The sequence below is a fragment of the Schistocerca nitens genome, chromosome 4 (genome assembly GCF_023898315.1).
Source record: "Schistocerca nitens isolate TAMUIC-IGC-003100 chromosome 4, iqSchNite1.1, whole genome shotgun sequence".
In the NCBI taxonomy this organism is placed as follows: domain Eukaryota; kingdom Metazoa; phylum Arthropoda; class Insecta; order Orthoptera; family Acrididae; genus Schistocerca; species Schistocerca nitens.
The window spans coordinates 394,340,803-394,412,891 of record NC_064617.1 but is presented as its reverse complement, the minus strand read 5'-3'; the positions used below and the strand labels follow the sequence as shown (position 1 = coordinate 394,412,891).

At 43.8% G+C, this 72,089-nt stretch overlaps 1 protein-coding gene across 1 annotated transcript; it reads left to right on the top strand.

Moving 5' to 3' along the window:
• The first annotated feature begins 15,561 nt into the window (after nt 1–15,561).
• Nucleotides 15,562–65,471, top strand: LOC126252333 (forkhead box protein L2-like). Its single transcript, XM_049953220.1, has 3 exons — nt 15,562–15,666; nt 51,258–51,533; nt 65,301–65,471. Exons 1-3 carry the CDS (start codon nt 15,562–15,564, stop codon nt 65,469–65,471), a joined length of 552 nt encoding a protein of 183 aa, XP_049809177.1.
• The last annotated feature ends 6,618 nt before the right edge of the window (nt 65,472–72,089 follow it).

Here is a 72,089-nt window from a genome sequence, read left to right as displayed (position 1 = left end):
AACTTGTATCGTTTTACGTTCTTCGTTCTTCTAGTGCAGTGAACTTGTTTGGTTTAGATTTGTTTCAATTGTTTAATTTGTCTATAGTAAATCAGGTCCTATCAGTGAATCAGACTGTGCCTTCCGCCAGTGTTTCTAGTCTTTGTGAAGAATTTGCAGACATTTTTGCACCGGGCCTTGGTTGCGCTAAGAACTATGCAGCACATTTGGAATTGAAAGACAACGCGCAACCGAAATTTTTCAGAGCGCGCAATGTTCCCCACGCATTGCGTGATGAGGTCGCCAGAACATTACACGATTTAGAATCTCAAGGTGTAATTGAACGTGTGCCGGCTTCTCTCTGGGCCTCACCCTTAGTAATTTTGCCAAAACCTTCCGGAAAACTGAGACTTTGTGTGGACTTCAAGGCCACTGTGAATCCACAACTTGTGACTGCTACTTTTCCTTTGCCCCGCCCGGAAGATCTTTTTGACAAACTGTGCCCGGGAAAATATTTTTCAAAATTGGACCTAGCAGATGCGTACTTGCAGATACCTGTGGACGAAGACTCCCAGCGCGTCTTGGTGGTAAACACGCATCTTGGCTTGTATCGCTTCAAAAGACTGCCATTCGGGTGTGCCTCCGCCCCTGCATTGTTTCAGCAATATTTACAAACTATTTGTGCGTCGGTCCCTACTGCTGCGAACTATCTGGACGATATTGTGATCTCAGGACAGACAGAAGCAGAACATTTGCAACATCTCCGAACATTATTTCAGGTCTTGCGTCAGAATGGTCTTCGCTTGAGACAGGACAAATGTGTGTTCTTTGCTCGGGACTTACCCTACCTGGGGCATGTCATAAATGCCCAAGGTATACATCCGAGTCCAGAGCACCTCCGTGCCATACAGGACTTACCTGCTCCGCAAGATTTGAAACAGCTACAGAGTGTGTTGGGTAAAATAAATTATTATCATAAATTTTTGCGCAATGCTTCTTCCATTTCAGCTCCGCTTCATCGCTTACGCCGTAACGGTGTTCCGTTCGTCTGGACGACGGAATGCGAACGCGCCTTTCGCCAGTTGAAATCGGCGTTACTTTCAAATACTTGCCTTACGCCTTTCGATCCCCAGAAACCCCTTTTGTTGATGGTTGATGCATCGGATTTCGGGATCGGTGCTGTGCTTGCGCACAAAGATGGCTCGCATGATCGCCCTATTGCCTTTGCGTCAAAATTGCTCTCATCTGCGCAAAGAAATTATTCACAAATAGAGAAAGAAGCTTTAGCTCTCGTGTTTGGTGTTACCAAGTTCCATGACTTCTTGTATGGTCGTCACTTTACAATCATCACCGACCACAAACCTTTGACATCGCTTTTTCATCCGACCAGGCCTGTACCTCCACGTACAGCGCAGAAATTCATTCGCTGGTCACTTTTTCTCTCGCAGTACCGCTACGATATCTTGTATCGGTCCACTGCTAAGCACGGCAACGCTGATGCGTTGTCCCGTTTGCCTGTTGCTGAGGATACGGCATTCGATTCTTCCGAACTTGCTTGCATGTTCATTGATTCGGAAACCGATGACGTGGTCGCATCGTTTCCGATTGATTTTCGTCGTGTAGCTACAGCCACAGCTGCTGACCCTATCCTTGCTACTGTTTTGCGTTTTGTTGCTACGCAATGGCCCTTGTCACAGTCACGGATCGAGGATCCTTTGGTTCGCCGTTTTTTTGCTCACAAGGAGAGACTTTTTGTACGACGTGGTGTTTTGTTGTTGCGTTCCGATAATGATCAGTCCAGAGTCGTGGTCCCACGTTCGTTACAGTCCTCTGTCTTAAAGCTTCTTCACCAAGGACATTGGGGTATAGTGCGAACGAAACAGCTTGCTCGTCAGCACTGTACTTGGTTCGGAATCGATGCTGCGATTACGAATATGTGCTCCTCTTGCGTGGCGTGTGCGGAACAACAATCCGCACCGCCGCGGAAATTCTTTGCATGGCCGAAAGCCACTTCCCCTTGGCAACGTTTGCACATCGATTTTGCTGGTCCATTCTGGAATGCTCGATGGTTGGTTGTGGTCGATGCTTTCAGTAATTTTCCTTTTGTTGTCCGGATGTCTTCCACGACGTCTTCTGCCACGATCCAAGCCTTGTCTGCTATCTTTTGCATTGAAGGTCTTCCGCAGACTATTGTTTCCGACAATGGCCCACAATTCCTGTCCGCGGAATTTCAGTCTTTCTGCAAGGCCAATGGTATTCAACATCTGACGTCCGCGCCGTTTTCGCCTCAGTCAAACGGTGCCGCTGAACGATTGGTCCGGACTTTCAAGTCCCAGATGTTGAAATTGAAAGAGTCGCATTCTCGGGAGGACGCTTTGTTGCTCTTTTTGTCTTCGTATCGCTCTCAGCCCCGCGATGGTCGCTCGCCGGCTGAATTGCTCCATGGTCGATCTCATCGCACCCTGATGTCTTTGCTACATCCGCCGCATCAGGTTCCTGTGCAGCGGCAGGCTCCTGCTTTTGCTCTTGGCGACGTTGTCTATTATCGCAATTATCGCGGTTCACGGCGTTGGCTCGCAGGGCGCATTCTTCGCTGCCTCGGCCGCGCGATGTATTTGGTTTTGGGGGCCTCTGGTGAGGTGCGTCGGCATCTCAATCAGCTGCGCCTCTGTCGTCGCCTGGGTTCTGCCGCTCCCCGTCTGCTTTCAGCGACGGTGCCGTCAGGTCAGCGCCCTGGGGACCCATCTACTGGCTCGCCTCATCCCCAGGTGTTACCGACGCTGCCTTCCATTTTGCCCCATGGCGTCGCGCCGCCGCCGCAGCCGCCGCCGGCGCCGCCCGCAGTGGACGCGTCGCTGCAACCGCCTGGCGCCTCCCTGGGTCACGCGCCGCCGCTCGCTTCCCGTGACCAGCCGTCCTCCGCCATGGACCTCTTGCCCGCTCCGGACCAGATGTCGTCTTCGCCCGTCGGGTGCTCCGACCACATGGAGGTCGACCCTTCTGTCTCATTACGTGCGCATACACCTCATGTTGACGTGCACCCTGGACTAGGTTTGCAGGCGTTTCCTAGCTCCCCTCGGACCGAATGGCCGGGTGCGGGTGGCACAGCCTCGCCTGTTGTTAGGCTCCCCACCTCATCGCATACGTCAACATGGGGTCCTCCCCACGGCGGGCGGAAGCCTTATCTCACGACCGTTCGCCGATTTGCGGGGGAGGAATGTGGTGTCACCGCTAGACACCACACTGGCTAGGTGGTAACTTAAATCGGCCGCGGTCCTGTAGTACATGTCGGACCCGCGTGTCGCCACTGTGTAATCGCAATCCTAGCGCCACCACATGGCAGGTCACAATACACGGACTAGACCTCGCCCCAGTTGTACGGACGACATAGCTTGCGACCAGACCTACCAAGTCTTCCTCTCATTTGCCGAGAGACTGATAGAATAGCCTTCAGCTTATTCCATAGCTACTACCTAGCAAGGCGCCATTTGTATAAGTGCTTATAGCTTACTACTATTCAAGAGATGTATTCCAACAAGAGAATAAAGTTAAGTATATTATTCCAGCTACGTACTTTTCTTCTTATTCATTAATAAGTCTCATGTTCCAGTACTTCACGCCCGTCTGCGTTAGTTTAGCGTGCACTTTCAGCCACTTCGATCTACAAGGTGTTGGCCCAGCTGCCGACACATCACTAACGGTGATTTTTCCCTGATTTGCGTGTCTATTTTGGACCTTACGGCCTTCGAACGGAAACCATCTGATCGCCCCCTACAGTTTTTCAGCATCTTGCACGGCAATTTGAATATGGCAAAGCCCACCGAACACAAGGAGCAGCAGAAATTTTGCAGCTGTGTCAAATCGATGTGTAGCCGCCTAATCATTGTGGACGAGTACTGGTCCCCGACCCCGACAGAAAGGAGAAAAGCGTGCAGTGGAAACATGTGGATTCATCACTGCCGAAAGAGGCGAAGGCCGAATCATCATCGGGGAAGGTGATGCTGGGTGTTCTTTAGGAATGCTGTAGTGTGGTGCAAACAGATTATTCTCGTAATGGCAAATCGTCACCGGAGCATGCTACTGATATCACCCGACGAGTTTGTGGAAGGCTGTGGAGACGAATCCATTTGAAGGGTGAAAATGTAGAGAACAAATAACATTAAGCTTCAAGGTCGAAGGTTAATACTTACAAGATGATACTTAAAACGTAATAAACACCTTTTGTTTTCTTCTCTACCTGTTCAGTACCATGACGTTGTATTCGACGCCGGGTCACAGACGAAAGTTCTATGGCCGAGAATTTCTTCTCCGTACTAGTTAACTGTTCCGTCCACTTTTCTTTCATTCAGCGTTTGATGCAGCTTAGGATTTTTTCCACATCTCAGCAAAGTACATCGTTATCGTTCATGTGACGCAACAATTAGGGAGTTTTACCATCCGGCAGTCCATCTATTGTTAAAATGCATTCGGCCTGTTTATGAGCGAGATGTAAAGTTTCTAAGGCCTTTAGTTCATTCTCCATTGGCAATAATACCAAACACTTAAAGACTCATCAGTGTTAAACGGGAAATTTGAGAAAGGCTCCTTCTCCCTCTTACACTAACGAAAAAACAAATCGCAACACCAAGAAGGAATTATGGGACATAAACGAAATTTGGTAGGCACGTTTCTACATCTGAAAGATGAAGTCTATTCAAATTTCGCGCCAGTCGCACAAGTATGGCCCTAGTAACGCCACTATGAGAATGCAAATCAGGTTTGTTTTAAATACCCACTCGGTCGTGAGCGTTAGTTACCTTTGAGATTGTACGTGGTTAATTGATGTTAACCAAGAAAGCCTTTAAGACGACAAAGACGCCATTATCTACATCTCACTGAGTTTGAACGAGCTCGTGTAACAGGGCTCCCAGGAGCTGGATGTTCCTTCTGCGATACTGCAGAAACTCTTGGTAGGAATGTGGGCACTGTACATGATTGGTAGCGGCGGTGGTCTCGAGAATGTGCGTTCGCAAGGAGTCCATGCTCCGGACGGCCACGTGGCGCCATAGTGTTCGGCTATGACTCTGGCGCATCATATTGCACCTGTAGCAGCAATCTGATAAGCTGTTAGCACCACCGTGACGTAACGAACTGTTATAGCTCAATACTCCAAGGACGGCTCCGAGCCAGACGTCGTGTAGCGTGCATTCCACTGACCCCAGCCCACCACAATTTGCGACTTCAGTGCTGTGAAGTGAGATCTCATTGGAGGGCAAGGTGCAGGTCTGTTGTGTTTTCTGATGGAAGCTGGTTCTACCTTGGTGGCAGTGAGGGCCGAAATACTGAATTTTATCTTCCGAAATTGTTTCACCGCGGAAGATCGTAACACAGTCCCTCCTTTCAGTCGTCGTACGCACGTCGAAATAGCAGATATTGAGAAAACCGATCGCGGAACTGAAAGGAGCTACAATCGTTCAGTAGTGGAAAGGCATCAGGACCAGATGAGATATCTATAAGACTCTATAAAGATTATGCGAAAGAACTTGCTCCCCTTCTAGCAGTAATTTATAGTAGATGGCTTGAGGAACGAAAGGTACCTAACGACTGGAAAAAAGCGCAGGTCATTCCCGTTTTTAAGAAAGGCCGTAAGAGAGATCCACACAATTATAAACCTATATCGTTGACGTCAATCTGTTGTAGAATTATGGAACATATTTTATGCTTAATTATGACGTTCTTCGAAAGTGAACAGATCGTCTATAAAAATCAACATGGATTCCGGAAACAGAGATCCTGCGAAACTCGGCTAGCTCTGTTCCTCCATGAGATCCACAACGTAGTGAACAATGGCACTCAGGTTGATGCCGTGTTCCTTAGTTTCAGTGAGGCATTTGACATCGTCCCGCATTGCTTTTTAATGAAAAAAATACAAGCTTACTGAGTATCCTAGCAGACTTGCAATTGAATTCACGACTTTCTTGCAGATAGAACTCAATACGTCGCTCTTAACGAAGCTAAATCGACAGATGTAAAGTTAATATCCGGTGTACCACAGGGAAGTGTGATAGCACCGTTGCTGTTTACAATATATATATATGATCTAGTAGAAAGCATCGGAGGCTCTTTAAGGCTATTCGCAGATGATGTAGTTGTCTATACCAAAGCAGCAACCCCAGAGGATAGTTTAATTTGCAGAACGTCCTACAGAGAATTGATGAATGATGCGGGCTCTGGCATTTGACCTTGAACGTAAATAAATGGAACATACTGCGCATACATAAGAAAAGAAATCTACTACTGCACAGCTACTCTGTTGATGACAAACAAATGGAGACAGCGTCTGCCGTAAAATATCTAGGCGAAACTATCCAGAACGACCTTAAGTGGAATGACCATATAAAACAGATAGTGGGAAAAGCAGACACCAGACTCAGATTCATCGGAAGAATCTTAAGGAAAGAAGTGGCCTATAAGGCGCTTATATTGTTCATCTATCTGTGATCCCTATCAGGTAGAACTGATAAAGGGGATAGAGAAGATCCAACGAAGAGCGTTTCGTTTCATCACAGGATCGTTTAGCTGGCGAGAGAGCGTTAAGGAGATGCTAAACAATCTCCATTGGTAGACGTTACAACAGAGGCGTTGTTCTTCACGGAGAGATTTACTATTGAAATTTCGGGGCAGCACTTTTCAGGAGGATTCGGACAACATGTTACTTCCCCGCACATACGTCTCTCGTAGTGACCACGAGGAGAAAATTCGAGAAATTAGAGCCAATACAGAGGCTTACCGACAATCATTCTTCCCACACACTATTTGCGAATGGAACAGGGTTGGAGGGAGTAGATAATGGTACCGAAAGTACCCTCTGCCTCACACCATTACGTGGCTTGCAGGCTATGATGTAGATGTAGGTGATGTGGTTCGAAGAAAGCCAATTGCGGGCCTGCAACCAATCTGTCTCCTTGTAGACGCACTGGACCTACACCTGCAGTTGTGGTCTGGGTAGCGATATCGAATGACAGCTGGAGCACTCACGTCATCATCCCACGCACCCCGACTACAAAATTATATGTCAGTCTGGTGATTCGACCCGCTGTCCTGCCATTCATCAACAGCATTCCAAGGGCTGTTTTCCAGCACGGTAACGCTCGCCCACATGCCGCTGTTGTAACCCAACATGCTCTACAAAGTATCAACATGTTGCCGTGGACTGCTCGATCACCAGATCTGTCTTCAGTCGAGCACATATGGAACATATTTTTCTTTGCGCTATCATTCTTCTTTCTGGTTTGATGCAGCCTGCCACGAATTCCTCTCCTGTGGCAACCTTTTCATCTCAGAGTAACAACTGCACCATACTTCCTCAATCATTTGCTGGATGCATTCCAATGTCTGTCTTCCTCTACTGTTTTACCGCCTACAGTTCCCTCTAGAACTCTGGAAGCTATTTCCTTAGCACTGTTCTGTCGTCCTGTCTCTTCTTCTTCTCAGAGTTTTCCACATGTTATTTTACTTTCCCACTCTCCGGAGATCCTCCTCATTCCTTACAATACCCGTCCACCTAATTTTCAACATTCTTCTGTAGCACCACATCTGCAAGCCTTCGATTCTCTTCCGTTCTGGTTTCCTCACAGTCCGTGTCTCACTACCACACAATGCTGTACTCCAAACGTATATTCTCAGAAATTTCTTGCTCAAGTGAACACCTATGTTTGAAATTAGCAGACTTCTCTTGGCCACGAATGCCTTTTCCGCCAGTGCTAGTTTGCTTATAAAAGGCAGACATGACATCCTCCTTGCTCCGCTCGTCAAAGGTTATTCTGCTGCCTAGCAGCAGAAATCCTTATGTTCATCTACTTCATGATCCCCAATTCTGACGCTAAGTTTCTCACCGTTCTCAATTCTGCTACTTCCCATTACTTTCTAATTTTTTCTGTTTACTCTTAATCCATATTCTGTGCTCATTAAACTGTTCCTTCCAATCAGCACATCCCGAAATCCTTCTTACTTTCACTCAGAATAACAGTGTCAGCGAATTTGATCATTGATATGCTTTCACCCTGAATAATCCAAACTGATTGTCATTTAACACATCTTCAGTTTTCTTTTCCAGTCGTCTGTATGTTATTCTTGTCAGCAACTTGGATGCGTGAGCTGTTAAGCTGTTTTTGGCTCTTGTTGTCTTTGGAATTATGTGGATGATGTTTTTTCCGAAAGTCTGATGGTATATCGTCAGTCTCATACATGGGACATCATCGGGCGACAGCTAGAGCGTCATCCACAAACAACATTAACCGTCACTATATTGACTGACCAAGTGCAACAGGCATGGAACTGTATCCCACAGACTGACACTGCTTACACGTGTTATTAATCTACCAGCATTTCACATTTGTAACGGATTATTTCGCACTTGCATTAACCTGTGATACTACGATATTAATACCCTAAGTATGTTACCCAAACAAATGTATTTCAGGAATTTCGTTACCCTACATTAATTATTTTTGGGTATTGCGATTATTTTTTTCCGTCAGTTTATATCGCTAATTGTATTTTCTCGGGGTATCAGCCAAGTAAGTGCTGCGTCATAAAGCAATGTTCTGATAAATTTCCTATGCATTATGTTTATCCAGAGTCTAAGACGAAACGTTGCTTAACTCACGATACTAATTTGCATTTCACAAACTCACCAGTACTTGGAAGATATTTGAGTTCGTTAAGAATTCATTGTGCACTGTCAATTCTGCATCTTATATCGCCCCCATAATCACCCCATTTTCCTGTATGCCGTGATGCTAGGTGCTCGTATTTGATATTGATTAGTCATTCAACTGCATAGCCGTCCAGATCGAAACGTCTATTTTCTGCTGGTTATCATTTCTGTATTAAGCAAAATATGATTACTTATAACCCTTATTCGCTGCGTCTGATCTATCTATTATAAACTGATGACCATTATAAACAGAGCAGCCAAAAGTTGCGGAAAGAATTGTCCCATTTAATACGATATTGCAGTGCCTGTGTTATTCTGATACGACACAAAGTTGCTTTCAGGCAGTGCAGCGACTACAGCCGTTATGAAATACATTAAATGAATTCGCAACTGCGAATAAGGACAACCATAGCTGTAGAATGGAATGACGACAGTGAAAACTTGCACCAGACCGGGACTCGAATTTCCCGTTTATCGTGAGCGGTCGCCTTACCATTTGGCTATCAGTGCGCGACTCTCGGGCAGACTCAAACACCCATATGTCGTCAACCATGCGTCTACGATCTGTACTCGTGCATCCGTTATGTCCGGCACAAATTTTCATTGTCATCGTTCCATTCTACAGCTGATGGTTGTCCTTATTCGCAGCTGCGAATTCATTTAATGTATTTCATAACGGCTGTAGTCGTTGCAGTGCATGTTCCTTTGGACATGCATGCATGCATGCGAGTTTGGGTCTCGCCGTGAGTCGTGCACAGATAACCAAATGGTAAGGCGATCGCTCTTGATAAGCGGGAAATCCTGATTCTAGTCCTGGTATGCCACAAATTTTCATTTGACAGCTAATGGTTGTCCTTATTCGAAACTGCCAATTCATTTAATGTGTGTCCCATTTGAAGTCGTGCTGTATGTAACGTCTGAATATTGCGGTTAGATGCAGGGCATGGCGCGAGTGTAGACATGATGTCCGAGCAGTCAAGTGGTTCAAATGGCTCTGAGCACTATGGGACTTAACATCTGAGGTCATCAGTCCCCTAGACTTAGGACTACGTAAACCTAACTAAATTAAGGACATCACACACATCCATGGCCGAGGCAGGATTCGAACCTGCGACCGTAGCAGTCGCGCGGTTCCGGACTGAGCGCCTAGAACCGCTCGGCCACCACGGCCGGCTCTGAGCAGTCAGTTACAGATAAGTGTGTAGTTAACATGGTAGCACATCGCGAGTTAACGGTATTTGTGTGTGGGATGATAATCGTTGCAAAATTAGTGGGTCGTAGCATATCACAGCATAGGCAGGAATAAGGATTTCCAAGGTCAACAATGTCTATGGTGTATCTTCAACATCGCGGAGACGATGTTCTGACAGGCATAAACGGACGCGCAGGACGACCACATGTGTTTCAGGGACGGATGTCACGTCACCCGCTTAGAGCAATACGGTACGGTCGACGTTGTGCTGATTCAGTTTTCCGCCGATGTTAATGTGGGACGTCAAGAACCCGTTTCTACCAGAGGTGTACGGAGACAAACTTAGTGCAGAGGCCTCTGCTCTAGTGCTTCCCCCTGACGTCAGCTGTCCAGTTGTCAGTGATACACTGAGTGGCCGAAGTTTAAATGATCACCTGCGCTTAACTGCTTTATCATAGTCTTAGAAATTCCGAAAAAATTAACTTTGTAGTATAAGTTAAGGAGTGTTGAAGACAATATGTGTCCTTACACGTTTTAGTATTCTGGGTCCAAACTAATCTACATGGTTCCAGTTATTCCTTGACTTCTCTGTTTCGTTTGGTAATAAAGAGAGACTTAAATTCACCGAACAAAAATCTATGGCCAAGCGGCTCTAGCGCTTCAGTCCGGAACCACGCGGCTGCTACGGTCGCAGGGTCAAATCCTGCCTCGGGCATGGACGTGTGTGATGTCCTTAGGTTAGTTAGGTTGAAGTAGTTCTAAGTCTAGTTCTAAGTCTAGTTCAATGTGAGTCTGTGGGATGACATCAGATGTTACGTCCCTTAGTGCTTAAATCTATTTGAACCATTTTTGAACAAAAATCTAGTCACGTTCTTGCATCAACTCCATAGGTACTGATATCAGCTGGACAAGGTCCTGGATGCAGGAAGCATCGGTGCGCAACCGCTCCTGCGCAGTAACTTGTGCGCCAGACTGCGGTGTCCGGCGCGTAACACCGCAGCTCACTGACACTTTCAATCGGACATCAGATTTGGAAACTTGGTGATTCGTCCCAGTCCCATGGTCTATCCATGGTGTTCCCGAAGCGAGACAATAAACTTTTAGTCGAGGAAGCATCATTTTTTGAGTCACGGCTAGTAATATGATCCTTGTTAAGATGAAGGGCAACTAGTAAAATGGGCTTCTCTAGCAGCTCCTTGTAGCACTTCAGATACAGCTTACTCGTATATCTTAGCTCGTCGCAATGACCTATAATTAAAACATCTCTAGAACAGTTGTCCCTTTCATCTTCCTCCGTGCAGTCACTCAGGGAAGTGCAAAGTGCCCAGCCCTGTATATCACTCGTGTACATGTATAAAAGGACCATATCCTTTCAGTGCTCCGTAGTAATGACATTTCTTCGCACGCGGCGAACACACTTCTTCGTGGGCAAGAGACAGCGAAGTTTTTCAGGATAAGTAGTTCTCTCCGTAGTCTTCGTGTGAGACTGATCAAACATTCTACAGCAGTTACTGCACCAATGGTAAAGCGACTTTTACGGACGCGTAGGGACGCATTCCAGCGTTCCTGATCGACATTCAGACTTTTCGGTCGAATTTATGACTTGAAATGCTTGTGGAAGCCGGCCGGAGTGGCCAAGCGGTTCTAGGTGCTACAGTCTGGAACCATGGATGTGTGTGATGTCCTTAGGTTAGTTAGGTTTACGTAGTTCTAAGTTCTAGGGGGATTGATGACCACAGATGTTAAGTCCCATTGTGCTCAGAGCCATTTGAACCATTTGTTATAGGACCATTGCGATTCACGGGGCAAGAGAAATAGCTCTGAGCACTATGGGACTTAACATCTGTGGTCATCAGTCCCCTAGAACTTAGAACTACTTAAACCTAACTAACCTAAGGACATCACACACATCCATGCCTGAGGCAGGATTTGAACCTGCGACCGTAGCAGTCGCGCGGTTCCGGACTGCGCGCCTAGAACCGCGAGACCACCGCGGCCGGCACGGGGCAAGAGACAGCAAACTGATTTAGAGTTGCGCTGCTAGGACCATAACTGCTCCGTGTATCCCATACGAAACTGTTAAACAGAGTCTCTATGTACTTACTTAGGGATCTCGTGAAGTTCGGCAGGACCTGATTGGAGGGTTACATTTTTAGTCTTTTTTGTACATGCAGAATATTGTGTCTCGCTGTTTAGAGGCACAAAACGCGTGGGTGTTTTCAGCTCGTTACTAAATGCAAATAAGTAGGAGGCCGAGTTGATAGGAGCTGAAGGAGTCCAGGTTGCAATAGTATGCGGTACGGCACACTGTTAGAGAGAAGGGTTATTATTCAAGAAACACATAGTACAACGAAAATTACTTATCTTCAGTAATTTGTAGGACTGCAGCTGTGGCTATGAACTAAAAATCTGGAAACGTGGAATACAAAGAACTAATACAACATATTCTCAGAGACTAAGCCTGATGGACCCTCCTCAGAGAATCAATGCAAACACAACTGGCTTGAGGGCCGATTATGAAAGTGCGTCTGCCTAGGTTGAAGTCTAGCTAAGAAGTGAACGAGACACGTTCCAGTTCCGTCGAGCTGCACAGCCCGCTAGAGTGCGCTGTGCTCGGCAGACGACGGGCTGCCAACCTTGTATTGGCGCGACGTTGTAGTAGTATTTGTGGCAATGATACTACACAGAAGACTGTGTGGTCATTATGCTGCCACCATTGTATATCTGGCGTATGAATGTTGAGAATAAGGACCGAGAGATTAAGGGCATGTACGGTGGTGCATAGACAATCAATATGCGAGTGGAATAGGAAAGAAAATCGATAATATTGGTAAGATGTACCCTCCGCCACGCACTTTACGGTGGTTTGCATGAATATATGTAAATGTAGAGATTGAACACAAGTTGTTGTTGTTGTTGTGGTCTTCAGTCCTGAGACTGGTTTGATGCAGCTCTCCATGCTACTCTATCCTGTGCAAGCTTCTTCATCTCCCAGTACCTACTGCAACCTACATCCTTCTGAATCTGCTTAGTGTATGCATCTCTTGGTCTCCCCCTACGATTTTTACCCTCCACGCTGCCCTCCAATACTAAATTGGTGATCCCTTGATGCCTCAGAACATGTCCTACCAACCGATCCCTTCTTCTGGTCAAGTTGTGCCACAAACTCCTCTTCTCCCCAATCCTGTTCAGTACCTCCTCATTAGTTATGTGATCTACCCATCTAATCTTCAGCATTCTTCTGTAGCACCACATTTCGAAAGCTTCTATTCTCTTCTTGTCCAAACTATTTATCGTCCATGTTTCACTTCCATACATGGCTACACTCCATACAAATACTTTCAGAAAAGACTTCCTGACACTTAAATCTATACTCGATGTTAACAAATTTCTCTTCTTCAGAAACGCTTTCCTTGCCATTGCCAGTCTACATTTTATATCCTCTCTACTTCGACCATCATCAGTTATTTTGCTCCCCAAATAGCAAAACTCCTTTACTACTTTAAGTGTCTCATTTCCTAATCTAATACCCTCAACATCACCCGACTTAATTCGACTACATTCCATTATCCTCGTTTTGCTTTTGTTGATGTTCATCTTATATCCTCCCTTCAAGACACCATCCATTCCATTCAACTGCTCTTCCAAGTCCTTTGCTGTCTCTGACAGAATTACAATGTCATCGGCGAACCTCAAAGTTTTTATTTCTTCTCCATGGATTTTAATACCTACTCCGAATTTTTCTTTTGTTTCCTTTACTGCTTGCTCAATATACAGATTGAATAACATCGGGGAGAGGCTACAACCCTGTCTTACTCCCTTCCCAACCACTGCTTCCCTTTCATGTCCCTCGACTCTTATAACTGCCATCTGGTTTCTGTACAAATTGTAAATAGCCTTTCGCTCCCTGTATTTTACCCCTGCCACCTTTAGAATTTGAAAGAGAGTATTCCAGTCAACATTGTCAAAAGCTTTCTCTAAGTCTACAAATGCTAGAAACGTAGGTTTGCCTTTCCTTAATCTTTCTTCTAAGATAAGTCGTAAGGTCAGTATTGCCTCACGTGTCCCAGTATTTCTACGGAATCCAAACTGATCTTCCCCGAGGTCGGCTTCTACTAGTTTTTCCATTCGTCTGTAAATAATTCGCGTTAGTATTTTGCAGCTGTGGCTTATTAAACTGATTGTTCGGTAATTCTCACATCTGTCAACACCTGCTTTCTTTGGGATTGGAATTATTATATTCTTCTTGAAGTCTGAGGGTATTTCGCCTGTTTCATACATCTTGCTCACCAGATGGTAGAGTTTTGTCAGGACTGGCTCTCCCAAGGCCGTCAGTAGTTCCAATGGAATATTGTCTACTCCGGGGGCCTTGTTTCGACTCAGGTCTTTCAGTGCTCTGTCAAACTCTTCACGCAGTATCGTATCTCCCATTTCATCTTCACCTACATCCTCTTCCATTTCCATAATATTGTCCTCAAGCACATCGCCCTTGTATAGACCCTCTATATACTCCTTCCACCTTTCTGCTTTCCCTTCTTTGCTTAGAACTGGGTTTCCATCTGAGCTCTTGATGTTCATACAAGTGGTTCTCTTATCTCCAAAGGTCTCTTTAATTTTCCTGTAGGCAGTATCTATCTTACCCCTAGTAAGATAAGCTTCTACATCCTTACATTTGTCCTCTAGCCATCCCTGCTTAGCCATTTTGCATTTCCTGTCGATCTCATTTTTGAGACGTTTGTATTCCTTTTTGCCTGCTTCATTTACTGCATTTTTATATTTTCTCCTTTCATCAATTAAATTCAATATTTCTTCTGTTACCCAAGGATTTCTACTAGCCCTCGTCTTTTTACCTACTTGATCCTCTGCTGCCTTCACTACTTCATCCCTCAAAGCTACCCATTCTTCTTCTACTGTATTTCTTTCCCCCATTCCTGTCAATTGTTCCCTTATGCTCTCCCTGAAACTCTGTACAACCTCTGGTTCCTTCAGTTTATCCAGGTCCCATCTCCTTAAATTCCCACCTTTTTGCAGTTTCTTCAGTTTTAATCTACAGGTCATAACCAATAGATTGTGGTCAGAGTCCACATCTGCCCCTGGAAATGTCTTACAATTTAAAACCTGGTTCCTAAATCTCTGTCTTACCATTATATAATCAATCTGATACCTTTTAGTATCTCCAGGGTTCTTCCATGTATACAACCTTCTATCATGATTCTTAAACCAAGTGTTAGCTATGATTAAACTGTGCTCTGTGCAAAATTCTACCAGGCGGCTTCCTCTTTCATTTCTTAGCCCCAATCCATATTCACCTACTACGTTTCCTTCTCTCCCTTTACCTACACTCGAATTCCAGTCACCCATAACACAAGTATCTGTTAATAAATGAGGACGCTTGGCGTACGTGCTACTATGAGGTAGAAAGGTATTAACCGACAGGAACAGGAGAGTAAATCTTGGCGGGCCACATCAGGTCAGTTTCAAAACTGTTGGCACAGCCCCCCCCCCCCCCTGCCTCTTTCCTGCAGTTCTTTCAATTAAGTGCAACTCGCTCCTTGCGTTAGTGCGTGGAGACTGTCCGAGCGAACTTGCGGGAGCTACCGGGGGGTCAACAGGTGGAGAAGAGGCGAGGGGCACTACTCCCACGCAGAGCAGAGCAGGGCAGCGCCGCTGGACAAAAAGCGCGCCGTGCGCCATGTGCGGCCAAGGCCGCGGCGCGGGGGGCGGACCCCGGGAGCGCGGCGGCGCTCACACGTGCTGCCGCGTGTCGCAACCCACGCACGCTTGCCCTACGCCTCTGGTACTGGCTTCCTTACTGCGCTCTCGCCTCGCGTACCGACCGCCACCGGATGTACTGCACCACTGTGACACGAGCACGCGAACGATACGAGTCTGAAGCCGTCCTCTCACGGGGCGTGAAAATGCACGTGGACCAGGAGCTGCTGACGTCACAGCTTGGAATTCGAGGCCTACGAGAAAGGCAGGCCGCGGCGCGTACGTCACGAAGGTAGTCCTGCGCTCGCTCGCTCAAATCAGCGGACAAACTACGTTTCTACACCTGTTAACTCGTAACTAGGCGTGTCCGTACAAACTAAAACTGAATCTTGTACTGGAATCCGCTATTATGGAATCTTACTCTTGTTAGTTCTATAATGATGGGAAGTCCATGTGCCTACTTATAATTTGTTACGGCTGTACTGGCGTACAATAAAAAAAAAATCATGCTGAAATGATTATCAGTTGCATAAGGCACCGCTTCCAGCATGTAATGAGTACTGTTAAGCAGAAGAGACTAACTGCTATAAACAAACCATTATACCATTTATATCGAGTATTGATCTTAAATTAAATTTTGCTATAGTACTGTTAACCAGTAAGACTTCATAATAGCAGATTTCAATGGAAGATGCAATTCTCGTTAGTACTTACACGGCCAGCTGCGAGTTAACACGTTTAGAAACGCATTTTGTCTGCTAAGCTGAGCGAGCGAGCGAGTTCAGGACTACCTTCGTGACGTACGCGCCGTGGCCTGTCTTTCTCGTGAGCCTCGTTGGAATTCCACACTGCGGAGCGCCGAGTGAAGAATCCGGCATGTCAGATTTTTGTCTCATGGAGAGGAACCTGGCCAGTGAGACGCCGCTTTGTGTTTACGTCACAAGCAAAACTTACGCGCTGCCATATTGTATCGAGTTAAAATACGCATTTGGTGGATTTTCTTTATCACAGAGAACGTGGTATGAATATATGCTGTTCCAAAGCATCATCAAATTGAGGCTCTCTCGAATTCGCGTCATTCTAGCTACGGTATGTCTTAACAAAGTGACAGGAAACTATATATCCGTAGATGAAAGCTTCCTGCATTTCATGATTTTAGTATTATAACATGTGTATTGTGAAAGTATACCGTTTCAGTGCTATTGCAAAATTTTGATCTATCAAAAGCGCGTCGTTTTGATACAGTTTATTATAGTTATATCAACTAGCCAACGGCCTTGCCGCAGTGGCAACACCGGTTCCCAGCATGTCACCGAAGTTATGTGCTGTCCAGTCTGCCGAGCGCTGTTGGCAAGCGGGGTGCACTTGGCCCTTGTGACCTTGTGAGGCAAACTGAGGAGATAGTTGATTGAGAAGTAGCGGCTCCGGTCTCGTAAACTACATACGACTGGCAGGGTGGTGTGCTGACCGCATGCCCCCTCATATCCGCATCCAGTGACGCCTGTGGGCTGAGGATGACACGGCGGCCGGTCGGTACCGCTAGGCCTTCTTGGCCTGTTCGAGCGGAGTTTAGTTTTAGTTTTTAACTATAAAATAATGTGATTTGTAGATAAAGTTTATAGACGTTGTATACCATATATTAAGGCTTGGCTCCTATCTATAATTGTCAGCTTAAAAAAAATGGCTCTGAGCACTATGGGACTTAAGTGCTGAGGTCATCAGTCCCCTAGAACTTAGAGCTACTTAAACCTAACTAACCTAAGGACATCACACCCATCCATGCCCGAGGCGGGATTCGAACCTGCAGACCATAGCGGTCGCGCGCTTCCAGAATGTAGCGCCTAGAACCGCTTGGCCACTCTGGCCGGCATTGTCAGCTTAGCTTAGTAGTTAGAGTTGTAAGCTGGAACAAGAAAGGCAGCATGTTCACATCCTATTCGTTCCATTTTTTCACCATTTGTTTTCTAAAAGTTTCTGGGCATTTCCTACTAAATTCAACAAGAATTACCTTCAATAGTCGATGTTATTTATTAGCTATAAATAATGTATTTGCTGCATTTGCATTGCAAAGGCCAACGTCTGGAATGTAACCGCAGTGGTCAGAAATCTTAACGTAGCTGGAAGTATGCGCCAGAAAGTAAACACAAGTTACATACTGGAAGTTTTTGCTATTATGAAACTTTATGTAAAATCATTTGATTTTATGGACTCCCTCATGTTAGTATCTTGACGATAAATACTTCGCAAAAATTTCCTCTTTCACTCAAATGAAATTACAAAATGAATCTCGATCGTGATGATATCTATGCGATGAAGTACGTTATTTGACAGCGACTGTACATAAGTCTGTGCAATATAGTGAATAGGGATACCGTGCATGCGCAAACGGATATTAGACGCTACACATTAACCATGTTAAATTTAAAACCGAAAAAGGGGGTGAATATGCAGCTCAGTCAACGAATAACTTTTGTTAGTATGTGTGTCAGATCGTTACACGGCATTATTTGCTGCTCGAACCACCAACGAGTCCAAAAGCTTAACGAATTCCGCCGCGTTTCTTCGATAATCGCTAACAATTTAACGCAGCTTTTTTTTTTTTTTTTATGCGGCCGGCCGAAGTGGCCGCGCGGTTCTGGCGCTGCAGTCTGGAACCGCGAGACCGCTACGGTCGCAGGTTCGAATCCTGCCTCGGGCATGGATGTGTGTGATGTCCTTAGGTTAGTTAGGTTTAACTAGTTCTAAGTTCTAGGGGACTAATGACCTCAGCAGTTGAGTCCCATAGTGCTCAGAGCCATTTGAACCATTTTTTTTTTATGCGCGTCCATCTTTGTAAATAAACTATGTGACTTATGCACCAGATGCCGCAGACTCCCGCTGGAGAGCGCAAACCACAATGAGGAGCACGTTCCGTGAGATGTAGGAGGTTGTTTCAGAGCGTGCAGCAACTACGACGGACAACACGTCTGGCGTGCTTCGCGATGAGAAACACATCTCGTGTGAGGACGGCTTAACAGGACGTTCAAACTCGGCCATTTCGTCGACGGTTACATTTGAACTCCCTAGGCCACTGTACAATGAGTGGTAGGTTGTACACGGGGTACCCACATCAGTTTCTCCGCTGCCCATGACCACACCGTCGGTGAAGTTGTCCGATTTGTTAACCTATCAATGCGGACTCACCAACTTGTCTACAAGGAACGATGTAGTACTCACACCCATGTAACGCGGTGTAAGAACACTGCCTGTAAAAAAACATCCCAACCAACAGGCACCTGAGACGAGTGCCAAGACTTGTCAGTGTCAGTCTGTTTGAAACTAGACAAGAATTGCTGCTGTCAACGAATGCAGGAGCATCTCAACAAGATTTAGAGCAAACATTGCTAAGGAACCTACATGCAGTGGACATTTGGAGTCGGTTACGTCGCAAAAACTTATTGTTGGCAGCGGCACATAAAACTGCGCGTCTTCACTGGGTCAAACAACACAGAAAACGAACAGAAGCTGACTACAGGCGTATGTTTCGGCCCGACGAGTCTCGATTTTGCCCCTTCTCAAATGATTCAAGAGATCCAATCTACCAAAGGACTAACGAGGCATTTAATCAGGCGTTTATGAGTGTGTAATTCAGGCCAGATGTGGTTCAGTCATGTTTTGGGGCTTGAACCAGGGGATTAACATTCTCGATAACGAAGTAATGCCTGTTGTTCTCCATCTTCTTCCTGAGCATAATGTGGACACTCCCGTCTTCCGAGATGACGAAAGCCGCATTCACAGAGCTACACGCCTTAGTTGCTGGTTTCACGAACCCTATGGCATCCTGTCGCACTACAACTGGCCCGCTAAATCACCCAAACATTAAAAATTCTAACGGTAATGACTAGCAGTATGCGACCGTATCTCTGGCCTACACTCAGCTCAACAACGCGTTTCGAGACACAATGCTCTCATCATCAGGTTTCACAACTTAGCTGATGAGGTTAATGCACTAGAAAAGTCTACAATCACAGTTGCGGCTTTCATAAAATGAAAGAGAATTTTCTTTGTCGAAAAGTCCACACTTTTTTTTGTTGAAACACGTTCAAGCGAATTAAATAGTGAACTTCAATTTCCCTACAATGAGCTGCGAACATGATGGAAGCTTGTCAGCTTCAGAGTTTCACATGAAGAGATAGTCCAAATCAGATGTGATAAACATAGCTCTCAAAACTGATCATATCTATTGAAAAAATTATTTGATGTGTTGCGCTAATTCATTGATATTGATATAATTCCTGGAGTTGATAAGGAGAGAATAAAAATTTCTACAATAAATAATGTGCTGAAATATACGTTTTAATTATCTAATAAATGCCATGCAACATAACATACAAAATTTGTGACAGTTCTGAGAGCTCTATTCGACAAAAACAAAAAACAAGAAAAACCTTTGCGTGTTTCAAATTCTAGAAGTGGCCTCATTTCCAACTACATTTCCAGGCGATGTCGTGGTCGCCGTTCAGTTCACCATTAATGCTTTGCCAAAAACGAAACTATTCGAAATTATTACTTATTTATTAATTGTATGGTTTTACAAGTACACAAAAGTATCTACAATCAAATGGAAATGTCCAAATGTGACAACCGTCGAGAGCACTTTGTCACTTGCTGTAAAGTCCTCAGATCACCGTCAAATGCTTGAAGTGGTCACTCCTTAACGACGTGGTCTATTGTTTGTTCCTCCGCACAGAAGTCGCAGCAGATGAACGAAAACTCCACTTCTTCATGATGTAACCGTAACTTCCTTGGCCAGTCCTGAAACGGTTCAGCCTCGACCAGATCTAGCGTGGAATCTCTCGACCTTCTTTGTTGGATCTTGAACGAGGTGAGCGTTGTTGGGTGGATGTTCGTTCCAGCATTGTCACCATTTCGAGGTTACGTCAAAAGAAGCGATACTTTCTATATCCGCCCTGGATGGTTTTCGTGATTTCGGATGAGTTGTAGGTGGATCTTTTAGGGCATCATACAAGGGAGAGTTCTTTTGAGAAGTAATCTTTTTGAGCAAGTTTGTTTCAGCTGCTTTCCTCCCCAGATCTTGCGGAGGAATGTTAAATAAAGCAGGCAGCCACTGAGTGCGAGTAGACCTGACAAGTGCCAATAATAACTTTCATGCCTTCGTTAAGCTGCACATGATTCTTTGTTATGTGAGTACTATTTTCGTACATACGAGCGCAATATTCTCCAGAAGACAAGAGTGAGTACTGCAGAGCGTGGAGTACTGGCGACCGCACCTCACTCAAAATAGAGTGGCTTTACCGAATACTATGCTATGACCCTTGCGTCTTCCACAGATAACTATCCTACCTTCAAAGTCGGTTAACTCGCGACTTGCTGCCATTTTAGGTATACACCTCTCTGTAACCGACTGCCGAGATATCGTACCTACACTCTCCACCGATAGCCGCAACATCCCGTCGTCATTTGTTAAGTCATTAGTCTTCTGACTGGTTTGATGCGGCCCGCCATGAATTCCTCTCCTGTACCAACCCCTTCGCGTCACAATAGCACTTGCAACCTTGAAACGTCCCCTTTTGACAATTTTACACAGGACTGTGCTTAAACTGACGCACAATATTTTTTAGCGCAACGCAATCTGACTTTCAACACACAATGTTTTGTTAGCGCAACGCAATCTGACTTTCAAAATTCTCTACAAGAGAATGGCCCTGACTAACATTAAACTATCTCTTTCACAAATCACTTACCTCACAAAAATCTTCGCTGCTCAAGCTACTGCAATACAGCGAGCGCCACTACTGCCAGCTAAATAAAAGATTCAAACTATGGAAGGCACTAACTACTGATAGGGATAGTTAGCAAATGAAAGATATTAATAGAGAACAAACAATGTATTTACCTTGATATCATGACAAATTACAAAACTCCGCCATCTCTCTCCCCACATTCACCACTGCTGGCGGCACACCTCCAACTGCGCAACGTTACGCGCTGTTCACAGCCAGCTGCCTAACACTACAATGGCGAGTATTACAACAATGCAAAGCAGCCACAGACTGCACACGGCACAGCCGGTGATTTTCATACAGAGGTGGCGTTACTAATAAAAAAACCTAAACAGCCTACTTACATAGCCCCCATGCTCCCCACAAAAAATTTTACAAATTTTGTTGGGCACTGGCCAATACATATTTGTTAAAATTTTTTTTCACAATTACAATAACAAAGAAATCAAATGCACACACTTATTGATACAATGTTGGTCAAAAGCTAAAATTTTCTCACAGTCCATAAAGACAGTCCTGATCGTTCATGACGTTAAAATAGCAGTGTTTTACTCAAAGTCTGAGCAGTAAAAGAAAATGAACACGGAAGTAGTGGATTTCCATGCAGTCTTGAAGAAGTATCGTTGTCCTTCCAACGGAAAGACAGTGCTGACTCTCGACATGCTGACAGGTAATGGGCCACAAGAGAGCAAACCCACAGCGGAGTCAGTCGAAGTTTTGAAGAGTATTGGTGGGTAGGTCATCACAGAGCAGACCCACTGTAGTCCTGGTAGAGATTACGGTATTGGTGGGCCACCAGAGGTGCAGACCCACTGCAGTCCTTGTAGAAATAATGGTATTGGTGAGTCATCAAAGGTGCAGACCCACTGCAGTCCTTGTAGAGATAATGGTACTGGTGAGTCAGCAAAGACGCAGACCCACTGTAGTCCTTGTAGAGACGGCCAGCAGCCATCTGTTGCGACTGTGCAGGTGCACAATCACCATCGAAGAGTCTTGCGGATAATGTAGCAAGTCCATAACCACCACTTGTGCACTCACAAAGTTTTTGGAATTGTCCTCAGAACCAGCAATGCTGTTATCCAGTCCCTTGCTGAATTATTAACACACGTGCAAACACTATCAGTCCCTACTTCTCACATATTGTCCATATACAATGACCAACAGAAACGTGTGCAGTGAAATGTCACTTACAAGTTAATAATATGATGAACTGGTGTCTATACAATTTTATAACATAAGAATACAATAACAAAGGTACAAAATACATCATTAAAAACATAATAATACAGATAACATTTGTAGGAATAGGAGTTTTACAAAAGAATAGAACTAAACATATACATCAATGTTACAGGAATTATGAGATAAGTATATACATAAAAGATCAGAATAAATTTTGAAACATCAACTTCACACATGAGCATTAAAACAAAACAGAACAAATACTGTTTAAACATGTTTACAAAGTAAATAACATGGTATTAGAAAAATTCTACAACATAGGTCTTATCAGATAAACAACTAAAGACAGGAAGTACACAAATACACAAGGGAACACAAACACATAGTGGGATAACACAAGGAAAGGACAGGGTTTCTTTTACTGCAGTATCTTGCGAACAAAACTTTTTTTGTTCTTGGAGATCTCCCTTCGTTCCTCATTATTTCCAAAAGTCCTATCTGTACCTCTTTTCTGTATTCCAACCATAATTCTTTCAAAATAAATATGGCTCATTGTACAATACTCATTTTGGCCCTATCTGTTTCTTGCGGCTTCTCAATGCATTTCTTCCAATTCATCATAGTTAGTTTCTTATATAGTCTACCCCCTCTTAAGCTAACTTAAATCTACTGAGCTCAGATATATATACCAAGGGACGAGGCAATGCAGCATCACATAAAACAATAAACATCAATGACAAATATTTCAAACTGGCAAAGCAAGCTACAGTAAATCTAAATTACCAAGCAATTCAACATTACAACTAATATGAGGCAATGCGCAGCAAACAATAAAATAATCATTAGTAAAACTGGCTTAACAGCGTAATACAAAATCAAATTCAGTAACATTATGCCTGGCAAACAGCAGAAGCAAAAGCAATAAATTATATCTAAACATGACAACGCTCAAGCAGAAAAATATTACAGTAAAGACAACAATGCAGATAAGGGAAATGTATAATCACATCTTAATGTCTATGTAATTAAAGTGGTGCACCACAACAACTTATTGTAAAAAAAATATTACCATGTACTTGAAAAGAAAATTATGTGTGCAGTAACTGTTACTAGTCCCTTCTTATTGTTCTTTCCATTCCAAGAGCTCCTTTTTCGAAGAATGTGGGTCATAAAGTAATTATTTAATAGATCTGTTGACAGAAAGTGTTCACATTAGCAAATGAATTTTTTTTTTTTATGAAACCAATGCTGCAACACAGCTGGAAACTAGATATCAAATGAAATAAGCAACTATGTACAAAGTAAAGCATAAAATAATCATTCAGTAGTCATGTGACATTTCATAAGTTAGAAATTCTCTCAACTCTCGTAGAAAGACGCTTGTCGTAATCAGGTGTGCAGATGTAAAAATATTTCTCGTCATTTCATTAGGCATTTCTGTCGCCATATGGCATTTCTCTCAACTAGCACGACAATAGCCGTGAAATGTTGCGATGCTTTCTACAAAGGAACGTCAAGCGAGGATAATGCCCCCCCCCTTTTTTTTTCCACCTAATGGCTGTTTCTCCAGGTGGCTGGCACAGGTGGCCGCTCACAACGAATTACGTCTCGGTCACTTACCTCTCATCCCGGAATATTTACGACAGCAGTTTTCGCTACAGTGACTCATATAAAAATATTTCACAGGTCAAGAATTTGGATTACAAATCTGTAGAAACAAAATCCTATAAATATAACAGCGTCCAAAAAAAATTTTCGTCGGCATTGTGATACATTCACGCATTTACACACATTTCATAATTCTAAAATACGATTCTTGGTTTCCAACATCCTTTTCCACAAAGCAGAGTCCCTAAATCACTATTCATTACTCCTTACCTTATTACACATATATATATCGTCGACACATAATCAAATTCCTCATATAGCATCAGCTTCTTGACCATAAACATACCTCAGCAGCATAATACACATCGTCGTCGTAATAATAACACCATAAAACCTCAGTCAAATCTCAAAAACGTCGTAGCTTCCTCCAATAATTTCAAAACCTAAAAAAATTCTCTGCTCATTTCAATAGTGTCATCAACCTCAAACGTACTTTAAAATCATGATCCCATACCAAATACATCATTCAAAGCTCTCACAGTATCACAATGGTTCTGAAAAAAATATGAACAGTTCACAAAGTACAGACAAAATACAGTTTCATAAGTGTGGAGTTATTCAACTGTGTAATTACGTAAACATCTGTCACTAATGCAGTAAAAAAAATGTTTGTTTCTCTCAGGTAAATAATCAGATAGCTGTGTAATACTGTGTTGGAGAAATATGATGTGTAAAGTTGTATAAGCAAATACCATATTAGCTAGGGTTCCTTGTGGTTGCCACACACATGGTACACAAAGTAAGCGTGTACCCCCCTGAGGATAAATGTAATTATACCCTCAGGTGTTACAAATTACAACAATGGAATGAAATGTATGACGGAAAACTTTCTTTGCAATTTAAAAATCTTAAAAAATAAATGTTTGAAGTACAAAATTAATCACTCAAATACGTGTCCTGTAGCGCTAAACTGTGCGTCATGTTGTAAGATAATCTCTGTGGAAGTGTCGTAGTTATCGTCCTCCGAAAGCTAAGTTCTGCAGAAGTCAATGTACTTACCTGATGATACACAAAAGTGAAATGCTTTGCGTATAGATATCTTAGTTATTACGCTTATTGTTGTGATGAAGAAAGTATTGTGCTGTAACGTATTGTTGTGCTACGGAAAAGGCTGCCTCATTGTTGCTATACCACAAAAGTTACTACTAAAACATGTTTTACTTTCCAGAAGAATTCAGAAAAACTGTGCAGATATAAAACAGATACACCGCAAAAGCAACAAGGTGAATTGTGTCACACATTAGTAGCGTCATGATATAGTCGTGTAGCTGTCAAATAGACTAACCACTGTGTCACCTGGTATCTCTCAGAAAGCACCTTGAATCCATAATGTATTTGCAAGTAAACCAATATGTTGCATTAAAAAAAAGCAGATTATCTTTCAATAAACGGTTTTACATGTGAAATGTGGTGTAAACCTTTACTCTTCCTAGTACGCAGAGTTTCAACTTCAACGCAATTATCATGTGGTATACGTCGGATTCTGTATGGTCCATTGTAAACTAGAAAGAATTTGTGACTCAAGTGTTTCTTCTTATGTGACAATGAATGAGCTTTAATGAGAACTTTCTGACCAATATACAATTTCTTTGCATTTGCTTTTCCGTGTAGTTTTCTCCTTTTGTCTGCTGCAGATTTTATATTTTTAAGAGCCAAATCAATTATGTCTTTGTGTCGAAGTTTACGTGTATTCGGGAAAGGTACAAGTAATATGGAATTTAGCCCGCGAATGAATGCTGCTGAAGAAATGTTCAAACCAAAAGGAAGTTTCCGAAACTGATAACAAACGCCGAAACAAAGGAAAGCTGTGTATTTTCTACATTCTGGATGAAGTTCGATCTGATAAAAGCTGGATCTGAGATCAATGGAAGACAACACGTTTACACCATTAAAATTTTGAAGAAGTTCTTCCAACGTTTGCGGCCTGTCTGTTTCAGGAATAATGATAGTATTGATTTGTCTCGAATCTAAGACAAGCCTGATCGATCCATTTTTCTTCTCAACAACATGTAATGGATTGTTGTATGAGCTTACTGCAGGCTCAATTATGCCCTCGTCAAGCATAGATTGTATTTCTGTTCTAACACGGTCCCTATAATGCGCCGGAATTACGTATGGTCTAACACAAAATTTAGTATGCTCACGAACACGAAATTGGTATTGAAATCCCTTGATTGTTCCTGTTTTGTGAGTAAAAACTGTGGAATGTGCTTGTAAAATCTCAAAAAGGTCTTGCCTATCATTGTCATTACAATTCTCAATTGTTTGAATTTTATTCTGAATTAACTCATTAGTATCAAATGCGCCGTCGATATCACCCCTGTCAGTACTTGCAGAGTGATTGTTAGTGTCAAGTTCCGTCGAAAATTCCGAACTGTTGTCTAACAGGAGGTAAAGCCGATTAATTTCTTCGTCATGGTTTGAGAGCCAATCTTCAAATTTCAAAGCTACTGACTTACCTTCTTTTTCTAAACTTATTTCAGCATCGTGAAAGCTTAAGATTGCTTTGTATTCATTCAAAAAGTCTACTCCCAGTATAATTTCCGTCGACAATAATGGAACAATGAGAAAGTTCATAGAGAAGCTGTGGCTTTGGCAAAAGAATTCTAAGTTGGTTTGTTGGCGTACATCTACACTTTTTCCAAAGATTGCAGCTTGTAATTTAATCTTACGTAACGGAAGTATGGGGCAATCGTTCGATTTGTTGCATTTGCTAAAAGCTGTTTCACTAATTACTGAAATGGGACTGCCAGAGTCAAGTACTGCCGTAAATTTTACGTTATTTACTGTAATGTGAATCACAGGATATGCAATGTTGTTATGTTTTACGTCGTGTTCTTGGAGTAAGATGTCCCTAATGTCTTCCATTTTTACGTAATTACTAGCTACGGCAGCTGCGTCGTTAGTGTCATAAGAACGTTTTGTGGCTGCCAGCGGTGTGAGTCATTGCCTATTGCCTCTCTGTTGTCGCGCGTCGTTATTGGGATTTGGAGACCTAACTTCTACAAATTCACCGTGACGAGAGGGCCCTGCCCTGTTTAAATCCCGCCAGTTCTGATGCAATTCAGGTCTGTCGTTACGATCACATCGTCTGTCGTCATGTCGGTAGTTTCTGTGGTTTCTTTCTTGTCGGTTAAGTGGTGGAGAATTTCTCCCTGAATCGTAACTGCGCGCTGGACCGTTGCGTCTAAAGTTATTCTGTCCCTCGTAATAATAATTGTTTTGGTTCCCATATTGTCTGTTTCTCTGATTGTCTCTGTGATAGTCATTACCGCGGAGAGGTGATCTTTCCCTGTAATTATTACTACTCTGCCAACGGTTGTTATACGGGTGGTGTCTGTTTCGGTCACGATTTGTGTTGTGAGAATAGCCTTGTCGCGTCCAGTTATTATTTCTTTCATCGCGGAATTGTGACGGATGTGATCTGTAATTGTTGTGCTCGTGCGTTCCGCGATTGTCAGTGTCAATTTCTAGTTCTTGTAAGAGTCCTTGAAATGCTTCAATGTCGTCTTTGCAACGTCCTGCCAAAATAATATGTCGCAAATGTTCAGGCAGTTTGATTAAGGAAATGCGGATGAGTTCTGAGGGGCTGTATGGGTTTGACAGGTACTGATTCTTGTGCAACATGTCTTCAAAATATTTCACAAGACTGGAGAATTCAGATTGTTCGAAATGTTTCATCATTATGATGCCATGTTTTACTCGGTCTTGTGTGGCTTGAGACCAATATGCTGAGAGGAAGGCATGGTAAAATTCTCCTTCACTATGACAATCGTGAATGACCGAACGCATTCTTACAGCTGGTTCATTCTCTAAATAGCCACACATAAATTCTAATCTGTGTTCTAACGACCAGTTAGGGGGAAAACAATGAGAGAATTGGTGGAGCCACGCTTGTGGATGAATGTCGTTGGCAGAATTTTTAAACGTTTTGAATTTACGTGTAGTAATGAACAGCTTATAGTCAAAGTCATCATGTCGGCGAGTCGCATATCGGTCATTATTACGTCGTTTCGGCGGTTCCATCTCAAAATTCGGTGTGCCTTGCCAATTTCTGTCATAATTTCCGAAGTGTCCTGTGTTATTATTTTGTGGCTGTTCCATATTGCTAAGTCCCTCTTCCCGTATTGGGGCGCGAGTGTCCTCCGAAATACGTAATTCTTGTACTACCTGTGTCAGCTGATCTTGTACTTCGCGGATTTCTCTTTGGTGTTGCGTATTAATTTGATTCTGATTTTGTTTGAATTTCCTAATTTGTTCGCACTCTTCTGTGTCATTAAAGACTACCGGTTTTGTGTCATTCAGATTATCATCTACCTTCGTAGATAAATTATTTAGCTGATCCGAAAGTTCAACTACTTTCTCTGATAATGTACTAATTTCCTCCATGTGTCTTTCTACTGTGTCTTTTAAGTTTTCCTGGGTTTTTGCAAGTTGCGTAACCGAATCGGTAGATGCAACTGAGTCAAATTTAGCTTGCAAGGTCTCATGATTTTCATGAACAGTAGTTTGCAGTTCTTTTATGGCTACTTCGTGATTCTGTAGTGCATTTTCATGCCGCGAAAAAATAGGTTGGAAATGCTCACAAATTTGTGTTTTTACGTCGTTACAGACTTTTTGACATTTCGATTCAATGTGATGTAACTCATTAGTTAAATCCTCACGTGTTTGTTCAAGAGTTTGCTCCAATGAGTCTAACTTTTGAAGCTGTTGCTGTGTTTGACTCTGATTTTGTTCCATTTGTTTCTGATTTTGTTCCATTTGTTTCTGATTTTGTTCGATTGTGTCTAATTTTTGAAGATTTTGTCCCATTTGTTTCTGATTTTGTTCGAGCGTTGTGTCTAACTTTTGAAGCTTTTGTTGTGTTTGTCCCATTTGTTGTATTAATTGTAATAACAATGCACTGGTGTCTGGAACATGTTCCTCAGTGCTTTTCGGCAGTGAATTTGCACCGGAAACATTCACATTTTGACAAGCAGAAAATGTGTCTTGACTCATTTGAGAAAACGGTGAGGACCCAAATCCTGAATTCACAGCATTTGCGAGATTGTTTCCTGTCGTTTCGGATTCCTGAGGCGAGCTGTCGCCGACCGATCGATCGATAATGCTTCCCTGTTCTCTAATTGTTTCGCTGTCTACACCATTGTTTGCAGCCCGCTCCATTTCCCTATGCACAGCTACCAAATTATTACTTTGAACACCTGTTAATTCATTACACAGTGGTGCTGGCAAGCTACGCTCGTCGTCACTATTATTTCTCAGTTTGCTTTGGAGCCTAGTGTTACGTTTTTCACACGCCATTATTGTCACAGTATTTCACACGACAACACAGAAAAACACAATTTGAAGAGCAAAAATAAGAAAACACATTAACATAGCACTGAAAATAATATCTAGTTAATTGCAAGCGCAGCTGCGAAATACTTGCTGCAAATCTACATGCATGCCACAACTGTTTTACTGTACAACAATGAAAAACTACAACTACAAAGGAAATTCTCTCTATAATTACGCGCTAGCAATAAACAAAATCTACACTAATTACACAAACTACAAGGAAAAAATCAGAAGATTCCAGTGAGGTATCCTCGGCTAAGGGTCGACATATGAAACGTCCCCTTTTGACAATTTTACACAGGACTGTGCTTAAACTGACGCACAATATTTTTTAGCGCAACGCAATCTGACTTTCAACACACAATGTTTTGTTAGCGCAACGCAATCTGACTTTCAAAATTCTCTACAAGAGAATGGCCCTGACTAACATTAAACTATCTCTTTCACAAATCACTTACCTCACAAAAATCTTCGCTGCTCAAGCTACTGCAATACAGCGAGCGCCACTACTGCCAGCTAAATAAAAGATTCAAACTATGGAAGGCACTAACTACTGATAGGGATAGTTAGCAAATGAAAGATATTAATAGAGAACAAACAATGTATTTACCTTGATATCATGACAAATTACAAAACTCCGCCATCTCTCTCCCCACATTCACCACTGCTGGCGGCACACCTCCAACTGCGCAACGTTACGCGCTGTTCACAGCCAGCTGCCTAACACTACAATGGCGAGTATTACAACAATGCAAAGCAGCCACAGACTGCACACGGCACAGCCGGTGATTTTCATACAGAGGTGGCGTTACTAATAGAAAAACCTAAACAGCCTACTTACAACCTATGTCCTCAATTAGTTGCTGTATGTATTTCTGCCTCTGTCTTTCTCTACAGTTTTCTCCGTCTGCAGCTTCCTCTACTACCATGGGAGTTATTCCCTGATGTCTTAACATATGTCCTATCGTACTGTCCCTTCTCCTTGTCAGTATTTCCCACATGTACCTGCCCTCTCCGATTCTGCACAAAATCTCGTCATTCCTTACCTTATTGATCCACCTAATTTTCAACATTCGCCTGTAGCACCACATCTGAAAGACTTTGATAATCTGCTGTTCCGGTTTTCCACCGTACATGTTTAGCTACCATACAATGCTATGCTCCAAACGTACTTTCTCAGAAATGTCTTCCTAAAATTAGTGCCTAGTAGGCTTCTCTTGTTCAGGAATGCCCCTTTTGCCAGTGCTAGTCTCCTTTTGATGTTTTCCTTGCTCCGTCCGTCATAGGGTATTGTGCTACTTAGGTAGTAGAATTTCTTAACTTCATCTTTCGTGATCATCAATCTTGATGTCAAGTTTCTCGCTGTTCTCATGTCCGTTACTTCTCATTATTTTCGTCTTTCTTCCGTATCCTGTATTCATTGGACTGTTCGTTCTCTTCAGCAGATCCTGTAATTCTTGTTCACTTTCACTCAGGGTAGCAATGTCATCAGCGAACCGTATCATTGATATCCTTTCACCATGAATTTTAATTCCACTCTTGAACCTTCCTTTTATTTCCGTCATTGCTTCTTCGGTGTACTGATTGAAAACTAGGAGTGAAAGACTACATCCCTGTCTTACAGCCCTTTTAATCCGAACACTTCGTTCTTGGTCTTCCATTCTTATTGTCCCCCTTTGGCTCTTGTACACTCGACAACAACAAAAAGTTGGTCATGCCTGAATTCCAACGTGTAGGCTGCACCTGAATGTATGCAACCAACATAATGCTATAAGTACGTAAAATCAGAATTTATATATCACAGTTTGTCACCAGTAGTGAGGTTGTTGCACATCGTCGCAACCCTCCACAGTACAGTCGTTGTAAGTTACACAATGGGTAACGCTAGAGACTACTACAGAACACCGGTCTTTATGACAGTCCGTCCAGGTGTAAAGTAACACCACGACAGTACAGAAGAGATGAGACAGTCCTTAACGTTTGTAAACGAAACTTAATTACAATAAGTGACATTTCAAACGTTATGGGACAACTAATTTTGTCACATAAATCGTTCAGTAATCCTTAGGCACAATTAAATATTTGAGACAGTATATGGATCTATAAAGTTGTATGGCAATTGGAAACAAGTTCTTTGCTGTCTAGAAGGTTTACACAACACATGCTGAACGTCGTTCAACGTCCAACAGGGAGTGGTTTCGCATCAACGTTATGTAATATTAAGCAGTTAAAAGAAAACGTGATTAACGGCGGCAAGCACTCTACGGAAATCCCAACATTAACAGCGAATCACAAGTAATATCATTGTTCACATTACTCATCAACAGTTACTTGTACACAAAGTTGTACTTTAAATGACATGACCAACGTCTTCGTTCTGGATCCGGATGCAAACCCAGTACGTAAAGCCATTGTTGACCAAGCAAAGCTTTGTGCCTTATCGAGACTCGATCACTAGGCAGAAAGAGACGTCAAATATTGGTGTTTACACCAGTATCAGTTATTAGTTCTCAACTTGAACGTAAATGACGATAATGTTTGTACGAAACCAGGAACCCTAACATGACAATTACCTTCTTGGTAATTACCCTCGAAAGACGTTGTATATTGTTGCATTGTCAAGGTACAAAGGATGCACATGTTTAAAATTGAAATGCCATCATGTAATGATGGTGACAAGGATGCGAACCCAGCACCTAATCGGCTTGTTGAATAAGTACGTAAAATCAGAATGTATGTATCACAGTTTGTCACCAGTAGTGAGGTTGGAACCTTAAATGACGACTGAAGTTGTATTGCCTGAGCGGGATTCGAAACCGGCGCCTACCGCCGTCGTTATCTGACCAGGAACAGACGAGAAATGTCCAATGTTGATCCACCATTAGCGAGATGTGCGCACGTTTAACTAGAAATAAGGCGACGTAAACGTCTATGCTGACTGAGAGTCGAACGCCGCACACATGGTTATGAGGACACGTTAATAATCAAATTCTTATTCAGTAGTAGCTAGGAGTAGCATGTTTAGTTGCAAAACTTAAGGCCTTTCTCATCCCTAGTAACGTGTTGCCTAATATCTGCGATATCATGGTGTTAATTTACAAGTGGATTGACTGCCGTAAAGAGCAATGTTCTCTAGTAGTCGTGTATCATTGAGATGTAAATGAAGTGCCTCGGCAGAAAGTAATTTCCGTCGTGCAGCACGTATTGTTTGAGAGACACTGAGTACACGTTATAATTGCACAAAACGTGTATTATATACTACGTATATACTATTATTTGGAGAAGCTGTCGCCAAATCTGTTTACTTTTACATTCCGCTTAGTTGTCGTGGTTGAATACACGTTTTCTTAAGGCTACATCTAATGCAGAGCTATTGCTAGCTAGGTGAAATATTTTGTGGTAGCTATAAAATGAATGTATTTTTGAACGTATTGTTTGTCAAATATTTGAATGAATCGTCAACTGTAGGTGTGCCTGCACATGTTATAGCATAATAGCTGTAGCTGCGTTAGTAAGAGGATGACATTCACATCACGACACGGTTGTGAGGATTAGCGTTGCCGGCCGCGGTGGTTTTCGCCTACCGGTAAGGCCAGTCGATGCGGCCTATCACTGCACGTTACATTCGAGAAGTGATCATCACGGGCTACGGCGGGTTGATGAGCAGCGACACTAGGAAGTGCGGTGCGCCGCCGCCAAGACTTCATCGCACGTATGGACACTACATCTAGGCAATGTCAAAACAAAAAGGTCTTTGGAATATTGGCGAATAATCTTAAATTTTTTTTAGAAAACAAAGACGAAGATTAAAATGCTTTTAATCGTCAGTTTATGCTTTGAAAGCGAAGTTTATGGAGGCTTAATACAAATTTCGAAATAATACTGAACAGTAGCTCAGGACGTCGAGCAGAGTATAGAAACAGGTTTAATGTCATCGTAATCTTCCTAAATAGGAGATTTTTGCAGTGAACCCAGATTCAGTAATTGATGATGTAACTAAAAATTTTGTTAGACAGCGTCAGTGTGTAATTAAATTTACTATTATGCGAGTAAAATTCAAAAAAATTCAAATGGCTCTGAGCACTATGGGGCTTAACTTCTGAGGTCATCAGTCCCCTAGAACTTAGAACTACTTAAACCTAACTAACCTAAGGACATCACACACATCTATGCCCGAGGCAGGATTCGAACCTGCGACCGTAGCTGTCTCGCGGTTCCAGACTGTAGCGCCTAGAACCGCTCGGCCCCTACGGCCGGCGAGTAAAATTAAGTCATAAAATTGCTGTATCTACGCTGCAAGGCTGCCACAGTGTTTGAAATAGCAGGGAGTCGTCACGAAGACGCTATATTTCCTTACTAATTATGTTTTCTCACTAACTGCGTGGAGCAATGCACTCATTTGCGTTTACTATTGAGACTTTATCAGTTCAGAGCGGTTATCTGTTGAACTGATCTCGTCGTACGGGTAGCATACCTTTGTGCGTCTGCATCATAAACAGCGTTTGTATTACATTCCCCTCACATCAGAAGCAGCTGCGCATAATCACACTGTGTACTCTGATAGTTCCACATTCCATATAAGACATATATAGCGTTTCAGGCTCTGACAGTCAGACACATTTTCTGTGCGGCAAAAAATAATGCCGTGTCTTGCATATAATTTATATTACTGTAACGGTGGCCGGGGCAGCAAATGATGCCAATAATTCTCTAAAGGAATTCCAGCTCTAACGAATGATACAGAGCTGTTAGCTGCATCAAAATGTATAACACTCTATGTTAGGTGCGCTGCAGAAATTTTTGTCATTAAGCTTCTTTTTCTTTCAGAAAGTATGACTCGTTTTCAGTTAAGTAGCTGTTATTTTCTACAGAAGGCTTCATGACGAGAACTGCTGGTTTTGAAGCATATGAGTGATAATGCAGAACAGAACTAACAGGCTAAATTAGATTAAGTGTCTCGTATATGTGATGTGCGAATTCAGAGTTACTGTGATATATAATCTCAAAATAAATATTCACGGTTATTCTTCCACGAAATAAAACTATTTGTAGTGTTACAATGCTTCCAGTTTTGTGATATAAGTATATTTTGCATAACAACAAAAATTACTTCGAAATTAGGATGCCAACTTCAAACTGAGTCCACAAATCCCAACACCTACACCACTCGCCCAAGTGGTTACAGTCATTAGGCCTTGGGAAATATTGAAAACTTTTAAATCGATTACGTAAAACAATTGTAGGAGCTTTCGATCCAAAAGTCGAAGTACATGTCGATTTTTTTCAGTGAAAAACACGTGTGTACAGCTGTTCCAGATCTGTGAGCTGCAACTTGTAATGACACATTCCGACGCAGAGACATACAATACCTTAAAGGCTGCGCCAAAGATTAAATTGAGAGGCATGTAGATTATAATCTTTGTAATGTTCACATTGGATTCTCTTTTGTTTCATACTCCAAGAAGGAGCTAAGAGACACTTTCGATTGTGGCCTTGTGGAGGATGGACGTAATTTTTGAAGTGTGCGGAAAGGCAGCCATATAGTTAGTAATTATGGTTTGTGCGACGAGCACAGCAAGTCTTATTGTGTTGTGAATAATAAATAGTGAGAAGTATCTAAGTTTTACGAGAATTATTTAAAGTGACGTAGCATTGTATTCCTTGGTTTCCACCGTCTTCGTGAAGTGAACCGATGCCGACTCAGGAAGATACACACGGTCAACAAAGAGAAGAACACAGATGGCGACTAATGAATTAATATTGTGGCAGAAGGATTAATTCTACGTCTAAGATGAGAACCCTGATTAAATCAACAATGACGTAGAATTCAAAATGTAATTAATCGGAATGGTAAATTACATTACAGGCATATTTCACGCAGCACTGAATTTGTCCGCATTCAAGACGGTCAATACAGTCCGTTAAAAAGCCTTTCAAAAATTCTAAAGTTACAGTTCCATGTCCATAATTTTTCCTCTTTTCAAAAAATAAATAAATTAATTTTTTTTATTTATTTCGCCACAAACTGCAGGCATTCCTTGTTACTGCACTGTCGTTGTCAGACATCCACTCCCAAAAGAAATTAAAGGCGCCAAAAGTTGTCAGAATAATTTGTAAGTTATGTTGAAATTTAAGAAGTTGTTAAATACATGTGCGAGTAGCGCATGTTGACAATCCACAGATGTGCATCTCAGACGTGCCTGTATTTCATTCAGGCTGCCATTGTGGAAGGTAGCTGAAGTTGCATGTACTTTCGGAGTCAATAATTCAAGTACGCTCAAAAAAAGACTGATTTTCCGACTTTATAACAACATCTACATGAGAAAGATATTGTTTTTGTACATGATGACAGAAGAAATATTTTAGTTTAGCCCCTGTTGCGGAATTATACGTTCTGTGTGAGAGCAAACACTACACCTATTTCATTTCATGCCTTAACAGTGTTAATTTTCTGAAGGCTGTTGAATTCATACTGCGTCAATACAACGTTTCAGCTTTAATTGACGCATTCATAACGTATACATAAAAACATTATCTTGCACTTTACGCTGTAGCGTGAAATCACATTGGTTAATCTCTATGACAACGGAGTCCAGAACAGGTCTTGGAAAACGAATAAACGAACAGAAAGGAGCACTGCATTCCAGGAGCTATTCTAACTTCCAAATGGTCTAATAAAACTCAGTCATGTAGACTGTCTAACGCTGTTTCAGTTTTTCTGCAAGAAGGACGTTCTGTATCGAAATATCCTGTATGTTACTCTCTCATTTAAAATTCAATGTAATCATAATTTCTGATATTCTTATTAATTAATGCCCCAGTTAACTTAATAATTTCGTATAAAATTCCCACTGCTAATCAGTGGAAATGGAAATCTGGTAACCCTTCAAATCAAGAAACGTTAACTCTCCTTTTGTGCCCTGCGAGTGACATTCCAGAGAGGCCTTAACTGCAACTAATGAACTCCTTATCTTCCGTGTAACAGAATTTTACAAAATAGCTTTATCTCAAACGTGACGCTACTTGGCTATTTACTGAATTCTGATAATCTAGTAATTTTCACATTATTCTCTTTGCTAGGTTTTAGGGGAAGTTGTCTGACGTGCGCCTGACGTGTGAGACGTATAAATACTGTTTACGCTGGATGGCTGTAATGAGTGCTGCTGAAAGTGTAGTACGTATTGAGGATGAAGACTGAACTGTGCTGACACATGATGACCTTCTATAGCAGTCGTCTGACTGACTGAGGTTGCTGACGACAGCTGAATCGGGGGTAATCGCTTCGAATCGTGGTAGTGAAAAATTTAAGATTTGCGGTTGCATGCAGTGCTAAATCCCAAACGCCCCTATGGTATCTCATGGTATTGACTTCATTGGTGCTGACACCAACCAGAAAGTTATGCTATCTTGTCTCCACGCTGTTCCAGAGACGGATAAATTAGGTGCTAAAGACGATTTCCCTCACTCGTTCAGTGAGAAAAGACGCAAACAGAATGAACATACTATTCGCTTTCACCACAATGAAGTGCACTGAACTGGTGCATAGAAGTCACAAAGCTCACGTGCCCAAGGGTATGGAGATGTATGCCTGGTAGTGAAGCTGTCGTCCTCCGACCTATGAAGAAACGTACACAACCGGTTGCAGGTGGACCCGCAGTTCAACGTGGATTTCTAAACGTAGAGCAACTTGCCATTTTTCACAATAAAATTTCATCGCCAGAGGTGAAGGAAGTGAATTGTAACAGAAAAAATCCTAGGATCGAATAGGATTGAACTTATAGATTTGTAGTCTGGCCCTTGCCAACTGAGCTGCCTAGTCGAGCGAGGGTTTTTTCCCGTAGTGTACTGAACAGACGAATGGAGAGACTTATTAAGGCCGACCTCTGAGAAGATCAGTTTGGTTTCCGGTGAAATGCAGGAATACGGAAGGCAGTACTGGCCCTACTACTTATCTTAAGAGAAAGACTGAAGAAAGTGAGACATGTGTTTATAGAAATTGTATATTTACAGAAGGATATTGACAATGTTGACTGCACTACGTTCTTTGAAATTCTAAAGGTAGTAGGAATAAAATACAGCCAGCAAGAGTTTACCTGCAATTTGCGCAACAACCAGGCTGGGGTTATAAGGGTCGAGGTATTTGAAAAGAAGGCAGTTGTTGAGAAGGGAGTGAAACAGGTTTAAAGTCCGTCCCCTATGTTGCTTAACGTCTATATTGAGCAAGCTGTGAAGGAAACCAAGAAGAAATTTAAAAATTGAATTTAAGTTCAAGGAGAAGAAATTAAGCTGTAGACATAGTAAATATGTCAGATTCGGCAAATGAATTGGAAGAAAAGTTGAACGCAGTGAATGGTGTCATGAACAGGAGATGTAAGGTGAACATGCTATTTGGTCAGCACAGTAACTGATGATGGGTGAAGTAGAAAAGATATAAAATGCAGAATTGTAATGTCAGGGAAAGCATTTCTAAAAGAGGTTAATATCTGATATTAATTTAAGTGTTAGAAATTCTTTTTTGAGGATACTTTGAGTATCCTTTTAGGGAAGCGAAACGTGGACGAGAAACCGTTCATCCGAGAAGAAAGTATAAGCTTTTGATACATGCTACGGAAGAATGATGAAGTTTGTGTGGGTAGATCGAATAACTTATGAGGAGATACTGAATCAAATTGGGGAAAAAACTGTGGCACAACTTGGCTAAAGGACTTGATTGGCTGATGGAACACGTTCTGGGGTATCCAGGTAATGGAGGGAAGTTTGTCCGATAAAAATTGTAGAAGGAGACGGACGAATGTAGCAAAACAGGTTAAAGAGGATGGATGTTATAGTAGTTATGCAGAGATAGGAGACTTACACAGAATACACTAGCGTGGAGAATTGTATCAAGCCGGTCTTCGGTTCAAAAATGGTTCAAATAGCTCTGTGCACTATGGGACTCAACTGCTGTGGTCATCAGTCCCCTAGAACTTAGAACTACTTAAACCTACCTAACCTAAGGACATCACACACACCCATGCCCGAGGCAGGATTCGAACCTGCGACCGTAGCAGCAGCGCGGCTCCGGACTGGAGCGCCTAGAACCGCACGGCCACCGCGGCCGGCCACCGGTCTTCGGACCGACGACCACACAGAAGACTGAACATCTCAAAAGCCATATAACTATTTGTCTTATAAGACAAATTTAAACGGTTATCTGTGTCACTCACCTTTATTTTTTTTTTTTTTTTTTCGTGACTCGTTTCACTCTCTTCCGCAGGCGAGTCGGGTGTAAGCCCTCGAAACGGTTCGTGGAAGGAAGTAAAAGTGACATGGCTAATCGTTCTACTTTATTTTTATGTCATAAATAATCGCAATTTCAGAATTACAATCCAACACCATACTGCCAGCGTCGCTGTGAAATTTAGCAAGACTGTCGAATGAAATGAGCGTTAATTGTCGCTTGTTTTCTTCTATAGGATTCTGCTGAATGTTTTGGTTATTACATCTACATCTACATGATTACTCTGCAATTCACATTTAAGTGCTTGGCACAGGGTTCATCGAACCACAATCATACTATCTCTCTACCATTCCATTCCCGAACAGCGCGTGGGAAAAACGAACACCTAAACCTTTCTGTTCGATCTCTGATTTCTCTTACTTTATTTTGATGATCATTCCTACCCTTGTAGGTTGGGCTCAACAAAATATTTTCACATTCGTAAGAGAAAGTTGGTGACTGAAATTTAGTAAATAGATCTCGCCGCGACGAAAAACGTCTTTGCTTTAATGACTTCCATCCCAACTCTCGTATCATATCTGCCACACTCTCTCCTCTATTACGTGATAATACAAAACGAGCTGCCCTTTTTTGCACCCTTTCGATGTCCTCCATCACTCCCACCTGGTAAGGATCCACACCGCGCAGCAATATTCTAACAGAGGACGAACGAGTGTAGTGTAAGCTGTCTCTTTAGTGGACTTGTTGCATCTTCTAAGTGTCCTGCCAATGAAACGCAACCTTTGGCACGCCTTCCCCACAATATTATCTATGTGGTCATTCCAACTGAAGTTGTTCGTAATTTTAACACTCAGGTACTTAGTTGAATTGACAGCCTTGAGAATTGCACTATTTATCGAGTAATCGAATTCCAACGGATTTCTTTTGGAACTCATGTGGATCACCTCACACTTTTCGTTATTTAGCGTCAGCTGCCACCTGCCACACCATATAGCAATCTTTTCTAAATCGCTTTGCAACTGATACTGGTCTTCGGATGACCTTACTAGACGGTAAATTACAGCATCATCTGCGAACAACCTAATCGAACTGCTCAGATTGTCATCCAGGTCATTTATATAGATCAGAAACAGCAGAGGTCCCAGGACGCTTCCCTGGGGAACACCTGATATCATTTCAGTTTTACTCGATGATTTGCCGTCTATTACTACGAACTGCGACCTTCCTGACAGGAAATCACGAATCCAGTCGCACAACTGAGACGATACCCCGTAGGCCCGCAACTTGATTAGAAGTCGCTTATGAGGAACGGTGTCAAAAGCTTTCCGGAAATCTAGAAACACGGAATCAACTTGAGATCCCCTGTCGATAGCGGCCATTACTTCGTGCGAATAAAGAGCTAGCTGCGTTGCACAAGAACGATGTTTTCTGAAGCCATGCTGATTACGTATCAATAGATCGTTCCCTTCGAGGTGATTCATAATGTTTGAATACAGTATATGCTCCAAAACCCTACTGAAAACCGACGTCAATGATATAGGTCTGTAGTTCGATGGATTACTCCTACTATCCTTAAACACTGGTGCGACCTACGCAATTTTACAATCTGTAGGTACAGATCTATCGGTGAGCGAGCGGTTGTATATGATCGCTAAGTAGGGAGCTATTGTATCAGCGTAATCTGAAAGGAACCTGTTCGTGTTTCAAATTCTGGAATATTCCATTCGTCTTCCCTGGTAAAATAATTTCGGAAAACTGCGTTCAACAACTCCGCTTTAGCGGCACAGTCGTCGGTAACAGTGCCATCTGCACTGCGCACCGAAGGTATTGACTGCGTCTTACCGCTTGTGTACTTTACATACGACCAGAATTTCTTCGGATTTTCTACCAAATTTCGAGACAATGTTTCGTTGTGGAACCTATTAAAGGCATCTCGCATTGAAGTCCGTGCCAAATTTCGCGCGTCTGTAAATTTTAGCCAATCTTCGGGATTTCGCGTTCTTCTGAACTTCGCATGCTTTTTCCGTTGCCTCTGCAACAGCGTTCGGACCTGTTTTGTGTACACGGGGGATCAGTTCCATCTCTTGCCAATTTATGAGGTATGAATCTCTCAATTGCTGTTGCTACTATATCTTTGAATTTGAGCCACATCTCGTCTACATTTGCATAGTCAGCTCGGAAGGAATCTCCATTCTCTTAGGAAGGCTTCTAGTGACACTTTATCCGCTTTTTTAAATAAAATTATTTTGCGTTTGTTTCTGGTGGATTTGGAAGAAACGGTATTGAGCCGAGCTACAACGACCTTGTGATCACTAATCCCTGTATCAGTCATGATGCTCTCTATCAGCTCTGGATTGTTTGCGGCTAAGAGGTCAAGTGCGTTTTCACAACCATTTACAATTCGCGTGGGTTCGTGGACTAACTGCACGAAATAATTTTCGGAGAAAGCATTTAGGACAATCTCTGAAGATGTTTTCTGCCTACCACCGGTTATGAACAAGTATTTTTGCCAACATATCGAGGGAAGGTTGAAGTCCCCACCAACTACAACCGCATGAGTGGGGTATTTATTTGTTACGAGACTCAGATTTTCTCTGAACTGTTCCGCAACTATATCATCGGAGTCTGGGGGTCGGTAGAAGGAGCCAATTATTAACTTAATTCGGCTGTTAAGTATAACCTCCACCCATACCAATTCGCACGGAGTATCTACTTCGACTTCACTACAAGATAAACTACTACTGACAGACACAAACACTCCACCACCAATTCTGCCTAATCTATCTTTCCTGAACACCGTCTGAGACTTCGTAAAAATTTCTGCAGAACTTATTTCAGGCTTTAGCCAGCTTTCTGTACCTATAACGATTTCAGCTTCTGTGCTTTCTATTAGCGCTTGAAGCCCAGGGACTTTCCCAGCACAACTACAACAATTTACAACTACAATTCCGACTGTTCCTTGATCCAAGCACGTCCTGTATGTGCCATGCACCCTTTGAGATTGCAGTCCACCCCGTACTTTCCCGAGGCCTTCTAACCTAAAAAACCGCCCAGTCCACGCCACACAGCCTCCGCTACCCGTGTAGCCGCCAGCTGATTGTAGTGAACTCCTGACCTATTCAGCGGAACCCGAAACCCCACCACCCTATGGCGCAAGTCAAGGAATCTGCAGCCAACACGGTCGCAAAACCGTCTGAGCCTCTGATTCAGCCCCTACAAAACACAGTCTACTAATTAGAAATTTTATTCTGTCAATGGTCCTATTTCACGACCAAATTTTGATCGTACAAAGACCAAGAGAGGTCGTGTCATACCTCTCTGTGAAAAGACACTTCTAGGTTTCCTGTGTGCCTGGCGATAAACGCGGATGTCTGTACCTGTGAGGACAGCGTAACTGCTATGCGGAAGTTTTAGGTTATATTTCCGGACAATAACTTGTGCTGTCAGATGCAGGAGGACAAGTTGGGTGCTGCATGAATTAGGAGTAACGACTCGTGTTCGGAAACTACTTTAACGGTCGAGATAGCCCAACCGCTTACCATTCATTCTGACGTCCAGTTGACTCCACAGGCATGTGGATGACATCATGGGCCTTTACGGGGCTCTACTTGTAGGCGTGCCTCAGTGGTTCTTAGGATAGCGGTCCGTCTTTCCACTGCTAACAGATTGCAGCTATGTTTCTTTTCCGTAATCGATTTTTACGTCCGCCATGTTTCACATATACGAAACGTTACCTAAATATAGAACGGCCGCCAAATACAGTAGGGTCTCGACAGTTCGAGGTGAACGGTACCGGAACCACCTCGAACTATCGAAAACTCGGACTATCGAAATTTAAATGGGAAAAAGAAATATTATGATATTGTAAGTAATACAGGTCAAAATATGAATTTTATTAAAATAAAGGTATTTACACATGCATTTGCATTGGCAGAATAACAATAATTATTTATTTAGACAAGTAATAGTGAAGTGTCTTTGGTTTGGCGAAGCTGCAACGTTTCCTCGCGGCAATGTCACGCCACCTTCTCAGGAGCAGTAGGTCAGTTGGTGTCGCCTCATGCTGTTGTTCCACGTAGCATATGGCGGCCTCGAGAGCAGCTTAGCCTTCGGTGTGACTCATCATTGGTGCAGCCTCTGCCTCGTCATCCTCGTCACTCTCACACTGCGATGGAACGTTAACCATGTCAATTATAAAAGAGTCTGTCACTTCCAACTGTTTTTCGGAATTTAACCACTCGCCTACTTCCACCTCTTCTGCCTCTTCACACCCTGGCGATCTTCTGATTAAATTACACAATGGTTGATCGTCCCCATCTGCTAAATCTTCAGTTTCTGTGTCTAGCATACTTTCCTGTAGAATTTTCCTCCATGACTTAGAAACTGTGTCTGACTTTATTTCGCTCCAAGATTCGCTAATCCAGTACACGACGTCCGACTGTAGCAATCGCCGTCGATACTTTTTTTTAGACATTCCAGAACGCCCTGATCCATGGGCTGAATGAGACAGGTAACGTTTGGTGGGAAAAACAAGGCGCGGATACCGTCGCACTGCCGTTCTCCTGCACTTGGATGTGAGGACGCATTATCCATGAGCAAAATTGCTTTGCATGGCAGTCCTCTTTCTTTTAAAAAATGAGTTAAAAAAAACAGTTATTGAAGATTTCCTGATTCATCCAGGCATTATTCTGACGCGTATAGACAACCGGAAGAGCTGAGATGGATACATTCTTGAATGCTCTTGGCTTGGTAGACTTCCCAACCACGACTAGTTTCAGTTTGTGGTTTCCAGTTGCATTTGAAGCTGCCATAACTGTGAGCCGCTCTTTGTTGTTTTGTACCCAGGAGCACTTTTTTCTTCACAAGAAGCAAGTGTTCTCGCTGGTAACAGCCCAGTTTCGTCACAGTTATATATTTGTTCATTAGACAAATTTTCGTCAGTTACGATTTTTTTAAACTCGACGATAAATTTTGAAACGGCCTGAGCGTCACCAGAGAGTTTTTCTCCACATACGTCTAGTTGAGGCACTCCATACCTCTTCTACCACTTGTCGAGCCAGCCCACACTAGCGGCGAAACGGTCATCTCCTTCCTGCGGGTGGTTTCTGAAAAACAAAGCTTTTTCTTGCAAGATTGGGCCAGAAATGAAGCACCCTTCTGTCTCTGTTGGGTAAACCACATGAACAATGCCTCACTTGTTTTTTCGAAGTCTGACTTCTTTATACTTCTTCGACAGAGAGATTCGTGTGAGCATTTCTGTGAAGAAAACTGTTCCAATTTAAGTCGGGTTTCTTCGCCAGTCACCAACAGTAACTTCACCGATACCATATTCGAGGGCAAGTTTTTTTATTGTTTCTCCTTTTGTCAAGTCGTCTTAGTGCTTCTAATTTTAGATGCAAAGGCACAAATTTCCTCTTTTCTGTTACAGCACTCATCTTTGTAAGGTGTTCAACGGAACACACTGTCAACAAACAAAACGACACACAACACTGTACAGTACAGGTACTGGGAACTACAGCAGCGTATGAACTCCCCAGTTCAGATCGGTAGCAGCCGGCAGCAGTCGGGGTATTTCGTGCCAAACTGACGACAGATGTTCGTGCAACAGGGAAGCGAGCTAATTGTCGGTGTTGATAGCATTGTTGTTGTCTGCTTTGGCACGGAGCTGTGCTCTCCCTATCTATCACCGAGCGAGGTGGCGCAGTGGTTAGCACACTGGACTCGCATTCGGGAGGACGACGGTTCAATCCCGTCTCCAGCCATCCTGATTTAGGTTTTCCGTGATTTCCCTAAATCGTTTCAGGCAAATGCCGGGATGGTTCCTTTGAAAGGGTACGGCCGATTTCCTTCCCCATCCTTCCCTAACCCGAGCTTGCGCTCCGTCTCTAATGACCTCGTTGTCGACGAGACGTTAAAACAACACTAACCTAACCTAACCCTATCTATCTTTTGCAATGATGTTTTCATTATTTGACATTTCAGTAAAAAAAAGAAATTATAAGAGGCTCGGATTATTGGAAACTCGAACTATCGAGACTCTACTGTAACGTTAAATGGGAGATACACCTGTAAGTAGATGTAGAAGTGAATGAGTGAGTGTGTGTGTGTGCGTGTGTGTGTGTGTGTGTGTGTGTGTGGACAGGATATTAACGGTCTTATTATGTAGTCATATAGGTTTGCGATTAAACATCTACATTGTCATGTACATCTCTAATATCAAACCAGTATTAAGAGGACGGTAGAGAGTACTTTCCATTATACCGTATATTGGGTTTTCTTCTCACTCCATTTCCGTATGGAACCTGTGAAGAATGATTGTCTAAAAGCCTCAGTGTACGCTGTAATTTATCTAATCTTATTTTAGCGGTCCGCACGGGACGCTTTTCAGTAGGTTGTCGCACGAAGGTTGACGTCTATGTTCTAACGTCTGCTACTTCAGTTTTATCAGAGTTTTCGTGACGGTCTCTAGGGAATCAAACGTATCTAAGGCTATTCGTGCTGGCCTCCTTTGTACACATTCAGTATCCTCTGCTAGTCCTATGAAGCCCACAGTATCCTAGGCTGGTTCTTCTCGGTTCGCGGACAGCATTTCCCCATTATCCTGTCAATGATCGATCATTACATGTTTGTGTTCCCATACACTGCTGCACTCTGTATGAGCTACGTGATTCCTATTGTGATTCACTAATATTGTAATCAGATGATAGTATGTTTATACGTTTTATAGGGTTAGCAGTTTTGCATTTCTGAACTTTTAACGCAAGTTGAGAATCTTCGCACCATTTTAAATACTTGTCAAGATCTGACTGCATATTTATGCAGCTTTTTTAAAAGATACTTAATTAAAGATAAGTGTATCATTTCCAAAAATCTTAAGTTACTGTTAATGCTGTCTGACGGTAACGTCATTAAAACATAACGTGAAACGTGAACAGCGAGAGTCCCAGCACATGTCCATTGAGATTGACTGTTCTTTGTTCAAGATGACATGCTGTACCCTACCGAAAAAAAGGTTGTCGGTAGAGTCGTAAATTTGGTTTGATAGCCATATGATCGTAGTATCGCGAATGGGTGATGGTGTGGTCCTTAATGGAATACGTTTCCGTAGATATACAAGGTGAACTCTAATTCCACCGACAAAATTTCGGAGATTATTCGGCAATATTTTCTATTTTATGCTAAGGGACAAGGGGTGTCCGATGTGTCATTACACAGTAATTGCATATCCTTTTATTTTTAACCACTGATTATCTTTCTGTCTGTGTTTCACAAAAAAATACAGGGACTGAACAAAATACAGTGACACTAAAAAACACTAGAGTATCATTTGTAATACAGTGTAAGGAACCCATTGGCATTGAAAACAGCTTCCAGTCGTCTCAAAATGGATAAATACAGGTCCAGTAAGATTTTCAAGGGAATCTTACACCATTCTTTCCGCAAAATAGAGGCAAGTTGAGATAACTATGATGAGAGTCAATAGCGATCACGCACCCTTCTGTCCTAAGCTTCAACAGTATTGAGATCTGGTGAGTGTGATGGTCAAGGGAGATGCGACAATTCGTCGTCGTTTGCACAAAACCAGTCCTGGATGATGCCAGCTGTGTGAACAGTTGCCCCGTCGTCTTGGAACACAGATTCACCGTTGAGGAAAAAAACGTTGTGCCACGGGATGGACTTGATCAGTGAAAAGGGTCATGTAATGCTCTGCGACTTCGCAGAGTAACCATGGGACGCAGTGGATACCACGATATGACTGCCCAATACGTCACCGAATCGTTCGCACATAAACTCGCCCAAAAGGTTGGAAACAGTGTGAACCGAGACTAATTTGACTAATGGCGTTTGAGAGCGTGTGGGTGTTATTCTGTCATTCTGCGCAACGGATTAATCTGAGATGTACCCTTTACCCTGTGGCTCCTGCAAGATGCAATTTCCACCCCCACACTACTACAGAAGGCAGACAGACGCTCCTAACGTTCTAAAGAGAAATGCCTGAAAAACTTTCAGCAATAAATATCTTCTGGAGTCGTCCGCTGTAATGAAATGACAGTAAAAATTCTAAGAAATCACAAAGACACTTTTAGTTATGAATTGAACAAGTTATATCCTTGTTCTTTTCGGAAATTGAAGTTACCTCTCAAGGGTAGGATTCGCTATTGAAATTTCTAAACAAATTTTAAGATTGTTATTGACTTGGCAGAATGGCTGAGAGCCGCGCCTACTCAACTTGAATAATTATCCGTTAGAATGTTGCTAGGTACGGTCGAGGCTGCCGCGTGTGAAATGCAGTGAAGTGCAGTGTTGTGGAGGAAATATGGGGCTCGCAAGAGCTGTAGCGCACAATACCGTAAGCTGCGATGACTGCTGTCTGCGCCGCTCGCTGATGACAAATAAGATAACTCTCGTTCTATCTGGATTGACCTTTGCCAATCAAAATCTCTCTACGCGTTTATGAAGTCAAGGACTACTATTCGCCCCTAGTCTAACTATTGGCATGGTACACCGGTCAGATGACCAGTCCACCGCGATGCCACTCAAAAATTCGCTCGCAGGCGTTTAACTATAACTCTGTCCGTTCACACCGCACAGTAAGTGTGGCGGCCAACACAGTGAACAACGCTTAATTGCAAGGTTCAAATGGTTCAAATGTCTCTGAGCGCTATGGGACTCAACTGCTGAGGTCATTAGTCCCCTAGAACTTAGAACTAGTTAAACCTAACTAACCTAAGGACATCACAAACATCCATGCCCGAGGCAGGATTCGAACCTGCGACCGTAGCAGTCCTGCGGTTCCAGACTGCAGCGCCTTTAACCGCACGGCCACTTCGGCCGGCTTAATTGCAAGGACTCAATATAGAGTCGCACTCCGATTCGCTCTCGACAGAGGTGCTCTCCCAGTGAGGTACTGAGGAAAGACTTGTTCCTCGCTCTTTGAGTACACGTACGAGCGCGCACGCTCTCGTTACGTGTTCTCGCTCCAAGAGCGACAACGGAATGGCCCCTCTCCATTCCAGACGTGAAGGGGTATATCTTTCGGTCTCTTCCATTACTCCTTCAGCTCAAGGTGTCAGGAATATAGTCTGCCAATCAGCATTGCTCTTCTAAAACGGGAGAATGACGTTTCGTTTAAGGCGACCAATCCCAAAATCTGTAGCATCGGCATTTGGCGTTTGCTGTCTCCCTGTGAAAACCTCTGAAAACCTCTGAAACTGCGTGCTATGTTTGTAAAGAATGCGTAGGCTGGGCGCTCCCACACAATGTAGCGGAATTTGCTTTTAAGCCGAACACGGGGTTCGTTCTCCCCTTTCGCTCGGGCAAACGCTGTCCGCTCCATGAGCGGTCGCCGTCCGATATAGATAGGCTGAATCGTCCTCTGAAGGGACTGGTCTCTCGGCGTGCAGTCTGCCTCTCCCGAACTAAAATCTCTTGTGACCGTCATGTCTTGAATGTGTGTGTGTACGCCAGTCTCGAGTATCTCAACCCCGGTCCGCACTTGTTATTTGCTTATCGTTTACATGAATTCGTACAACGTTGACTTTATCTTATCGAGTTTGGGTTCGAATGAAGCGTCTTGATGTGCGGAATATGATTGTGAGGGCGGAATATGTAAGCAATGAAGGTCGGGAGATCATGACGTCCTACACGTTCTTCCATTGCTCCATAGTCCAGGTCTTATGTCTTCGCCACTACGTATTCCTGTTACGGTAATTTGCATCACTGATGGGTGGTTTTGGAATTGCAGCTAGCGCTGTAATTCCCTGCTAATGGAAGTCTCTTCGCATTGTTTTGTTACTGACAGGGTTCGCAAGTGTGATATTTAGTTCTGAAGGGACTTCTTCAGCTCTCTTCCTCTTACTCCTCCTCTTCGATGACCATCCTTCACGATCTCTCAACAGTATCCAATTTTGTCCACGTTGCGACATAGCGGATGATTTATTTAGCGTATGGCAAGTACAAATCACGTATGAAAAATCTAAAAGTACATAACACACAAAACAGTTACAATATCACAAACAAACATCTAGGTTAGAAATATAATCGATTGCACTGTTAGTCGCATCCATGAAATCCCTTGTTGGCCCAGGGTAGGTCCTCAGAGGGCATTCTGCCACGTTATGGTGAATTGTCTGCCTGTCAGCGCCGCAGTCGCACTGTGGTGATGGCACTATGCTCCATTTGTACAAGGAGTCCGCACAACGGCCGTGGCTCGTCCTGATCCTGTTAAGGGTAGACCAGATTTTGCGGGGCAAATCAAAGCCCCGAGGTCTGTTAGATGTTCCCAATAAGGTGTTAACCTGAGGCGGTGTCTTTTCCTCCCATTCTTCTCTCCAGCGGTCCTCAAGAATAAAAGCGTTCTTTACCAGATCTTTGGCACTTGCGAGAGGGGGGTGTCTGGATTTCAATCTCTTTTGCTCAATTCCATTACTCAGGGTGTGGATAGGAAGATCTGGGCTATTTTGGATTTTTCGACACTCCCTGACAAGTGCGTGTTCTCTGCGCAAATGTGGCGGCGGGATATGGCTCAATACAGGCAGCCATTGGACAGGAGTTGACCTGATCGTTCCAGAGATAATCCTCATCGTTTGGTTCAAGACTGCATCCACCTTCTTGATGTGAGCACTATTTAACCATATTGGGGAACAGTACTCTGCTGCAGAATAGACAAGTCCTAGTGCAGAGCTACGCAGATGTTTTTCCGCTTTCCCTGTATGCGGTATGAATCTTCGATATGGTTCCTCTTGAAACAATAAACACTTCGGATCCATTGGTTACGGAAGCACCGACCATAAGAGGAGCAATAGTGCTCCCATGTTTGAATTTACATAGCTATAATATAATTCACTCACGACTGCTCAAAATACGGTTCTGAACACGACTGACATTTGCAACGTTTTGAGGACATTGCACAGGTGCCGTTAGTGATCAAATACAAGAGGAAAACCTGCAGGCCTGGCTAGAATGCGGATTTATCTTCAAGCATGCATTTCACTCGGTATGTCGACGGTATGTGCTGCGTGTCTTATTTGGAAACAAACGTGTTCCGCAGCTCGTGGTCGTGCGGTAGCGTTGTCGCTTTCCACGCACGGGTTCCCGGGTTCGATTCCCGGCGGGGTCAGGGATTTTCTCTGCCTCGTGATGACTGGGTGTTGTGTGCTGTCCTTAGGTTAGTTAGGTTTAAGTAGTTCTAAGTTCTAGGGGACTGATGACCATAGATGTTAAGTCCCATAGTGCTCAGAGCCATTTGAACCATTTTTGAACTTTCGCTCACTATACTGGGCTGTTGACAATAGTAATGCCCGCTACACTTTTTACATTCAAACTTATTCAGTACTGCTCTGTTCTTTCTCGGATTTGTTTTTCTAGCGATTTTAGCTGGACGCTAACTGTGATACACAGCAGAAAAGATAGGTTTTCTGATGAACAGTTGGCCAAAATGCACTTGGTGTATCGGTGCTCTGAATGCAGTGGAAGAGCAGCACAGCGACGCTGCGATGAGGTGTCCTAGCGGCGATGGCACTCACTTCACAGTGCTTTTGGTTCTGTTTTAGAGTTATTGCACTACGCTGTGTTTAGTGTTGTTGTTCTTGGCGACTGCATATTACAGGCTTATTCACTGCTGTGAGGTTTTTCATAGAAACAAAGGTAACTGTGGTAGCAAATCGAATAAATCAGAATTACATTATAACTGTGTAATGAGCCATCGAAGACCCACGGGTCCCTTATACCAGACTGCTTAGGAGATATCCCTCCCTGAATAACCTCCTAAATTTGGGCAGGCAGGCAGTGGTTGAGAAGGGAGTGAAACAGGTTTAAAGTCCGTCCCCTATGTTGCTTAACGTCTATATTGAGCAAGCTGTGAAGGAAACCAAGAAGAAATTTAATAATTGAATTTAAGGTCAAGGAGAAGAAATTAAGCTGTAGACATAGTAAATATGTCAGATTCGGCAAATGAATTGGAAGAAAAGTTGAACGCAGTGAATGGTGTCATGAACAGGAGATATAAGATGAACATGCTATTTGGTCAGCACAAAATGGTTCAAATGGCTCTGAGCACTATGGGACTTAACTTCTGAGGTCATCAGTCCCCTAGAACTTAGAACTACTTTAACCTAACCTAAGGACATTACACACATCCATGCCCGAGACAGGATTCGAACCTGCGACCGTAGCGGTCGCGCGCGTATTTTAATAAACAACAATTTTACCAGCTGTGAGCAGAATTCTTCCTAACATCAATTAACACCGTGTCGATACTGGAGTCATTTTAGAGGACGCAAAACGGGACGCAGGTTTTTGAGTTAGGCCTAACACAAATGTGTTGTACACTAATGCAAAAGAAGACTGTCCATTGCTGGTCTACATTTCTAAATTTGTATGTGGAGTTCGCCATCGCCGTGCACAACAGGGCTACAATGGGTCACGACAGCATTGTAGTCGGCTGCAGGCGCGGTGTACAACCGGTGGACGCGGCCGCTGCTGCAGAGGGGCCAGGCTGCTGCCGCCGCCGCCGCCGCCGGCGGCGCATTGTTCCTCTGCAGCCGTCCGGCATTATGCGAGATTTCGGCGGCCATTGTCAGCGCGGACGCGCCGCTGTCCGGCAGCTGGCCTCGCCTCGCCTCGCCTGCGCCTGCGCGCTCCCTTTTCCAGATTTACATGTCAAGCGCAGCACTTCTTCCCCCGTGCCCTGAGCTGGCTCTGCCGGCGCCGCCGCCGCCGCCGCCGCCGCCGCCGCCGCCGCCGCCGTTCGTTGCTCTTTCGGTTTGTTTAAACCTCAAACGAGGCTAGTTTCCTCCTTCAGGTCAACGGGCGTCAACGAATAACAGTGCGCGCAGTACGTGTGCAACGTGCTCACACGCTTACGTAATTGCGATCTGAGACTTCTTTGGATACACACGAAAGGAACCTGTCTACGATTTGTTCAGCCTTCTAACAGGACTACGCGATTGTGTTCGCAATTTCCTGTCGGAAAGCCTACAATCCGCAGTAATTGACGGAAAGCCGTCCAGTGAAACACAACTGATATCTGCTGTTATTAATATCTATAAAAGAGTTTGGAGACGCTCTGAGCAGCTCTCTTAGTTGGTTTTCAGATGAAAATGTCTTTTACCATCTAGGTCATCAGATGATCAGAACGAATTGCAATATTATTTAGAACAGATACACTAACTGAGCAAGAGTAGTCGACATTAATATGAGGTGCTTTTTTATGATGTCTTGAAATCCGCTGGGGTCACTTTCAAGGAGGTGTTTGAATCTCTGTGGAGGAATCGCAACCCATTCTTCCTCATTAGCCGAAACAAGAGAAGCGGTCTTGGTGGACGCCGGGTTGGAGCTAAGTCGACGATCTAACGCATCCCAAAAGTGTTCCACTGGGTTCAAGTGGGCACTTCGGGCAGACCAACCCATTTCAGAAACGTCATTGCTCACAGATTATTGGCTCAAAGCTGTTGCTTAATGACGGGGTGCATCGTCATGCTGATACAATCAACCATGGTCTCTGAAGTAGTCATCTACTGTACGCAGTAGCGGTTACTTTAGCGTAATAAGGGGATCACACCCTACCGACATAAAACACTGCAATACCGTAACACCATCCCATCCGTCCTTCACTTTCGGAACTGCACATGATGGCAGGTAACATTCTCTAGCCATTGCTAAACCGAGGTTTTTCCATCGGATTGCCAAAGCGTATAACGTCGGTCCTCACTCGTTTCCTCTCAGCCAGTGTCCAGTGCCGTCTCTCTTCACAAAACCTCAAGCATCGCTTGGCACTGACGGGGGATGGATGGCCCTAAGCACTATGGGACTTAACCTCGGAGGTCATCAGTCCCCTAGACTTTAGAACTACTTAAACCTAACTAACCTAAGGACAGCACACACATCCATGCCCGAGGCAAGATTCGAACCGGCGACCGTAGCAGCCGCGTGATTCCGGACTGAAGCGGCTAGAACCGCTCGGCCACAGCGGCCGCCTCACGGGGGAAATATATGCCTTATGAGAAGCGACTCGACCATTGTACCCCATTCCTTGTAATTCGCTACGCACATTGATTGAGCTACCTAGACTGAAGGTAGCACTTTGGAACTCACGACTGAGTCTTCCCTCTGATTTTACAACTATCCCTCCGCATTGTGTCGACAGTGCGTTACCTTTGTTACAATCGATGTCCACAGGAATGTCATGAGTATTACTACCACGGAACATGAATGTATCTGTTGGTACAGAACAAGATACTAATCTCTTCTCTTCTCACAGAGTACAGTTGACTGTAAACGTTTATGCAAATTTATGTCTAATAAAAGTCTCGCACTGGTGGCTCGGTAGAGGACGCTGCTGTCAACTCTGTCATCTTCGGTGGTGGTTGCTGACTGGGCTGTACGGTACTGCGCTGGGACATAAGTAAGATAATTGACGCGATTCGCATGGAAACTGTTTACCGCGCGTCCACGCCACTGTATGTTATTCGTCGTTGCTTCTGGCAGCAACTAAGCATACTTGTGGTTCCGTCGCGAGGTACCAACCTTACCATGCTGCCTCGTTTCGTTCATTGGACGACACCACAACCTTCGTCTTTTGCAGTAGCAGCATTACTATATTTCTTATTTTCGTCTTTTAAATTCAGCGTCTTCTGTGTTACACATGGATTTCTACTAGGCCTTGTGTTTTTACTACTTTCGTCCTGTGCTGCCCGCCTTCAGCATTTAATCCCTCCAAGCTATCCATTCGTTTTCTGTTGTATTTCTTTCCCCTGTCTCATTCCAACTTTACCTAATTCTTCCTGTAAAACACACTACAACCTCTGATACCTTCAGTGTATCCAGGTCTCATTTCCTTAATTTCCTGTCTTTTTGCAAGTTCACCAGATTTAATCTACAGTTCATAACCACATCTGCCCCAGGAAATGACACACAGTTTAAAAGCTGATTTCGAAATCTCTGCTGTCCGTAGATCTCTTCCACGTATATAGTCTGTATGTTTCTCCGTCGACCATTCATCGCCAGTGACGGTACAGTCACAAAATATTATTTGAATCTCTTCGCCGGCCGCGGTGGTCTCGCGGTTCTAGGCGCGCACTCCGGAACCGTGCGACTGCTACGGTCGCAGGTTCGAATCCTGCCTCGGGCGTGGATGTGTGTGATGTCCTTAGGTTAGTTAGGTTTAAGTAGTTCTAAGTTCTAGGGGACTTATGACCACAGTAGTTGAGTCCCATAGTGCTCATAGCTATTTGAACCATTTTTGAATCTCTTCTGTTACAAGGTACTATGACGATGTCGTGAACGTAATATAACAAAATATACAGAGTATACTCCTCAAATAGAAATTTCGGGGTTGATCTTTAAGAGTGATCTGGCAAATAATAATATTCAGCATCATATTCGTGTGTTACATACGATTTTATTGGCTTCACTTGGTATCTACCGATCACCGAAAAGAGCGTATACAGTGTGGCTGTTAGCAAATTAATCGCACTGTACATAGCGATGGACCCCCCTCGGTGAGCTCGGCTCCCTCCTCGTCACAGTGATAAGCCCTTCCACAGTGGCCTAACAGGGAGTTCCCTGTGTTTCCCCCATGTTTGCATCACCTGTCCTCTTGGCGATGGCGGCTTCCCAGACCTATCGCTTAGCCGCAGTCAATATCAAAACCTTTCGTGTACGCCTCAAACTGGCTTTACTCCATGACATGCTGTATGCTGCGGACGTTGATATTGCTCTCCTCCAGGAGGTGCATATTGCAACTTTTTGTGCTCCTCGTGGTTTTGCATCACAAATCTGTCATGTTGCCCCTGGGGTGGCGAGCCTCTTACGTGACGGTATCCTCGCTGATGCAGTAGCCTGTCTCCCTGATGTCAGAGGTATGGTTCTCACGTTTAGTGGCGTTAGGATCGTCAATGTGTATGCGCCATCTGGTTCGTGTCGCTGCCGTGAACATTTCACCTTCTTCTCAGAAACAGTCACGCTTCTTTTCCTGGGTCACCAAGATGCTTTGATTGGGAGGCGACTTCAGCTGCGCTCAGGCACCCGAAGACCGACTACCATGTTGTAGACGAGCGGTCTGAGGCGCCTGGCGCCAGTCGCCGCCTTCTCACGGTCCGCGCGGCTACCCCCCCCCCCCCCACCCCGTCGAAGGTTCGAGTCCTACCTCGGACATGGGTGTGTGTGTTGTCCTTAGCGTAAGTTAGGTGAAGTTGGATTGAGTAGTGTATAAGCTTAGGGACAGATGACCTTAGCAGTTTGGTCCCATAAGACCTTACCACAAATTTCTTCGGAGCATGTTCATGGCGATCGTCCATGATTTAAGCATTTCGCTAGCCATTCTCCCAGCCGCTTTGATCGTGTTTACATCTCCCGCAATGTTGTCAGTGGGGTGCAGGCTGTTGAAGTCTGCCCCGTTGCGCTCTCTGACCTTATAGCATATATCTGCGCAATCAGACTCTGCTGCGAAGTGTGTGGCGCGGCCAGCGGCCATGGAAACTGATTACGATCCACCGTACTTCACCTGAATGCCGGCACCTCTTCGGGACCACGTGGGCAATTGTCGTCGCCACCGTGATGCCTATCAGTATTCCCTGTCTTGATGGGAGCTCTGTGCTAAGCCTGCCCTCCGCAAGGCCTTGGTTGAGTATGGAAGTGCGGTTGCGCCATGGCGGCGACTAACTCAGGAATTATATTTCGCCATTCTCCTGGTATGTACTAAGATGCCTTATTCGCCAGAGCTGGAGCTATGGTTAGGGCGCGCACACATGCCGGTTTAGCGCAGAAGCGTCCATCTATCTGTCATGTCATAACGAAACTAAACCACCATCAGAATACTTTGATTAATGTCCATATGACCGATGATGGGCAGCGTTTTGATACCCAACGGGATATAGGGTCCGCCCTCCATGCACATTATGTTACAGTGTACTCTGAACAACATCATCACGTGCCAACATTATGGCGGTCTCCAGACACTCCTTTGACTCGGTCCCCATGGATGCGACGATGGATCTGCTTGCTAACGTCACAGAGGACGAAGTCCATTTATCCAGGCGGATTCTACGAACAGGTCGCCTGGTCCTAACGGCCTCCCACTGGAGTTTTATCGAACATTTCGCCTCCTTCTGGCGCCGGTGTGGAAGGAAATTTGTCAGTACCTTATGTCACCTTTCGTGCCGATTCCAGACTGTTTCCGCGGTGGTTTCCTCATTCCCATCCACAAGCCGTGGGGCACCCTATAGATATGCTATTACTGCCCCTTGATGCTACTCAACGGCAACATGAAGATCTTTACCCGGGTGTTGGCTCCGCGGCTTAAACGGAGCGCTCGGTACATGGTTTTCCCTGATCGAACTTCTTTAGGAGGTGCCAATAACATCCGCACTGCCCTCTGACACTATCGGTACATAATCGCTCCTGCTCATGCTCGTCGTACGCCTGGACTTTCGGCAGCTCTTGACTTCAGCCAGGCGTTCGATCGGGCCGATTACGACTACCTGAAAGGTGTGCTCTGCAATATGGGATAGCCTGATAGTACCGTCGACGTCCTAATGTGTCTCCTTCATGGAACTAAGTCTCATGTACTATGGAGTAGCCGTCTCACTCCCACCGCCTCGATCCGTCGGTCAGTGCGTCAAGGCTGCCTGCTCTCTGCACTGTATGCTTGCGCCATGTCCTATTGGTGGAGGCTCTTGCTCACACTCTCTCTCAGCACCTATTCCGCTTTTGACCGTCCCGCCGCCCTTCTTTTACTTCCGCCGCTTTTCCCTCGAGCTTAGCTACGTCCTTACTGCGATAATGCCAGCGCTCTTGACATCCACGAATGCGATCTGTGGATTTCTTCAGCAGCACCGGTCACCGAATGTGCTTGAGGGGAAGCATCCCCACGTTGACTGGAGTGCCGTATGGTGACCGGTATGCGCTCCTTATCTTGACACTGACGTCCAGTCTGCATGTTACCTTACTGTCAATGGGAAGCAAGTATGCCGGCCACGCCTTCACGGAATTCACCTCCCAAACACGCTGTTGTGTGCCGCCTGTGGTGTTTTGGATACAGACGAGCATCGCCTTGTGTGCATATCGGCAAGAGGTGTCTGGTTACTGGCGCGACAGATGTCCTAATCACATGTGTGACTGTTCATCAGTTACCTATTCAACTGCTCCTCTTTCTGGAGGTTGGATACTTCCCGGAAGCGAAGACGAACTCTGTGAAGTGGATTTGTGGAAACGCGCTCACTGCTTGTTTGCTGATGGCAAGAAAAGCGTCCTTGATTTTTCGCAGTTCCTTAATGAACGCCATTGTCCTGTTGTCCACAATCCAAAATACAAAAATTTACTTCGCCGTGTTTTCCTTAACCCGCCCCATAGCTGGGGTGTTCCTGCCATGAAGAGTTGATACCCGCCCCTACCACAGTTAGAGCTGATATATTCTCCGGTCATCGGAATATTCTTCTCGGAAAAGCTATACGTCGATAGTCCCAATGAGTCTGACGCTTGCTGCCGGCCGCTGTGGCCGAGCGGCTCTAGGCACTTCAGTCCGGAACCGCGGGACTGCTACGGTCGCAGGTTCGAATCCTGCCTCGGGCATGGATGTGTGTGATGTCCTTAGGTTAGTTAGGTTTAAGTAGTTCTAAGTCTAGGGGACTGATGACCTCGTATGTTAAGTCCCAAAGTGCTTAGAGCCATTTGGACCATTTTCTGACTCTTGGTGCGCACCGCTCCTCGCGACGCCGGTTTCCTGCTATTCTCGGTGGTATTAATGTTAATTGAAAGAAAAGGAAAATAAATAAGTAAACCATTGATGTTCATTGTACCTCTACTCCACGTTCCCTGTGCTTTTCTTGGTTTCTGGAGAGTGTGAACGAGACATGGTGGCAGGCCTCGGGTTGCGACCCCTGCCCACTGTGCCCCCCACCACCCCATTTGGGCGCCAAGAACGTTCCTACATTTAAAAAAAAAAGGTAAGGCGACTGCTCGCGGTAAGCGGGAAATCCGGGTTCGAGTCCCGCTCTGGCATAAATTTTCATTGACATTATTCCATTATACAGCTGATGGTTGTCCATATTCACAACTGCGAATACATTTCATACAGCTGAAAAAGCAATGCGAAGGACTGACTACTACTTAGAAGCCTTTGGAATGAATTTATGTGGAGTAAGCAAAGGTTACAGTTGTCTCTAAAAAGCCGAACTTTCATGCATCCCTGGTCACCATGCTGTACTAATTAAGAGTCTTGGGAGTAAAAACTACCCTTTCGAAGGCTCCAAAACATACCTAAAGGAAGTCCAAGCGTTATGGAGTTTGGTTATCAAACGAGACTTTGATTCATTTTTGACATGAATAAAATTCTGAATAAAAAAGTGTAAAAAATCTGTTATTTTGCCACGTGAAACTTAGTGTACGATAGACGAAGAACTCGTTCATTCCAAGATTATCTACTGTAGGACATGTAGAAGAGACGGTAATACTACCAACGTCGGTGGTAAAATTATTGCGATACCTACAAGTAGGGAAGTTTCAGCACCATTGAAAGTCAATTAAGTGATGAAGCTCTACTGGATATTTCCAGTAGAATGGGGCGGCACTTAATATATCGCAAGCAATTAGACCATGAAACGAGACACTTAAAGTAGTACATGAGTTTTGCTTTTTGGGCAGTAAAGTAACTAATGATGGCCGAAGTAGAAATGTACACTGGCCATGGCTAGAAAAGAATTTCTGAAGAAGAGAAATTTGTTAATATCGAGTATAGATTTAAGTGTTCGGTAGTCTTTTCTGAAGGCATTTATATGGAGTATTAAAGTGAACCATGGACGATAAACTGTTTAGACATGAAGAGAACAGAAGCTTTCAGAATGTGATGCCACAAAAGAATGTTGAAAACTAGATGGATAGATGAGGTGGTTCTTTTTTTTTGGGGGGGGGGGGGGGGTCATCAGTCTTCTGACTGGTTTGATGCGACCCGCCACGAATTCCTTTCCTGTGCTAACCTCTTCAATTCAGAGCAGCGCTTGCAACCTACGTCCTCTATTATTTGCTGGATGTATTCCAATCTGTGTCTTCCTCTACAGTTTTTGTCTTCTACAGCTCCCTCTAGTACCATGGAAGTTATTCCCTCACGTCTTAACAGATGTCCTATCATCCTGTCCCTTCTTCTTATCAGTGTTTCCCATATATTCCTTTCGTCTCCGATTCTGCACAGAACCTCCTCATTCTTTACTTTATCAGTCTATCTAATTTTCAACTTTCGTCTGTATCACCACATCTCAAATGCTTCGATTCTCTTCTATTCCGGTTTCCCAAAGTCCATGTTTCACTACCCTATAATTCTGTACTCCAGACGTACGTCCTCAGAAATTTCTTTCTCAAATTAAGGCCGAAATTTGATCCTAGTAGACTTCTCTCGGTGAGGAATGCCCTTTTTGCCATTGCTAGTCTGCTTTTGATGTCCTCCTTGCTCCGTCCGTCATTGGTTATTTTACTGACTAGGTAGCAGAATCCCTTAACTTTATCTACTTCGTGACCATCGATTCTGATATTAGGTTTCTCGCTGTTCTCATTTCTACTACTTCTCATTACCTTCGTCTTTCTTCGATTTAATCTCAGTCCATACTCTACTCATTAAAATGGTCATCCATTCAGGAGGTCATGAAATTCTTCTTCACTGTCACTCAGGATAGCAATGTCATCAGCGAATCGTATCATTGATATCCTTTCAGCTAGAATTTTCAATCAACTCGTGAACCTTTCTTTTATTTCCATCATTGCTTCCTCGATGTACAGAATGCGAACAGTAGGGGCTAAAGGCTACATCCTAGTCTTACACCCTTTTTAATACGAGCACTTAGTTCTTGGTCGTCCACTCTTATTATTCCGTCTTGGCCGTTGTACATATTCTATGTGATCCGTCTCTCCCTATAGCTTCCCCTACTTTTCTCAGAATTTCGAACATATTGCCCATTTTACATTGTCGAACGCTTTTCCCAGGTCGACAAATTCTATGAATTTGTCTTGGTTTTTCTTTAGTCTTGCTTCCATTATTAATCGCAACGTCAGAATTGCCTCTCTCGTGCCTTTACCTTTCCTAAAGCCAAACTGATCGTCATCTAGCGCATCCTCAATTTTCTTTTCCATTCTTCTGTATATTATTCATGTCAGCAACTTGGATGCATCAGCTGTTAAACTGATTGTGCGATAATTCTCGCACTCGTCAGCTCTTGCCTACTTCGGAATTGTGATGATGATATTTTTCCGAAAGTCAGATGGTATGTCGCCAGACTCATACATTCTACACATCAACAAGAACAGCCGTTTTGTTGCCACTTCCCCCAACGATTTTAGAAATTCGGATGGATGTTGTCTATCCCTTCTGCTTTATTTGATCTTAAGTCCTCCGAAGCTCTTTTAAATTCTGATTCTAATACCGGGTCCCCTATCTCTTCTAAATCAACTACTGTTTCTTCTTCTGTCCCATCAGACAAATCTTCCCCCTTACAGAGGCTTTCAATGTATTCTTTCCACTTATTCGCTCTCTCCTCTTCATTTAACAGTGGAATTCCCGTCCCACTCTTAATGTTGCCACCCTTGCTTTTAATGTCACCGAAGGTTGTTTTGACTTTCCTGTATGCTCAGTCAGTGCTACTGACAATCATTTCTTTTTCGATTTCTTCACATTTTTCACGCAGCCATTTTGTCGTAGCTTCCCTGCACTTCCTATTTATTTCATTCATCAGCGACTTGTATTTCTGTATTCTGACTTTCCCGGAGCAAAAAAAATGGCTCTGAGCACTATGGGACTCAACTGCTGAGGTCATTAGTCCCCTAGAACTTAGAACTAGTTAAACCTAACTAACCTAAGGACATCACAAACATCCATGCCGAGGCAGGATTCGAACCTGCGACCGTAGCGGTCTTGCGGTTCCAGACTGCAGCGCCTTTAACCGCACGGCCACTTCGGCCGGCCTTCCCGGAACATTTTTGTAGTTCCTCCTTTCATCGATCAATTGAAGTATTTCTTCTGTTACCTATGGTTTCTTCGCAGTTACCTTCTTTGTACCTATGTTTTCCTTCCCAACTAGCCGGCCGGTGTGGACGAGCGGTTGTAGGTGCTTCAGTCTGGTACCGCTCGACCGCTCCGGTCGCAGGTTCGAATCCTGCCTCGGGCATTGATGTGTGTGATGTCCTTAGGTTAGTTAGGTTTAAGTAGTTCTAAGTTCTATGGGACCGATGACCTCAGATGTTATGTCCCATAGTGCTCAGAGCCATATGATCCATTTGAACCTTCCCAACTTCTGTTATCACCCTTTTTAGGGATGTCCATTCCTCTTCAACTGCATTGCCTATGGAGCTATGGCTTATTGCTGTATCTATAGCCTTAGAGAACTTGAAGCATATCTCGTCATTTTTTAGTACTTCCTTATTCCACTTCTTTGCTTATTGATTGTTCCTGACTAATGTCTTAAACTTCAGAGCCTACTCTTCATTACTACTATGTTGTAATCTGACTCTGTATCTTCTCTTGGGTACGCCTTACAGTCCAGTATCTGATGAGGAGGTACTGAATAGAAAAGGGAAGAAAAAAAATTTGTGGCACAACCTGACTAGAAGACGGGATCGGTTGGTAGGACACATTCTGAGACAGCAGGTGATCATCAATTTAGTACTGGAGGGACGTGGAGGGGAGGGGGGGGAGGGGGCGTAAAAATCGTAGAGGGAGGGAGGCCAGGATATGAGTACAGTAAGGAGATTCAGAAAAATGTACAGTAAGTTGCAGCAGTTACTCGGAGACGAAGAGGCTTGCACAGGACAGAGTGGCATGGAGAGCTCCATCAAACCAGTCTTCGGACGGATTACTGCAACAACAACAAGTGATTTGCGTGATGGTCATCTACAAGTTAAATCACCTGCAGCTAGACGACGTTTTACATTAGAGACATGTGGGTTCAGTCCACGATGCTGCTCCTGATGCTGCCTAAGTAGGTGTGCCAATCTTCTTGGATTAGCGACCGACTGCTTACAAATCGTTATGTCCTCTTCCTTGTTGGTTTTCGAAAACTACCTGATCTTCGCTTATTGGCCGCTGTTCCATGCTGTTTTTACCGTCAGCTTCACGCGCTTATTAGTTGTCGAGATGTGCCGTAGTCTCTATCGACGCTGGACTGCAACGATTCCTTCTTGAAAACATGCTAAACAGTTTGCTCGGATCAACTGAGTATTCTTTATGTTTTGACATAGTCGTCTCTACAAAAAATTCCTAAGTGACATTAGTTAACCAAAGAAAATTCCAAAATACTTTTGACATAAAGGAATATATACTAGGATCGTTCAATAAGTAATGCAACATATTTTTTTCCGAAAACAGATTGGTTTTATTCAGAATTCCAGTACACCGTGTTTTGGTTACATACCCTATTAATCAACATAATCCCCGTTCAATGTGACGGCCTTATGCCACCTCACTGAGGGGACCTATACGCCACATGGTACCACTCAACTGGTCGACGGCGGAGCCAAAGCCTTGCTGCAACAGTAAGTAACCTCCCCGTCATCCACGTACCGCTTCCCGCAGAGTGCATTCTTCGCTGGGCCAAACACATGGAAACTCTTAATCATCTTTTGTAAGGCGGCGAGGAATATAGTGCTCACACAACTTTGAGTACCCCAACTGGTGCACGAGTGTGTGAGCACTACCAACAGAGACGTTCAGCTGTGCAGCGATGAGTTTAATAGTGATCCGTCGTCGTCTCTAATGAGACTGTCCCCGCGTTCCAACACTGCAGGACTCTGTCACGAGATTGAAGGACGCGTCGCCGTGCGACTCACCTGAATTTTGTTCACTTCCACGTCTCCCTACACATTCTGCAAGCGCCTATGAATATCTGCGGTGCTCTGGTTTACCGCCAAAAGAAACACAATGACAGCTCTCTGCTTGGAAAGCTCGTCCGTTACAGACGCCACTTCAAAAGTTACGTACAGCGCCGCTACCTATCGGAAGTTCATGAAAGTGTAGGGGCTGGAGCGAAAATACGCCACCATGTCCCACAACAAATTCCACGTTTTTCAACGTAAACTGTCCGACGGAAAAAAACGTATTGACTACTTATTGAGCTCCCCTATTACTTACATTTTTATTGTATGACCATGCTTGTTTACTGGATATACCGGGTCATCAAAAAGTCAGTATAAATTTGAAAACTGAATAAATCACGGAATAATGTAGGTAGAGAGGTACAAATTAACACACATGCTTGGAATGACATGGGGTTTTATTAGAACCAAAAAAAATACAAAAGTGCAAAAAATTTCCGACAGATGGCGCTTCATCTGATCAGAATAGCAATAATTAGCATAACAAAGTAAGACAAAGCAAAGATGATGTTCTTTACAGGAAATGCTCAATATGTCTACCATCATTCCTCAACAATAGCTATAGTCGAGAAATAATGTTGTGAACAGCACTGTAAAGCATGTCCGGAGTTATGGTGAGGCATTGGCATCGGATGTTGTCATTCAGCATCCCTAGAGATGTCGGTCGATCACGATACACTTGCGACTTCAGGTAACCCCAAAGCCAATAATCGCACGGACTGAGATCTGGGGACCTGGGAGGGCAAGCATGACGAAAGTAGCGGCTGAGCACACGATCATCACGAAACGACGCGCGCAAGATATCTTTCACACGTCTAGCAATATGGGGTGGAGCGCCATCCTGCATAAATATCGTACGTTCCAGCAGGTGTTTATCAGCCAGGCTTGGAATGATGCGATTTTGTAACATATCGGCGTACCTCTCACCCGTTACGGTAGCAGTTACAAAACCAGAATCACGCATTTCCTCGAAGAAAAAAGGCCCGATAACGGTAGATGTGGTAAATCCAACGCATACCGTGACTTTCTCGTCGTGCAATTGAGTTTCCACGACAGTTCTAGGATTTTCGGTAGCCCAAATTCTGCAGTTGTGTTCGTTGACAGACCCTCGGAGCGTGAAATGAGCTTCGTCGGTCCACATCGCGTTACTCAACCAATCGTCATCTTCCGCCATCTTTTGAAACGCCCACACCGCAAATGTCCTCGGCTTCACTAAATCGCCTCGTAACAGTTCATGATGCCGATGGATTTTGTACGGATAGCATCGGAGGGTACGCCTAAGTGCCAACCAAACAGTAGTGTATGGAATTCCGGTGCGACGTGCGACTGCACGAGCGCTGACTTCCCCGTGCATAGACGAACCCGCTACAGTCTCCATTTCTTCCTGAACTGTCTCAGCAGCATTACGCCTTCTGCTCGGTCGGCCATTACGGGGTCTATCGTCTAAGCAACCCGTGGCTTCGAACTTCGAAATCATTCCCGTCACAGCTGCATTTGTCAACGGACCTTTACCCGTTCCAATCCCCTTCCTATGGCGATAGGATCGTAACTCTGAACTAGCACATTCCCCATTCTGATACTACAGCTTCACTAAAAGCGCCTTTTCAGGTAACGTCAACATGCTGCGACTGCTGGCGCATCTGATTCTCTCTCTCATTACAGCTCCTTTTATACACGATTGTCATGCGCAGTCGCTGACTTTTTGCTGTCCAGCGCCATCTGTCGGACATTTTGTGAACTTTTTTTTTTTTTTTGTTCTAATAAAACCCCTTGTCAAATGGTTCAAATGGCTCTGAGCACTATGGGACTTAACATCTATGGTCATCAGTCCCCTAGAACTTAGAACTACATAAACCTAACTAACCTAAGGACAGCACACAACACCCAGCCATCACGAGGCAGAGAAAATCCCTGACCCCGCCGGGAATCGAACCCGGGAACTTGGGCGTGGGAAGCGAGAACGCTACCGCACGACCACGAGATGCGGGCAAAAAACCCCTTGTCATTACAAGCATGTGTGTCAATTTTTACCTCTCTATCTACATTATTCCGTGGTTTATTAAGTTTTCAAATTTACACTGACTTTCTGATCACCCGGTATAACCACAGCGGCGTGAAGGTGTTGATGCAGTGACACAGTTACATGCGTTACTCTCTTGTGGCTGCATGCAAACAGTGCTGACAACATAAAATCGAAACAACAAAATATTTTTGAGTGCAGCTGTAGTGCACTTAATATCTGTTTTAAGTTTGTTGCATACTGCTCTCATCGTATTGCACTTTCAGTGGCCAGCATTGTTCAAATGGCTCTGAGCACTATGGGAGTTAACATCTATGGTCATCAGTCCCCTAGAACTTAAAACTTCTTAAACCTAACTAACCTAAGGACATCACACAACACCCAGTCATCACGAGGCAGAGAAAATCCCTGACCCCGCCGGGAATCGAACCCGGGAACCCGGGCGCGGGAAGCGAGAACGCTACCGCACGACCACGAGCTGCGGACGCCAGCATTGCAGAAGTCAGTTTAATCATATTTCTTCAGCTAAATTTCTGGAATAAGTCTGTGTTCTTCAACAGATACGTAAGGGTTAGCTTCCGTTTATTAAAAAAAAAAACTCTCTCGTAGCTGCCAAAACGCCACGATTTCAGCCAGCGGCTACTGGATACGTGCAACAGAGACTGCGCTCAGCGGCAGCTCAGAACGCCAGGCCCGTCGTCGTTTGTCAGCTGTCAGTGAGTGCCGCCGTAAAGCAGCGGCAGGAGGGAGCGCCGCCCGGGGCCCGTCCCGCTGCGGCTCGCAGGCGTTGCCGCTGCCTTTGTGGCCGGCGCGCCGAGATGCCTGACTGATAGCCGGCCAATAACTGAGAAATATGAACCGTAAAAGCGGCGGATCGCGCGCCGCGGCAGCACCGCCACAATGCGCCATTACACCGCGGCCGGCTCGGCCCGCCCACGCCCTATGCGCCGGGAGTGGCTGCGCTGGTTTCGTCTCACTCCTAGGCCAGTTGTCGCTGCCGCGGGTAAACAGCTCAATCAGATCGAGGTGTGGCCGCTAGGAAACTTATCTCGCTACGGTTCCATTACAACGTCGTCCTCTTCAACGCAACCTCGACTGTTGATAACCAAGCGAGGTTGCGCGGTGGTCAGCACCATGGACTCACATCGGGAACATGCGACCATCCAGACCTAGATTTCCCTGATTTGCCTCAGAATTTCCAGGCAAATGGCGGGATGGTTCCTTTGAAAGGGCACTGCCTCGTTCCTTCCCCATCCTTAAAGAAATAATGGTTCAAATCGCTCTGAGCACTATGGGACTTAACTTCTGAGATCATCAGTCCCCTAGAACTTAGAACTACTTAAACCTAACTAACCTAAGGACACCACACACATCCATGCCTGAGGCAGGATTCGAACCTGCGACCGTAGTGGTAGCGCGGTTCCAGACTGTAGCGGCTAGAAACGGTCGGTCACCCCGGCCGGCAAAGAAACAATCCGAACTTGTGCTTCTTCTCTAAGGACCTCTTTGTCGACGTGACGTTACACCCTAATCTTCCTTTTTCCTACAAAATATTAGCCCCCCCTTAAAAAAAGAGTACATAGGTCGGTTTCGAGCACTGTGCATGGTGTAAAACTGGTGCTAGGCCTTCGTATGACCCTCAACAGCTGACTTAAGGTAATGATTGAACGAGATCACGAAAAATACGGGACCCGCAACACCAGTTGCCTAGCCCAACATACATTCTTTTCGAAATAGGTAGATGAAATGTGCATGTAAAGGCAAACCAGTGATTACAATTTCAGAAAAATTGGATGATTTATTCAAGAGACAGAGCTTCTCAAATTAAGCATTCAGTAACCCATTCCACCACTTCCGGTTCTTGCGCAAGCAGTTATTCGGCTTGGCACTGACTGATAATGTTGTTGGATGTACTTCCGAAAGATGTCGTACGAAATTATGTCCAATTGGCGCGTTAGATCGTCAAAATCTCCTGCTGCTTGGAGGGCCCTGCCCATAATGATCCAAACGTTCTCAGTAGGGGAGAGCTCTGGCGACCTTGCTGGCCAAGGCAGGGTTTGGCAAGCACGGAGACAAGCAAGAGACGCTCTCGCCGTGTGTTGTCGGGCATTGTCTTGCTGAAATGTAAGCCCAGGATGCCTTGCCCTGAAGGGGGGGCACTACTGTGCTCTAAAGATGTCGCGGATGACAACTACAGAGGTCCTGGTACGAGGGTTGAAATTTAAATAGTGGCAACTATTTATTCACAACCGATGCAAAAGCGTTACATGTTTGCACCTGTTACTGTCCTTCAAAGTCGTCACCAGCGTTGTGTAGAAGCGGTTGCCAGCGATGTGGAAGGCGTAGTATACCGTTAGCAGAGCCTGTTCTGTTGATGGTGCGAATGGAGCGGTCTGCTGCCTGTCGAATCTCTGGAAAAGATCTGAAGTGAATGCCACGAAATGGTTCCTTTATCTTCGGACTCAAATCAAAGTAAGTCCGGGGAGTATGGTGGATGGTACAGTACTTCCCAGTCCCATCTACCTTACAGAGGAGCCATAGCTTCCGCTGTATGCGCCCGCGCATTGCAAAATGATGGGTGGGAGAAAGTGTCGCCGCTTCTTTCGCAGAGCTGGTCGCAGGTGATGCTCCAAAAACGAACAGTAATACTGTGCATTGACGGTCTGCCGTGGAGGAACGTAATGCGTTAGGATAACACCATCCGCACACGAGAGAATCACCATAACTTTAGACCGCTCCATTCGCACCATCAACAGAACGAGATCTGCTAACGATATACTACGCCTTCCACATCGCTGGCAACGGGTTCTACACAACGCTGGTGACTACTTTGAAGGACAGTAACAGGTAAAAACATGTAACTCTTTTGTATCTGTTGTGAATAAATAGTTGCCACTATTTAAGTTTCAACCCTCGTAAGAAAAGAAATGGCACCCAAGACTATCATTCCTGGTTGTCGGGCGATATGGGGGCGACGATCAGTTTGGCATATCACAGCTGTACGGGGCGTCTCGACAACGTCTTTGTCCTGGAATCTCATTCACTGGAGTAGTGTTCAGCGATGAGTCCCTCTTCGAACTGAGCCCCGATGACCAGTGAAGATGTGTCTGGAGACGCCCTGGACAACGGTGGGTTCCCAACCTGACTTCGCTCGCCACCCGGACCGGCAAAGGCAGGGGATGTACTGGTCACCATTTCTATTCATATCAGGATGCTTTTGGTTGCTATCCGCGGCACCTTTACAGCAAAGCGGTACGTCGACGGTATTCTATACCCCATTTTGTTGTGCTATATGGCAAGTCATCCTGGGATTACATTCTAACAAAATAAAGCCTGTCAACCCACGGCGAGATTTTCTATTGCTTGTATTCGTGCTTGACATACCCTGACTTGATCAGCAAGGTCGCTGTATCTCTTCCCAGATTGCTCCATCCGGGGCCCATGGGGTATCAGTACATTAGTGTTAGCCATTAAATGTTTTTGCTTTGTGGTGTGTTAACGAGAGCCTGCATGTATTTAAATGCGCACTTAACAAATACTAAACTCGCCTGGGACGATAACTCGTTGTCCGCTGGAGACCTGCGCTGGGACTCGTAAGACCCGTAGAGTCACTTGCTGTGAGGCACGCCACAGGACCCGTATGTCTTGTTGGCCCCGAGGAATGAACTGGCATGTATGTGCCATTCGGTTTTATACGATGTGTGGAGGTGAAAATAGTAGAAAGCAACTTTCGCATTTCGATGTGTCCATAACCACGCTGTGAATGAAGTGTCCATATTTGTTGGCACGAGGCCTGACAGAACGAGCAGCAGGATTTCAGTTGCGTAATACGGCGTCAGTGTCTAACCTCCCCACAGAAATGCATAACAATGATAATGAGCCAAATGTTAACTCCCCACAAAATTAATAAATGAAAATTGACCAAAAACCACAATAATGTCAATTAACTAATGAACCATGTAGGAAATGTAACTTCCTAACAGATATAATTAAACCTGATAAATCATATAAGGGCAGCAACGCTGACCTTCGGCCCTGTGAAATAATTAAACCTGATAAATTCTTACCTCAGTAAAACTGCGTCTATATCTGCTCTTATTTTTCGGCACAGCTCTGTGCAATGCTGGCGTATATTTAATTTTGATTCTTGGAGGAAATGCATAGGAAATATTCTTTAAATTGAATGAATGCTTTTTCTTCAAAGGAGTGGAAAAATTCTTTAAATTGAAATGATTACTTTTCTTTAAAAGATTTACTTTATAAAAAAATTATTATTGGGGCATTTTTTTGAACAAATTAATTACAATTAACAGACGTTATTAGTTGAGCACAATGCTGCTTCATTACCTTCTACAATAATATACATATCGTCCACCTCATTCCCGACCAGACTCGTGGGCAGAGCACACCGCGGACGCATGCCGACTAGCCACACACAACTGTATCCGACTTCTACTACAGACAGAGTGCAACTCGCAACTTCTGCCGACTCGCTACACACAACTGTATCCGACTTCAACTACAGACAGAGTGCAACTCGCAACTGTCCTGCCGACTCGGTACACGCAACTGCCGACTGACTACTACAGACAGAGTGCAACTCGCAACTGCTCCTGCCGACTCGGTACACTTAACAGAACTCTCGCGCGGTCAAGCGCAGACTAGCCACGATAAATAACTCTCTGGTCAGAGATTCTGTCATGCCTCGCCATCGCTGGTAATGAATATCGCCATCGCTGGTAATGAATACATATGAAACGTACGCGTTTCATAACCCTCCACTGGGGGGGGGGGGGGGGGGCGGGGGGGGGGGGGGCAAAAATTTGGCAGCGATGGTGAGTCATTTGGACTTGCCATGAGCAACAAATTTTTTCTTAACTAATTAACTTTACAATTACAGAATATACAGATATATAGATGTAGAACATGAAGTAAATATAGTGCACATGCACTGAGTACAGAACATATCAGGCAAAGACAAAATATATACAATGAGTACAAAACATATTCACAAATGGCAAAAGTGCACACGCACAGTAGTATAGAACATATCAGCAAATCACAAAAAATGTATATGCAATGAGTAGAAAACATGTTAACAAAATGACAAAAGTGCACATGCGTTGTAGTTCATAACATATTTGCAAATCACAAAAAATGTATAGGCCATAAATGCCAATCATGATAACAAAAATGATTTTTTTTTACTGTGTCACAAGAATTAGGATAGGAAAGGGAAGGATTGCGTCATGGTTGTAGCACTTTAGGTTGCACGCAGCTGCACTGAAAGTCCATATCTTTCTACAGAAGCACAACACCAAGTGAGGCAATCTACAGTTCTTTTACCAGAAGTATTAAACAGCGTGGCCATGACACTGAAATGCCGTAGTAATATTCCATGTTATCCTTTTGGTAGTACATTAGGTACACCAAACAGTGGGACCATAATATCATCTTCACCGCTCATGGTGGTGGACAGCATGTCGTGTCAACACCACGTCCTTGTCTGTTACAACAACGTAGAATTAGTGCAGAAACCATATATAGTGCTCCATGATCATGAGGATATACAGGACAAACGGATATTGCAGTAATTCCAGGTAATTAGGTTAGAAGGTGAAGGACATTAAGTCACATACTAGTCTTCATTGAGAATTACACTAGTAATGGTGTCAACGCCACGTCCTTGTCTGTTACAACAACGTAGAATTAGTGCAAAACCCATATATAGTGCTCCATGATCATGAGGATATACAGGACAAACGGATATTGCAGTAATTCCAGGTAATTAGGTTAGAAGGTGAAGGACATTAAGTCACATACTAGTCTTCATTGAGAATTACACTAGTAATGGGTGGCACTCATTGCCCAGTCATTGAACATTTCTGTACCATGTACGTAGTATTACAGAATAATGTTCATGAGTAACTTTACAGAGAACATTGGCAGTCATTGCCTAATTACAAACCATCAGAAATCATTTATAGAGAACATTGGCACTCATTGCCTAAGTACAAACCATCAGAAATCATTTACAGAGAATATTGGCACTCATTGCCTAATTACAAACCATCACAAGTCATTTACAGAGAACATTGGCACTCATTGCCTAATTACAAACCATCAAAAATCATTTACAGAGAACATTGGCACTCATTGTCTAGTTACAAGTCATCAGAAATCATTTACAGAGAACATTGGCATTCATTGCCTAATTACAAACCATCAGAAATCATTTACAGAGAACATTGGCACTCATTGACTAATTACAAACCATCACAAGTCATTTACAGAGAACATTGGCACTCATTGCCTAATTACAAACTATCAGAAATCATTTACAGAGAACATTGGCACTCATTGACTAATTACAAACCATCAGAAATCATTTATAGAGAACATTGGCATTCATAGCGTAAGTACAAACCATCAGAAGTCATCATTGAAAATGAGTTAATAAATGGCATAATTAATCTAATTATAGTAAACATTGTCTTCATAGTTCATCTTATTACATTAATCAGTGGCATTCATTTGCCAGTTACAAAGCATTTTTTTTTGTGCTAGCAATGCATTGCGTTGGATTCGATAATTAATAACAATATTTGCTTTTGAGTTATTGCTGCAAATGAAGATGTGTAACGTCATTCGTCATGAGTCAGCTGTATCAAGATTATGAAACAAGTAGAGTATATGTAATCACATTCATAAATGACTTGGGTTTAATGAACAACTGCTTATAGTACATTAATTTCATGAATAATTTCTCCTGCAAAATATACAAAAATGGATTATTAGACTGAAAGAAGAAACGCATTTTATGCTGAAAAGTAGTGAACTTCGAATTAACAGGTAGTGAAATGTGTATAAAATGTGTTCTCTAGCTGTTCTTTCCAAAACCTTCAGTCATCATACTATGCAATACAACACATACTGTCAAAACGAACTGCAACAAATACTTAAATAACTACAGAGCATAAATACATAAACTTCAACATCATCCTCATCTGTAAAGAAAAAACTTCATTATCCATCACTTAATTATCATAACTCCATTATTATCATCACCTGTAAAGAAAAACTTCATTATTCATAACTGCATATTCTTCATCATTATTCATCACCATTCATTATCATCTGCAAAAAAAAAATCACTTCATTATTCATTACACTACTATTCCTTATTTCTAGCATATTTCCTCACTAAAACTAAGATGTGAAGTTCTGTCTGACAGCCTGCATCAATCGCATCGTATTCTGAAAGAAAAAATTAGTTAAGACTGCTATTCTACGATGTGTATAGTATATTCTTGTTAATGCTTGTTAATTCTGATCCATTTACTCTTCCTCATAAGGTTTTTGCATCTTCTTTCGTTTATTCCGTAGGTGAAATTCCCATTTCTGTTTAATTTATTTCCTTTACACGTTATTTCTTTCTGAAAATGGTG

Coding starts and splice junctions, on each gene's coding strand:
- LOC126252333 (XM_049953220.1), top strand. CDS start 15,562: ATGTGCGGCCAAGGCCGCGGCGCGGGGGGCGGACCCCGGGAGCGCGGC. Junction 15,667..51,257: donor ACGCTTGCCCTACGCCTCTG/GTACTGGCTTCC, acceptor CCGCTGCTGCAG/AGGGGCCAGGCTGCTGCCGC. Junction 51,534..65,300: donor CGCCGTTCGTTGCTCTTTCG/GTTTGTTTAAAC, acceptor TACGTGCAACAG/AGACTGCGCTCAGCGGCAGC.